This window comes from Coffea arabica, chromosome 5c, assembly GCF_036785885.1.
Source record: "Coffea arabica cultivar ET-39 chromosome 5c, Coffea Arabica ET-39 HiFi, whole genome shotgun sequence".
Classification (NCBI taxonomy): Eukaryota; Viridiplantae; Streptophyta; class Magnoliopsida; order Gentianales; family Rubiaceae; genus Coffea; species Coffea arabica.
Genome location: NC_092319.1, coordinates 5291663 through 5355368, shown reverse-complemented (window position 1 = coordinate 5355368; position 63706 = coordinate 5291663). Strand labels below are relative to the sequence as shown.

General features: G+C 35.8%; 4 protein-coding genes across 8 annotated transcripts; 2 read left to right on the top strand and 2 right to left on the bottom strand.

Moving 5' to 3' along the window:
• Positions 1-2987: 2987 nt before the first annotated feature.
• LOC113690301 (4-hydroxyphenylpyruvate dioxygenase) lies at positions 2988-7266 on the bottom strand. The gene is made up of 2 exons (XM_027208139.2): positions 5978-7266; positions 2988-3457 (listed from the first exon to the last, which is right to left on the bottom strand). The coding sequence occupies exons 1-2, from the start codon at positions 7147-7149 to the stop codon at positions 3271-3273; spliced, it is 1359 nt and encodes a 452-aa protein (XP_027063940.1). The 5' UTR covers positions 7150-7266; the 3' UTR covers positions 2988-3270.
• A 3068-nt stretch (positions 7267-10334) lies between these two features.
• LOC113689830 (anaphase-promoting complex subunit 5) lies at positions 10335-31668 on the bottom strand. 5 transcript variants are annotated; one of them, XM_072050499.1, is made up of 21 exons: positions 31177-31668; positions 29637-29852; positions 29127-29286; positions 28546-28667; positions 28073-28319; positions 26515-26686; positions 26319-26397; positions 26136-26221; positions 22308-22437; positions 22069-22101; positions 21206-21454; positions 19860-19937; positions 19494-19756; positions 18449-18508; positions 18280-18347; positions 15304-15409; positions 15055-15196; positions 13452-13550; positions 12858-13122; positions 12281-12348; positions 10335-10728 (listed from the first exon to the last, which is right to left on the bottom strand). In XM_072050499.1, exons 2-21 carry the CDS (start codon positions 29805-29807, stop codon positions 10567-10569), a joined length of 2760 nt encoding a protein of 919 aa, XP_071906600.1. In that variant the 5' UTR covers positions 29808-29852; positions 31177-31668; the 3' UTR covers positions 10335-10566. The 5 variants fall into 5 exon arrangements, with proteins under 5 accessions (XP_071906600.1, XP_027063426.1, XP_027063423.1 ...); XM_027207625.2 differs by having other exon boundaries at positions 26515-26692; positions 31177-31667; XM_027207622.2 differs by having other exon boundaries at positions 26515-26692; positions 29637-29846; positions 31177-31667.
• Positions 31669-33289: 1621 nt separating this feature from the next.
• LOC113689094 (uncharacterized) lies at positions 33290-35338 on the top strand. Its single transcript, XM_027206926.2, has 3 exons — positions 33290-33987; positions 34147-34648; positions 34733-35338. Exons 1-3 carry the CDS (start codon positions 33290-33292, stop codon positions 35336-35338), a joined length of 1806 nt encoding a protein of 601 aa, XP_027062727.1.
• A 1743-nt stretch (positions 35339-37081) lies between these two features.
• LOC140007165 (uncharacterized) lies at positions 37082-37744 on the top strand. Its single transcript, XM_072049850.1, has 2 exons — positions 37082-37331; positions 37383-37744. Exons 1-2 carry the CDS (start codon positions 37082-37084, stop codon positions 37742-37744), a joined length of 612 nt encoding a protein of 203 aa, XP_071905951.1.
• Positions 37745-63706: the final 25962 nt, after the last annotated feature.

Here is a 63706-nt window from a genome sequence, read left to right as displayed (position 1 = left end):
TCATAATATTGAATCTCTTCCTGAGGATGACCGACTTTTTTGAGGACATCTTTGAAAATAATATTGGAATTAATTTGTCTTTTGAGAAGAAAGGCTTTTTCTTTAGGAGTCTGAACAGACCAAAAACTAGGTCTAATATAAACTGGGGAATGATTTTGAATTTGATGATGAGGAATAGGCTGAATTTCTTCTTGTGGATTTTTAATATAATAAGTATGATATCTATTGGAAATATTTTTATCTTTTCTTTGAAGAATAGGGTCGTCCCTTTCTCTTCGTAATCTTCGAATGTATTGTTTGTGTGACTCACGATCCATTCCTTTAAAGAAATTCGCGAGTCAGAAAATCTGGTAATGAATTATTTTCACCTTTAATATATTCTATTTCAAAATCAAAAACAGATAAAATAGCTTGCCATCTAGCAAATATTTGTTTTGAAACAAGATTTTTAACATCTTTTTGTAAAACTTCTTTTGCTGATTTGCAATCAACTCTTAATAAAAAAGTTTTAATTATCAAATCATCTTGAAATTTAGAAATACATAAAACAATAGTAGAGTATTTTTGCTGTGTGATATTCCATGCTCCTGAATGGAATCGTACTAATTGTTCCTGGGAATTTTCTGCTTTTTGTTTGAATATGCCACCATATCCCTTTTCGGAGGCATCTGTTTCTACTATCATTTTAGCATTAGGGTTTGGAATACCTAAACAGGGTAAATCTATAATCTGAGCTTTTAAATATCTTATTTTTTGAGTATGTTCTTCTGTCCAGGGAGAGGGGTCCTTTCTTAATTTCTGAAATAATATTCTACATTCTGTTCTAAGATGTGGAAAGAAATCTGCTACATAATTTAAATATCCTAAAAATCTTTGTAATTGATTTTTATCTTTAATTTCATCTGGAAATTTACTTGTAAATTCTAGAGCTCTTGTAATGGGTTTAATAGTTCCTTTGGTTATATTATGTCCTAAAAATCTTATTTCTGTTTGAAATAATTTCATTTTTGGTGCTGATAATACTAATCCATTTTTCTTTACTATATTTAAGGGGGTTATATGGTAAAATATTAAACCATAAGGGGGTTATATGGTAAAATATAAAAATCATACGGGGTTAATGTGTCATGTATTTATAAGGGTAATTTCGACATTTTTAGAAGTTCCGTTACGAATGACTATTTCCGTCACTTTGATACTTTAATCCAAATCATGAGGGGGTTATGTAAAAAAAACTAAATCACAATGGGATAAAATGTAATTTGCCCTAAAATTTAAATCCCGGATTTACAACCCAAAGAGGGATTTGGTTCTTTTTTTATGGCCTTCGAGCCAAAGCTCAGTGGTTAACATGCTTTAGTGTATATGTCGAAAGTCTTTCTGTGTGCTGGTATGGTGCCTGCATGTGGCAGACCGAACAAGAATCAATGGAATTGCCATGTAATATGCCAAAAAAGAAGAAGAAGAAGAAGAAGAAGAAGAAGAAGAAGAAGAAAGGATGGATTTAACTTACATATCCATTCGTCTGTTGCTGTAGTCTTCTTGAGGGTTTACAACTTCCTTCGTCTCTGCCATCACTGTCGCCTTTGCTTTGCCACATACTCTATGGCACGGCAGCCTTTTCATGGAGATTTTTGCACCTTTGTACCACTCCATTTCTAGATTTACTTAATACAAATGACTCCCCAACCCAATTTCTCCTACTACGTAGCTAATTGATGATGACTGTGATATGAGATTAGCATCAATTTCTTTAAAAAAATCATGTTTGAAATATGCATTACAATTACAGTATACTGTGAAAAGGTGAGGCATAACAATTTGGCTTGGTTCGTTTCAATGAAATAAACATTTTTTTTGGATTTACAAGATATTTCTTTTTGTATTTCTCTTTCAAAGCCCCTGCATTTTCTAAAGTCCAATAGTGAAAGAATGGAAAAACTATATAGAACTCCAGTCCAAAGATCAAATTTCCTCCTCCCACTTCCCCACCCCAAAACCTCCACTCCCCCTCACCCCGCGCCCCAAAATTGTGGTCCATATAATATAGTCGCCCTAGAGTTTTCCCTTTAATTGTCAATGGTAATTGTATCATTTAAAATATTAACAAGGAAGTTATTGGCCACCACCAAAGACTTTAAGTCTTGATAGGGTGGAAAGTCAAGGGTTCAAACCTTACATTTCATCAATGTGCCTTTGGGCTGGTGGCCACCACCAACCTCTTAAGGTTTGGTGGGGTGGGAGGTCAAGGTTTAAAACCTTGCCTCCCACCAATTGCCTCATAATGGCTTTTCTAAAAAAAAATCCACCCGTTTGATTCGATGGTGGTTCAGTCCCCACCTGCCCCCAATATGTCCAGTTAGGCCTCCCCTTAGATAGATTATGATAGAGTAAGATATAAATAAAATTGAGCCGAATGACAAAAAAAAAAAGAAGAAGAAATCAATGTGCCATTATATGTGACTGCTTCTAAAACCATAGAGGTGCATAGTGCACCCGTCAAATCCAATGATGGTTCAGTTTCCGTAAGTTTCTCTAGATCCCGTTGGACCTTCCCTCCTTCCCCTAGTGTAGACTAGAGTAGGAGTAGACTAGGTTAGATATTACTGTCTGATTGGGAAAAAAAAAAACACTTCATATCTGCATTGAAAGTTGTGTTTTGCACTTTATTGTATTAGTATTTTCAATTACTGTTTTAGTGTCTACTTTTGCTATGCTATAGGCTAGAGCATGCACTGTATGGTACAATTGCAACTAATAATTATAGAGGTCCTAGAAATAAATGTTTAGATAAAGAACAGAAAACTGGGCAGAGTAAATAAAACGCCAATCCATGTCCACAAAGAGTATCAACTTCATCGACCTATAAGTGCACCCATCCGTAGGCTTAACTGCTTTTACACGTTTAAATTTACAGCACTAAAACAAACAGTTTCAGAAAAACACACCAGTAGAGCCCAAGAGTGAGCTCCAAAAGGCTTACCAAGTTAATTAACAATAAAATTCATATAAGACCTGATCCATACAGAATGCTCAACAGTGTATAAGAGCTTCATTACAATTTCTATTGTTTTAGCCTTGACTAAGGCCACTACATAACTACATCCCTGTGCACATTTGGTTGATTGCTAACCAACCTTTTATTGACCAGTATAACCAGCCGGAAACCAATAAGCAGCAGATGTTAGCATGCTTTTATAACCACATGATCCCTCTTCCTCTGAACTCTTAAAACTGCAACAAGTTACTGTAAGGAGGGGGATTTCGCTATTATGCAGCAGCAGTTTGAACAATTTGTTTCGCTTCAAGCATTTTCTCGTACTCTTCGATAGATTTGAAAAGTTCTGAAAAATTTCCTTTTCCAAAGCCTCCACATCCTCCTTTCTGATAAATTTTCCCCTCATCATCCTTCATCATGCACCCTATTCTCTGAATTATCTCTATGAATATCGTAGGTCTGCAAACAGAACAACCACAATAAAAAGTTTCTCAAGTAAGAATACAAGATTTACAATTTACCTCCCTAATATACTTGCAAGATTGTTGAAACTCTGCTCCCCTGGATCAGCATATAATGATTACAACATACAGTAGTTTATGTCATAACTAATATGGTGGGCTTTCAGAAATCTAGGAATTATTATTAATATATTTTGAAAGCTATAGAAGCTACAAGATAGCCTCCACTGACACGAATAAGAAACAGTTATCACTTCCTTTCAAGAGAAAAGGCAAAAAAAGTTAAGATACTTGTCTTCTTCCTCTATGGTAGCCAAGCGTTTCAATGGACAATGGAACTGCTGAAAGCCAGGAAAAGCAACTCAGGAAAATGAACAATACAGCAGGTGTGAAGCAGCAATGAGATGTTCTGCTTGTTTTATACAAAAGCAACTTAATTGTTTTTTGTATAAACATTGAAATGTTCTCATATACGAACTCACAATAGCCAACATGCATAGACTAACATATCCATGAAGACACGAGTACATGCATATAACCAATGTATTCATATGAATCACCAAGTATGAAGCATATGATGTATTCATATGAATCATCAAGTATGAAGCATATGAGGAAGCTAGGTACCGGCAGTGTAAGCAATGAAGACATCCAACACATGCTTCAGTATTAGCATAAATTATGTTAAGAGATTAATACATTGATTCACTAACAAAATGTTGACTATCAGTTCTAATGCTATATGGTACAATCCAACAAGAAATGAAACTAATGTCCCTTTCTTATTTCTCATAATGGATCAAGATAAGACTGCAGATAAATTAACCATACAAACAAACTTGTACTGATCTAAGTAGCAAAATATTGTAATGAACCATTTGGCATGCATGTTTGCTTCCTGTCACAAACAACTTCACCGAGACCTTCGCTATTAACACTGGCAAGTACGGTTAATGCACCTTAGGTATTTAGCAGATACTGGAGTTCTCTATTAACACTGGGGAGTACTACTAATGCAATTTTAGGCATTCAGCAGATAGTATGAGTACTAGTCATGTGTTTTTGGCACTCAGCAGGTACTGCATTAAGAACCAAACACAAGCATGAACTACACTAATATATACAAAAAAATGAAAATACTACCAATAAAATGAAAAGGGCAGCAGTGAATTGCATAGGTCCATCCAATTCAAAAGCAAAACAGGCCAAGTGAAGGAACACTGTAGCCAAACATTCCACTCAAAGATGATCAATAGTCAAGAAACAAAAAACTACCAAACATCTTGAAGACGAGAAAGCCTGAAAAAATTTTCGGGCAAAAATTTCCACATTTTGAATAGAAAATTTTGAACTTGTAAAGCAATAAATTAGCTTCTCTCAAAGCCAAACTCTTTACAGCCTTTAGATGAACGTTATATCTTGATTTTATCTTAACGCATAATCTTTTGAACCAGCTTCATATGCTGATCTTACCTCATCCCATCACCAGGGATTTAGTCAACATAAAAGTGCAAACTTTGTTATCTCCAAATATCTTCTGCAGCAATCTGTCTTAAAAGCTTTTCATTCATGACTTGGAATACTCTTTTATTTGCTTTTTTAGATAAGAAAAGAATACCTCCAAGATCCCCTTGTTTTCTACAACGAGGAAAAGACTCCGAAATTAATACAACCACTGCACTGTATAGAATAGGGAGCTAAACAATATGTTACACCTCCTTTCAAGCTGATGCTTGAACATTGCATAATGAGGCTACTGGCTTACCTTTGTCTGGATTGGAAGGAAATTTATTTACCAAATGTACCAATTAAGTACAGATTCAGAGTCTAAATGACGTACATGAATCCAAAGTAGGGGAAAAGAAACTAGATAGAACTAGTTGAAGGGCATGTTCAGATTATAGGTGGACTAGATATGATTGACAACATTTGTCCTGGACAGAAACAACAAACTAACTAAGTTCCTCATATCCCGAGGCATAAAATTTATCAAACCTACACTTACCTAATTCAACACAGAATCGGAGTAGAAAAGACTAAAAGGACACAAGACAGTAACAGGCCAGACAAACAACAGACTTTCAGTGGTAGTTAATATGAAGGTATCCTTCCATCATTTTATTCACAAATTGCTGTTATGTTAGAGCAGAAGACACCAGTTCTATAAATCCCAACGGAATTTACACCCTTATTTATATCAGTGTGGACCAACACAAGTAGTACGCAAATCAGTTTTAGAAACTTGCCTTTATCAAGAAGTTAAATCTAGTTTCCACTGCACAATAAATTTGATTAAACAAACAAGCCTACAAAAATGTAATTTTTCCAAAAAAATGTTTACTGTAAAAATCCCAGTATATACCATTTCCACAGTTATCATAAAAAACCAGTCCTTTCACTATAAAAAAATAGAAGTCAATAACTTGCAGAGCTAATATTGATCCATAACAAATCAAAAGAACCAGAACAGGAATTTAGTGATTCTAAGCCAAATGAGTGAATAATTTTTTGCACATACCTGTCTCCAACAGGTTTGGTGAAAATCTGAAGCAGAGTACCCTGATCATCCCTATCCACCAAAATTCCCAACTCCTCACACTCCTTAATCTGTTCATCACTCAACACATCCCCAGCCCTGCTCTTCAAATTTCTATAATAAGTGGGTGGTGGCGAAGGCATAAACTCAAACCCCCCAACCCCACTCCTTTTCCTCATCTCTCTCAATGTCCTAAATATATTCTCGCTGACCAATGCCAAATGCTGCAGCCCTGCCCCCTCATTGTGCTCCAAATAAGTCTGTATCTGACTCTTTCTTTTGGTACCATAAACAGGCTCATTCAAAGGCAGCAACACATTCTCGTCATTATTAGCCAACACCACTGAATTCAACCCACTGTCACTAGTCCCCACATCCTCAGCCGTAAATTCAGCAAATTCATGAAACCCGGTAAACTTCTTCACGTATTCCACCGCAGGCCCGAGTTCCGGCACATTTCCAACCGCATGATCAAGCCTACGAATCCCATAATCCATTTCTAAAAATGAAGTGCTTGAATCCTCAACTAACTCAAACCCAGGTAAGAAAAAGAAATTCCCAGCAACATCTTCAACATTTTTATAGCTAATTAAGCGCAGCACGACGTCCCCATATAAATGAATTTCAGCAAGAAACGTCGAATTATCAAGCAAAACAGGGGAAAAAACAGGTTTAGCCCCGCGAGAAACCGCGACAGAGAAGGCAGTTTCAACATCTGCAACCTCAATAGCAATAGCCCGAACTCCCAGGCCGTGAGTGGCCGTGAAGGAGCAGTGAAGAGCGGATGCAAATGAAGGAATAGAAGCCGAAGCAGAAACAGATAGAGCAGTAGAATAAGGCGCAGTAAACAGAAACTTAAGGTCCCCAGAGCGAAGTAGATAGGAGGCATGCACAGAGTTCCCAGTGGAGAGGTCCGATTTCACAACGATCGGCATGCCGAGACCCCACGAGAAGCGGCGACAGGTGTTGGTGGCGTCGCCGCACCAGAACTCTACGTGGTGGAAGCGCTTCACGGCGAAGAAATCGGATTTGGAATTGGTTCTGATGAAGTTCTTGAAGCCCACAAGCTTGAAACCTGCTGAATTTGTGGTCTCATCAACTGGTTGCCCCGCCGTGTCACTGGCGGCTGTGGGAGCGGCCGTTTTTGTCACCATTTCTCAGGTTAGTTGTGGTGGGAAAGGAAGTAAAGTGCCGTATCCAAAAACTTGAATGAACTGGAATTGCTGGACTCGTGCTTCAGCGGAAATGTCAGTATTCGAAAAGTGAGTGATGGTGTGGGGCAGTGGTGTTTTTATAGGCAACAGGATAGGGTTGCCGTGCACAAGCTGCCGTCCAAACTGTCCATATGCAGCTATTATTATATTTTGGACAGTAAATTATTTGGAATAATTCTTTTAAAAAAATATTATTTATAACACTTTTTTATGTAATATATATAAAATAAAAATGTTATTAAAAAATATGTTAATAATGCAAAAAAATAAAATTTTGTAAATAAACTATAATCCAGACAAAATCATAGACAGAGATTTGGGCTTGTTCTTTGTTTGTTGAATATTTTGCAAAAGAGTAAATATATGGGAAGTGATTGTGAAGAGATTATAAAATGAATGTAAAGAATAATAATTTTGGATTGAGGATAATTTGAAAAATTTTTGTAGTCTGATTTTAGTAGCACTTTTTTTTTTATTTGATGTGTGCGAAATAAAAAGATAATTGAAAAATACACTTTGTGAATAATAAGATTTTTTCCCAATTAATCCTATCAAAACAAACTCAATTTTAGTAGTTATTCTTTCGTAGATTCTGAAATTTAGCTTGTATGACTATGAAAAGGTATTTAAAATATAAATGTGAAACCAAATGAGAACATTGCAAGAATAGATTATCCAAAATCAAAATTTTATAACCAAGTGAAATATAATGAGAATGATGAAGGCTTCTTTTAAAAAAGGAAAATGAGGGGGGTACCTTGTAAAATTTCTATTATTATCACTTACTTGTCGGGTTGCATTTATATTGGCCGAAACTTATTGTTTTGCCAAAAAAAAAAAGTGACATTCAACTCTTATTTTAGTGTAATTCACGGATAAATTCATTGATGTAATAGAAAGTATAAATATTAGTAATGGTTTGGCTAACGGGTTAAGAGGAGGCTTAGGTGTTCGTTTTTTTAGAAATGCATAGTTAATTCGTGTCATAATTTAGAGGGTTACACATGTGAGTGAGTGTGTGTTTATCTGATAATTTAGACGTGATTTTGAGTGTGTTAGCAATTGCCTATTAGATATTCATTAAAAAAATCCGAATACTAATATTATGATTTATGACTGAATAAGCATAACTGGTATGGATTAATTAATGCGGGATAAAAAGTATGGTTCGAGTCAGTATGACCACTTTTTGGTTAGCTTATCTAAACTACTGGGTAGGGTACACACGATGTGTGTGTAGATTTTAGAAAAAAGCAAATAATAGAAAAAGATGTAGAATAAAAAATTAGTTAAAAAGATTTTTAAGAGATGATGCAATGTTCATTAGTGATGATTAGTTGTAAGACTAGGAGGTTTCTGATAAGATGAGATGTGGATAATTAATGGTAAATGTTATAAGGGTATTTTTAAAAGGATAAATGTTAACACTAAATCTTTGCTCACGCTTTATTAGATAGTAAGATATGGCAATTAATTAAAGTAATTCTAGTTCATTAAAACGAGATGAACTAGAGGCAAATTTACATGTCTTAATTCATTCCACTACAGAATGCAATTTATATCGGTGCATTTACTTATTTCCTGATGGAGTTGAGGGGTCTATTTGTTTCTGCTATGGAAGAAGGATATGCATCCGCATGGATATATGGCTGGCAGCTCTGGTTGTCTGATTTTGGTGAACTCTATCAATTATATCATGCGTGGAAACACGTCTCCAAGTTTATCTCATTTGTTGTGTAGGAATTGCATTTGAATTCTTTTGTTTTGAAAAAATTGACACAAGTCTACAGCAGCCACTGGAGAGCGACCTTTTGAGATGTAATAAGTAGGTGTCAATTCCTGACACGATCCGAAAACACGACACGAACCTAACACGAAATTAATGGGTTTGGGTTGAGGTTTCGAGAGTTTGGATCAGAATCGGGTTGAATCCGAAAAGAAAACATGTCAAATTCGGGTCAACCGGTGGTGACCTGATATGACCCGATGTGACTCGTTTACGAATTAAAACTAATTTAATAAACATAAAAATTATTTTATCTAACTAAACTAAATCATTCTTTTTTTCCAAAGGCATTAATTACTTAATCCTAAATGAATTTATTTAACTTGTGTGAAGTTAAAATTATTATATTCGGACAAATAATATATTATGTTATTTTTTACTTTTATGCTGTTTTAATTTATTTTATATTTGGTTTGGGATAAAACACTTTTATGGTGTTTAATTTATTTTAGATTTGGTTTGAAATTATTTATTTAAATTTTTATTACTTGATAATGTAATTAATTTTGTAAAAAATTGATTTTATTAGAAATTAAAGTGATAAATTAATAAATTATAATTAAGTTTCGGGTCATTTCGCGTCGGCCCGCCAACCCGCCAACCCGAAATTTTCGGGTTCGTGTCAGGTACCCTGACCCGTTTCGAATTGACGGGTCAAGCTTGGATCAGCAAGTTCTTTGTTATACTTAAGCCTCAAACCGACCCGTCAACCCGACCCGGCCCGATTGCCACCCCTAGTAATAAGGCATCTCTCGATTGTTTCGTATAGCACTGAATTATCACTAAGATTGTGTTTTATAAAGTCTAAAAGCAACTCCTAAAAGTGCAAGAGGCGGCTAAAACACCTAAACCATGCGCAATCCAAAATATATCTTCTGAAACATATTGAAAAATACCTCCAAAAACACTTGATTCATACAGAGTCATTACTTAAACAAAATACACATTTTTGTTGCAATTCAAAAAATACAGTGGCATACATGATGCTATCGTCCACTTTAAGAAACGACTTATTATTTTCTGAAATATAAAAAATAAATCAAAATCGCCATGTCCAAAGAGAGATAATAGCAACAGCTTGGTTTTCAGAAGCGAGACCAAAGCTTCTAGTAACTTGGAATCATTCAAAACATTATTGTTTCTACTATTGAATTGCAAAATGTCTGCAGTATTTCATTGGAAAGAACCTTCTCCAATTCTTAGATGCTACATATCAATAAAGAAGCCTATTTATCAAAGATGAAAAAAAAAAAAAAAAAAAAAAGAGTACTAGGTGTAACTTCCAGACTAGAAGCAACAAAGTTTCAAGGAAAGATAAAAAACCGTCAGTCTAAACTGGTTAAAGCAAATTAAGGGTCTCTTACCATTGCTCAAAATTTTTGAAAGAGAAGATGTACATTTCTATACAGCAAAACAGACGTTGATTTTGACAATGTAGACTTAACAACAATTGCCATGCGCTACTTCAGAGAGAAGTTTGAGATGATACTGAATTAGATTTCGTTACTCTATCATACAACAAATGAGCTATGTTTGCTCCTGTAATTTCAATGAAACGCACTGGATTTTCTTCACAACATAGTAGAAAGAGAATCTTCCTTTTCTTCAGGATTTTCAAGGGCCATAATGTGCACCTTAAATAAAGCTGCAGCTTTTTCCCTTTCTTCCAAGTATCCTAACTTGTCGTATACAATCGCCAAGAAGTAAAACGCTTCAACAGCCAATTCATGGTACTGTGCACAAGGAGCAATTCCATAAGGGGAAGAATGAAGCTTAAAAAATCAAATCCCAATTTCTAAACTAGGCCACATGAGCACCATTCAAATCAGGTACTTAAACATAGTCAATCAGTGGAAACAAGCCACGTGATTCCAAATTGGAACCACATTAATTATGTTGATTATAACTTTACCTTCAGTGCTTCATAAAAGACATGGGCAATATTCTTGGACCTATTTGTGTAATTTACATACATTCAACACTGACGGTGAGGGTTTCAACTGTCTATGATTCATAAGGCATATTAGTCATCCATTAAAAGTATGCAAGACATAAATGAACAAACTAGTTAAGAAGATCCTGAAACAGCCAAATATTCACAATGTAGTTTTAAAAGTGGAGAGTATGCAAAAACCTAAACCATATGAAATCATTAGCAACCATCAATTAGCACTCAATCAGGGTTGATCTTTTAAGTTGTGATCAATAATATCATTATTGGCTTCAAATATGGGGTCAATGATAACCATTTGAACAATACTTGTATAAAACAAAAAAGGGAGTATACAGAAACTTAGTTATCCGGCACATGGTAATAGATACGATGGGTATCCAGCTTTGGTCAGGCTTTTGGTATTGGGTGCCATGCTTAACTCAAGCCGACAAAAGGCCAATCCCAAGTTCTATCTGCTTTTACATGCAAAAATCAAACTTGATCAAATAGAACAAGAAGCCCTACAACAGATTGCAGGTTGATCACAGGCTTGACTTGCGATAAAAGAGAATTGCAATAGGAACAAAAGAAGGCCCCAGATTTTCAGAACAAAAATATCCAGCCTCTCATGCAAAATTACTGTCACGGGGTAGATCAGCTGTTTACAATTGGCAAGAGGTCTTCTGCTTTTCCAATGGCAAAAGGTAGGTCTTATGCTATGTTTACTCAGAAAAAACTCATGTATTACAGTCAACAAGGAATTAAGGAGTACAACCAAGAAAGAAAAAGGGAATCATTCAAAATTTCTTCTGAAGTGTAAGAAATAGTTTTCCTAGGATGGCTTTCATCAGTTTGAATATTGTGGGTGGTCCTACAATTGAGATAATTAGAGTGTTTGGATAGTGTATTATTTGAAATATTATTTGGAATAATTAGTGTAGCACTTTTTGTGATATGATGTATGTGAGATAAAAAGTTGGTTGGAAATATAAAAAGGTGGATTGCGAAATGTGTTTATGATGCAAGCGAAATATTATTTGAAATAATATGTGTATCCAAACAAATGCAATTATGGATGATTCAAGTTATGAAATGTAGTTCACCAAGGACAAAATACTAACCAAAATTAAGGGCAGAGGTACATAGTCAAACAAACCAGTTATATGGAACAGATCCAGAATGTGCGCTGAATGAAAAAAAGTTAAGACCTTGATCAACGAAGCATGAATAAGACAGACTGCTCTATGCTACAGGAAAGAAGAGAGAAACGTTCCATTTGTGCAGGACAGACACTCAATTCACACCAACATAAGCAAATTGACCTTTCAATCTTGAAAAGATAATGAGCTAACCTCCAAAAGTTCAAGCGCTTCAGAAGCTCGCTTTAAAGGCTCTAGCACTACCTCTGGATCTTCTGAGACTGCACATGTAATACCATTGATAAGTACATGCTAAAGGCCAAAAAATATAGATTAAACGATAAGAAATTAATGTCATTGGCCACATTTTTTTGGAATTGCTAGGTCACTGTAGTCAACTATGGAATTTTAAAGATGTTTCCTTCAGTTATCTACCCCAAAGCCTGTTTTTCTTCCCCCTCCCCCCCCCCCCCAAAAAAAAACCTCCTCATATTATAATGGCTGCCCAAGGTTCAAGAACACAGCAATGAAGCACAAACTAGTTATTTTGTATAAATCTATGACATTCCACTCCACTGCCAATGAACCATGAAATCAGGAAATTTTTCTCTGCTACAAAAATCCATAAAACACTGTAAAAATCAAATGACAGCCCTGTAATAACTTATATTTTCACAATAGCATTGCACCAACAATCTGATGCTCCATTTAGATTCAAAATATTTTTGTACTGACTTTTTTTTTTCTGATTAAACTCTCTTGATTCTAGAGATCTCAAAGAAGAAAGTACCTGAAAAGCTTGGGTCTGCCAGATAGCACTTTGTCTCTGTTATATAGGCTCGAGCAGAAAGCTCCAGACCGCCATGACCAAGAATCATAGGGAAAGCACTATGCAAGAGGGCTAAAGCCCTTTTTGAATGATTTGATCCCAGTGAAAGCCATAGGTCAGCAAGTGTCAGTGTTGCAGAGGCTTTAAGAAGATCCAAGTTAAAAGACTGGCAAAATGAAAGACTGGCCAAAGCATAAGGAATTCCGAGAGCAGCATTTCCTGATCTCTATAAGTGAGAATAGAGGAGGCATATCAGATTAAAAATCTTGGCCGTGATAAGGAAAACAGAGATGCAATTAGTAGAAACGTAATAACTATCAACAACAAAGCACATTATAAATAGACACATGTGAACTATGAACACTTGATATTAACAGTTTCAACAATGGCATATACACCAAAATACAGGCTTCTATAACATCCAAATATCACAGCAAATATCGTCAAAGGATCAGGAAGCAAACAGTTCTAAAAGCAACTGAACAGTGGAAATCATAAAAAATGACGGAAAAGAAAGCCAATAAATTTAATCCCAGCCAAACTAAAATCTAGTACCTTGTGTATCTCAGCAAGCAAAAGAAGAACAGTGGCATTCTCGACCTGCATATTGTATTTGTAACACATACCAAAGAGGGAGTTTGTGACAGCTGCAGCCTGAAACAACCTTTTGCATCAGACTTGGTACCAAATGAAACAAGAAAGAAGACAACCTTTATTAAACATGCATTTGCATCATCAATGATGAACAATAGAACCAGAGTGATTTGCACTATGCATCAGGGAAGATGCTTCAATCTCCACAGAATTAACTGCAGCACAAGACACTGGAAGGGCAATGGTGACAATCCACAGCAAAGAGAATCAGATAAGAACATGAACTAAAATAGTAGAGATTCTGAAACTAATTAGTCAGGTGCTGTGAGTTTTATTTCACAGAAACAAGTCTTCATCCTTGGCAGCACCATGGAGTGAAATATGTAATACTGCAGAAAATATTCCTTCGCAAGCTTATAGTAATCCTGATATGCCACAAGAAAAAATCTTGCACTACTGCTTACTAAAGTTTATTAGAGGACATATCTAGACCACAGCCCCAAACACCAGCAAGAAAACATTTGCCTAAAGTTCTTTGATCAGGACTCTCACAGATCTAAACACCAAATCTGAAAGCTAAGCTTCTCTATATGACAAAACTTGTTCTTCCATACAAAATGATTGTGCATTTGTCTCAAACCAAAACTAATCAAACCTATATCCTTCATCTTATCAATTTAGCATCCAAAGATGAGCAGAATTCTTAAGTTGAATGGAAGAAGATTTTCTTTCGTGCTGGCTTCATATTATCAAATGGCCATGTATACACCTGAGGAGAAATGAGATCGCTGCAAAATTAGAAATATCTTCTGAAGACTACATTGATTTAGTTTGGTCCAGAAACAAGTAAAGGCCCAACCACTAGTTGATCAATCGGTCAATACAGTAGTGAAGAAGCATTCTTGCAACCTTTTTGAAACAAGAACAAATCAAACAAGATATGTTATTGGGTCTCGGTCTCCTGATGCCGCTACTTCTATCGAGACAGTCAAAATTGGAAGTGAATTGATAATCCTTTAACAGTGCTTGCATAAATTGTGATCTTTCTGTTTGCAGACAAATTAGCATTTGACTTTATCATAAAAGATGACTTTGGCAGAGCTCATTAACACAGTTCCAGCTGACATAAAAAAGTCCAAAAAGTTCTACACAAAAAGATGGCTATTAAATATCAGATAGCTATGGATTCACTGTTTAAAATTTGTTGGTTCAAATTGATCCTAAACTTGAGTAGTTTCAGAGAAGAAACTATGTACTCTTCAAGCATGGATTGAATATACTTAGTGAAATTGAAGCTCCCAGAAATTCATTTTAAAAAGCTCACTTTTCTTTCATACTCAAAGAAGACAAGGTGATGACCCAGCTGGCATGGCAGATTCTGTAAATTATCAGATCTTTGGTAGTTAGATCATGAATATATCATCCAGGATGAATAATGGTATTCCATCACCAAATTTGGATCTTTTTGTTGATTACAGCTTAAGACCCCCAAAACAAAAGAATAGAGACAAAAAAAAAAGGAATAAAAGGTAGTGATGGTAGTCAGTGGTTGAACATAATTAACCTGGTTGAACTGGTTTGCTGCAAGCAGTGTTCGAGCATGTCGTAGACTTGCTTCAGTCTTCAGCTCCATGTCCACACCACTTACAGAAGAAGCTAAAGCTCCAAATTCATTGCATATTCGCTGAGCGAACTTCAAATCCCCTCTGCAAGATAACCAGAGATAATATATCATAGAAAACCAAGAACATAATGTTTGTCGTGACTCCATGACTAATTTTGAAAATACTGCCATAACAGACAACAGCCTTACCTATGCAGGGCACGTTCATGAAGTAGCTGCAGTTTTACAAGGTGGACTCTTGACTTTGAAACACATAAGAACTTCTCTTCCGCTATTTTAAGAGCAGCAAAAGCTTCTGCAGGCAGTAATAGGAAACTTATATGATTATATAACAGCAAAAGCCTTAAATATGCTTGACAAGTTGCATTAGGCAAATTCATGCTTGTATTAGAAAAGGAAATTCTGTCTTTTCTCCATTTCTTTTATTTTTCCTGGATAAGTCAGTGAGTGATAAGAGAGGAAGTACTTATCAAACAGGCTAACTGAAAGAAGACTTCAGAGGGGAAGTATTTATCAAACAGGCTAACTGAAAAAGACTTCAGAGGGGAAGAACTTATCAAATAAGCTGACTGAAATTCTGTCCTGAAAGCTCCAGATTATTTCTGGTTTGAGAAGCAGAAGGCGTTGTCATTCAACAAAAGCTTATACATATAAAATGTCAAAACCTTTTTGCCAACAACAAGGTCTCTTTTACTATAGAATATTGTATTTTGTGTCTACACAATAAGTGGAATCTGATGTTGCAAAGTTGGGTTTTTTTTCCCTGGCATGTTTGGCGTGGTTAATGGTTTTCGAGTATTTGTATAATCAAACAATCTTGGTCCTTGCTGGTTACCCCGCCCCCCCTCCCCCAACTCTTTTCCTGCCTGCATCGACTTTCTCACATTCCATTCACAGGATAATTCCTAAATTCATAAATCTTCCTCCTACTTATTATCCTCTTATTTGTTGCTTATTACTTCTAAAAAACTCTCCATCATGAAATAACCGTCTTATTGAGTTGATTCTAAAACCATACTCAACTTTTGATATCCAGTATCGGGAATGAGTTCTGAAATATGTTCTTTTTCTTAATGAGTTTGTCTTCACCTAAATCTAATCTCTCTTAGGTACTTTTGAACTTTTAAAATCCTTGTAAGGATGAAGGGGTTCAGAGGGTGCTGAGGTAACGGAGGGGAGAAGTCGCAAGGTGGTCGAGGGGAAGGATGCGGAAGGGAGGGTGGTCGGGGGAGGTGGCAGAGTGGAGGGAGTGAGAGGGTGGTGGAGGGGGGGGGTTGTTGGAGGGAGAAGGGTGGTAATGTGTTAGGATGGTAGTGTGTTTTTTGGGGTGTTGTTTGGAAGATTACCGTAAATTTGTTGGAAAGAAACAAGTTTTTGGAAAAACTATCAATCCAAACTGAGCTTATATTGCATTTCATGTGTTTTAGTGAATGTTTTTTTTTCCCTGGTGAATATGAATTTTCCTTTTTTCCATCTGAGAAAGACTTCAAGCCTTACAATGGGGAAAGGGAAGGTCTTGAGAGTTGAACCAGGAACCTCACGGTCACCTGGCTAATGGTCCTTATCAGCTAAGCTGGGTCTTGGGGACAGTGAATATGAATTCAAAAACTCTTTTTACCAATTTATTTCAGCAATATTACCATGAACAACAACATATTCAGAACTGAAAAGCAAAGAAGTTGGTGTAGTATAGGATAGGTGTCCACAAATTCGAACACCACCAGGTGCATAATATGGACAGTAAATGAGGGATCAGGTGAAAACCAAATGATATTGGGTACATCTAAATCTACCCAATTCTAAACACTAAGTTGCAGAAGCAACATTATACAGTTTAAACTAAAAATTCGTGTATTTTACATTGCCTAGGTACTGATTTCTTGTCCCACATTTGTGGTGTTTTAACTGTTGCTTTTTGTTAATTTGTTGGTGATTTCCTTTTTTTTCCCCTTCCCCACCCGTCAGATTGGCATGCCAACACTTAGACATTCAGAAGACTGGCACATCTAAAATTCAGAAAACTGGCACTTCTAAAATGTTTTGGAAACCAAATTCATGTATAATTCCTGTTTTAGTAAATTAAGACTTCTCCACCTTAAAAATTGCCTAAAAATATACATCTTACAGATACAGTAATCTTACCAAATGCATCCTCTGTGTAGCTTACCTTTCTACACCATGCCTACTCTAGAATATTATAATGATGTCATTCCAGCAAATCCTCATGCTCCTATTGACGAGAGGACAGGCGACACTTCACTCAAGTAAGCAGAGATGTAAAAACCGTCATAAAAGTGGCTCATATGTCAGTTGTTGCTAATTAAAACATGATAAAAGCCCTATATACTCTATAGCATTAGGAATTCCTACTTAATTGCAGAAAAACTAAAGGACAAAAGAAGGTGCATCCAAAAGAAATGTCCTCATTCATAATAGACTGCTGATAATGAGTATTTAAGGCGGTGATCAATCTATCATTTTTTAAGTCACATTTTTGTCAAGCATGTTAGTACATTTGTTTCAGTTCCCGATCAGGCAACTGCCTAGCAAATATTGATATAGTACATGTAGGAATGTAGGACAAATAAGATCCTCAAACACGGCAAGAACAGGATTTGGGTAAAGGGAGAAGTGAACTGTCAAACACTAAAGAACCCTGGAGCCTTTCAGGTCATATTTTCCTGATTAGTTTTGAAAGGTTTCATATAGGATATATCTTTCATATCTCTTGCTAGTTGCTCACCCAAAGTAAAGCCTTTAGCATCATTTTCATGCTTCCAATGTGAAAATGCACTTGTCCTAAATCTGCTTTCCCCCTTTCCTTGTATATAGGCTAGACCAGAATTTGACTTTTCTTTTTTCAGAATTTGACGTTTTAGCACTGGACAATCACTAGAAACATTAGGAGTGTAGAAACTAGAATTAGAAAAACCATAAACCTATCTCAATACTGTCTCTTTTACTTGAGTACAAATTTCATTTCAATTTGATTTATGAGGAAGAAGAATACCATTAATTTAGCAACTGATAACAAATTGGTGATAGTCCGATAAGCAAAGAAAGATTAGATTTCATAAACCTAGAGAAGAAATAAAACATGTTCAACTGAGAACTGCATCCTACTGCATGCTGCAAGTTTAATTTATAAACACTCAAAGAACTGACCTTTGTGTCCTTTAAAAACAGCCAAATGTTGGATGAGCTTGGCATAAGCTAAGGCAGCATCAGCTGAACTGCAAGTTTAATACAGCAGTTGAATAACTGATTCATGCAATAATATATGATAAATGAAACAGGAACAGCGACATTTTTGGCATACAGTTTTGCGGCTTACCTCGATGAGTCAGCAAAGCATGCTGCAAAAGCCAGGGTACTTATTCGAGCAAGAGAGGCACTAAAGAAACAAGATCCAAAGAGAGAAATTAATCAACCAAAACAGGAGATTCAAGTCTACTGAGATCACAAATGACAATCGATCTGGATTTCAATAGCATAAGAATGGATTCCAAGTCAAAACAGATTATTGAAAGAAAAGGTATATCATGATAGAATCCGCATGCATGCAAAGACTCAAACTTGCCGATATCTGTTGATGTCGCAGAAAAGTTAAGCATCTACTAGCAGAAAACCAAAAAGCAAGAGGAGGATCATATCCCAGAAAGGTCAACAAAGTGACATCCAGCTAGGAGAAAGGAAACCAAGAAGAGAGTATTCAACAGGTAAACAAGTACAATTGACACACACAGAGAATTGTGAACAGAGCCTGACACCTCCACAAACAAAGGGTCCAGTTTACCATAAACACCCCAAACTGTGCCCATTTTATGAATATGCACCCAAAACGTGCCCTTTGTACAAAATTTCCCTATCATCTGGCAATGGATTCTTAATGACTTGATTTACTGTATGATATTAGGCCTACATACTGACTTAACCGAGCTGCTACAAACTTTTGTGGAATTCACCAAGTGCTACTCATCAAGTGTCTACACATCAATTTGCGCTTTGACTTTGAAGAAACTTAGTTGTCCCAATGTGTTATACCAAACAAGTACTCTCACCCTTGGGGAACTTGACTTCTCAAACACCATAATGTAATTGAATTGCATAAGATTGTGGAAACTTGGCAATGTAAAATGGTATGACTACAGTGGTAGGAAAACTGAGGCCAACCTCTTCTTTGATATCCTTGAATATCTAGCTAAAGTTATAATCGTATATTGTAGAATACAAGCAGCACATCAGTGTAGTGGTGTGCAAATTCAGAGGCAGCTCCAAAAAGACAGCTCTATGGGAACGTTTCAAGACAATTTAAAGCATAGGCAAATTGCACACAAATTGAACATAGAGTTCATAGCAGGATCATTGTTTTAGATCACCTGCCATATATCTCCCAGGCAGTTGCACGAACCAATGCTGAAGTCCCCAATAACTGGACCACAGAACCAGGAAGTGAATTTGGTTGTGAACAAAACTGGAAAGTATCCAAGTTCCGCCTGGATTCGTTTTCTTGAGAGAAAATCACTGAACCAATAGGTTTCTTCAAATTCTTAAGCCACATAGTGCACAAAAGACCATCAGTGTTCATTATAGAACTTTCATCACAAAATTCATGGATCAGACGGGAACTCAATCTCAGTTCCTGTAACAAGATAGGCAAGAGAAAAGAGTAAGAAAATGTTTCAACAGAACAGGGCCAGAAAAAACTTCTGCACTGCAACAAATCAAACAATGAGAAGGCAAACCTTGCAGACATTAATGGGGCATGTTCTGAGCTTCATGGGACCCTTTGGACCAAAGTATGATAATGGTCTTTGAACATGCTGCAAATGATACAAAAGGATTCTGGTTAACCAACTACAAACGTGGAGATAAATAAAACAAAAAACATTTTGTACTGTTCCTGGGTATCCAGCATGAGCCGTATAGCCCAATGACTAGTATCGCGATCAATAGTAGAATGCTAGTACAGCTGTGATGCAGAGTAATTCTTTTTTCTTTTTCAAAAGCAACAACCTTTTTGCCTCCCAGTATTATGCTCTAATACCATGTCCAATTATTAGGGAGAAAAATCAGTAAATGCAATGTGGATCACCTACTTGATTTTACATACTACTACAACATAACTATAGCGCATATGACGATGCCTCTACTTCTCCAAACACTATACAACCTAGGCGCTCCAAGATGTTTTGAGAACCTTTTCATTTTGCCCTTCACAAAGGGAACATATATAGCACTCACAGAAGAACAACGATGCCAGTGTATCTTTAACGATCGATGACTGACAGTTATATCAGATTTAGCCCAAGAGGGAAAAACTTTACCAGCTTTCGTAAGTGTACAAAACCACCATCGACAAGAAGGGAGAAAAATATAAAATAGAAAATACTGAACATAACTTGTTTACAATTTTGTCACAATCAAGAAGAATTGCAGCCAACAGGATATTAACTTATGCTAATCAAACAAATGCAGGCAGAAAGCGTTGTAACCTTCTATGAAAGGAATTGGCTTGAATTATTTCCCTAAAAGAAATTTTGAATCAACCTATTAATGTTGTCCTATGAGTTCAAGTTCATCCCAGTTTATAATTTTTCTGCAACACAAAGGTGTGCAGTGACCATCATCTTGTGACATAAAAGAGTCAACATGCGACAGAAATTATTGTTCTTGTAAAATTGACATGTTAAGAAAGTAAACATAAACGCCAAAATCATAGTTTTAACTATCTGATCCTTATTAAACTCTAATATCCATCTTAAATGATGTCTTCACCCTCATTTAAAACATCCCAATGCTAATAGAAAATTAACACGGATGTAAATAGAGATTAGTCCTATTCATACCTCTATATGGCTTTCCTATGCAAGTTCGACATTGCCTGAGCTACATTCCAGCACTCATTAACTTTAAAACACAATCTCACTTCCATAAAACACAATCTCATGAATTTAAACTTTAAAACACAATCTCACTTCCTTGAGGCATTAAAAAATTTTCAAGTCTTAGATGTGTAATGCAGGCAAAACTCTTATAATCAACAGAAATTTGAAGCAGTGTGCATTTCATTCATAGTTAGAGTTCTTACTGTTAGCTCAAATTTTGCCATTGCAACATGATTGGAGGCCACCAGTCGTTTTAACTTTAAGCCTTCTGCTCTTTTTAAAGATCTCCTCAAAAGCACAAATAATTGCTGTTGAATGGACAAGGAAGTTCGCATGTTGACAACTGACGAGCATGCTGATCCAATAATTCCAGTCATTCTTGAAATACCAACTTCAGACAATAGGTTGCATATAGCTGCTAAAGTGTATGCAAGACAAGCATCATCACTGTGCTGCAGATTTGAAATTTTGTGATATTAGGACAAGATGTAACATACAGTTCCAAACAGACAACAAACTAATATATATTTTGTCGCAGAAATTCCTGTCCTCTGCAGAAATTCCTGTCGCAGAAATTAGGACAAGATGTAATATACAGTTCCAAACAGACAACAAACTAATATTTATTAGGACAAGATGTAATATATATATATATATATATATATATATATATTAGTGTTGCAGAAATTCCCATCGTCGTCTGCAGTTTGAAGAAAGAGACTATGCAAATCAACAATATTGCACATAAAGACTACACATAAGACAGATGTGCAGAAGAAAACAGCAATCGACCATCAATTATTAGCACAAGTTCTACTATTTTGCCTGTCTTTCAAAATTCTAACCAAAAAGAGAGACAATGCTATCTACATGATTTTGTTCTCTTTTAAAAACCATACTATAAGTAAACAAGTAAAGGACCTCAAATTCACACAAAATTACAAATTATTCCTACTGCAAACTCATGCACTCATAGTAAGACAACAGTTCAAAGTAGAAATGCTAAGCTTTCTTCTAAGCGAAATTCATATAACATCAAGTAAATTTTTCCAAACTAAAATAATACCTGCTGAGAAACTCTAACTGCTTCAGTTAAGACCTGAAATTATTGAAGTCAACCAATTGTTAGAGTAACTTGCAGAAAAGTAAATCTTAAAGAACCAACTAACATGCCAATGAAAAGCACACCAACTCCATACCAACAACTGAAAATATCTAAATGAAAATTGCAGAATGCAGAGAACGAAGGTATAGGAGACCAACAAAAGAGAAATCACAAAAGCAGATGGCCCACTTATGGCTTACCTCCAAAGCTTGCTTTGGGTGCCCAAAGTGGAAATGCATCATTCCCAAGCATAGTAAAGCAACCTCATATCTCCCAAAACTATTACAACCAGATGAAGGCGGACCAAAATCAATTCCTTCTGTCCCTGCACTTTAACACAGACATTTCTCAGCATCTTTGTCCGTAATAGATTATGTTGAATTTTGACAAGCTTCATATTTCAAGGTATGCCAAGAATCCAGAAAACTCACAAGAGGTAAGCTATTAAAGTTATGAAGCATTTAACCCAAAACGATGGGGAACAAAACCATGGAACCTAGAGGATTTTAATTTCTGTAAATAATTAGAATCAACATATTATTTTATTCCAGACACGGTGGTTGAAGAATTGCACTTAAATAGCAATTAATATTGGTAGATATGACTCATCCTCGTTTTCCTTGAAAGGGACTAGAAAGTAATATATCTGATAAATCACAACATATAGCAGCTAAAAGAGAATCCCTCAGACACCACATGGAAGAAATGTATAACAAAAATTCAAGCTGTCCTAACTTGCAAAACAAAGAAAATCAAAAACTCCAAAACCTTAGGGTTCACTTCTCCTGATGCTGCGCCATCAGAAAATACCAAGCCGCCACCGCCGCCTAACGAAGGACCGACAAATCGAAGTTTTGGCAATTTTCGGCGATCTTTCACTGATTTGATTTCAAGCTTGTAGCTAGAAGGTATGGCTCAATCTTTCTGGTATAGTACACTTAAGTCTTTTCTTGTGAGCTTATTGTAATTTATGTTTATTAGCACTCTAAAGAATCTACGTCAGATACAATAATTTAATCATTCTACCAGAAAAGAAAATTTATGACCGAAGGACCTCTAGTGCTAAATTTTCCAAGATTGGAAACCAGGAAATATCAGAGAAGTTATGATATCCTTTTTTCAATTAAAAATTTAGAGTATGTTTCTCCAATTCGTAACTATAAGCATGGAATTCTATCTCTTTCTTGGGTTATAACTTGTGACCTCAATCCTCTCTAGAACCAGGAAATTACACAGGGCAGAACTCTAGTCTGGCTTTAAACTTGATGTCCCATTCCTGTTGCTGGCAGACAACACTGAATCATCAAGATATGGATTATGTTCTCTTTGTTATGATCATATACGTTCTTTGTTATGTTCTCTTTGTCAAGGGTTTCAACATGTACAAGATTTCTATTTTGTGAATTTTGTGAGTTTGGATGGATTTGGTGAATTCGATATGAATGTGGATTTTTACTAGTGAATTGTATATGGGTTCTTGGTTATATTTTGTGAATTTGACATGTAGGAAAAATGAATGTGTGTGTGTGTGTATGATGTCATGCTGAAGTTACCCTGTTCTTAAAATCAGTCCAACTTGGTTGAACCCATTGATCCCTGAACCTTGACCTCAAACGAATCGCTTGCTGATCCCAGTTTCAAAACATAGGTCATAACCCAAGAAATAGGAAGAGAATTCCACGTTTATAGTTACGAATTAGAGAAACATACTCTAAATTTTTAATTGAAAAAAGGAAATCATAACTCGTCAATATTTCCTGATTTCCGATCTCAGAAAATTAAGCACCAAAGGTGCTCAGGTCATAAATTTTCTTTCTGCTAGAATGATAAAATTATTGTATCTGAAGTAGATTCTGTAGATTCTTTAGAGCGCTAATAAACATCAATTACAATAAGTTCACAAGAAAAGACTTAAATGTACTATACCAGAAAGATCAAAGGCATACATTCTAGCTACAAGATCAAAATCGAATCACCGAAAGATCGCCAAAGATTGCCAGAACTTCGATCTGCCCATCCTTCGTGAAGAGGGGGAAGCGGCTTGGTTTTTTCCTGCAGTGCAGCAACAGGAGAAGTGAGCGGCGGAGAGAACTGAACCCTAAGGTTTTGGAGTTATCAATTTTCTTTGCTCAACTTTTGCCTTTTTGGTTTCAAAATGAGAATTAGATAGTTTTTTAAGATTTACCTTTTCTTTAGACTTTTATCATTAGTCAAGAGTCGAGAGTCAAAGACCCCAAAAAAGGTCAGAAAAAAAAAATTAAAAAACCAGGTTCTATCCAGTTCTCGATCAAACACAATCTACCGGGTTGGACCAAAATTTTGACTGCCGATTCTTTAAACTAACTCAGACCGGAAGCCTAGCCAGTTCCTGGTTTGGCCGGTCCAGTCCGAGTTTAAGAACATAGTTGCCTGGTGAAGGAGGGTGGTGGTGTAGATGTATGTGTTTTTGGGTATTTTGAAGTGTTTGTTTTTGCATGTCTTTATTAAATTTTAGGGTGTTTTGGAGTTGTTTTAACTATTACTGTAGATGATGGCTTAGAAAAACAAAAAAGTTTGTATTTCTAAAACAGGCCAGCCAAACAAACCCACTAAAACTTAGGGATGGCAATCGGGTCGGGTTCGGTTTGGCGGGTCGGGTTGAGGCTTAAGCATAACAAAGAACCTGCTGGCCCGAACCCGACCCGTCAACCCGAAACGGGTCAGCGTACCTGACACGAACCCGAAAATTTCGGGTTGGCGGGTTGACCCGAAATGACCCGAAACTTAATTTTAATTTATTAATTTATCACTGTAATTTCTAATAAAATCAATTTTTCACAAAATTAATTACATCATCAAGTAATAAAAATTTAAATAAATAATTTCAAGCCAAATCTAAAATAAATTAAACACCATAAAAATGTTTTATCCCAAATCAAATATAAAATAAATTAAAACAGCATAAAAGTAAAAAATAACATAATATATTATTTGTCCAAATATAATAATTTTAACTTCACACAAGTTAAATAAATTCATTTAGGATTAAGTAATTAATGCCTTTGGAAAAAAATGATTTAGTTTAGTTAGATAAATTAATTTTTATGTTTATTAAATTAGTTTTAATTCATAAACGGGTCACATCGGATCATATCAGGTCACCACGGGTTGACCCGAAATTGACCTGTTTTCTTTTCGGGTTCATCGGGTTCGACCAGATTCTGACCCGAACTCTCGAAACCTCAACCCAAACCCATTAATTTCGTGTTAGGTTCGTGTCGTGTCAGGAATTGCCACCCCTACTAAAACTCATAAAACAGGTTTAAAGGTATTAGACATGGTTTTAAGTCCACCTCAAGCAACCGAATCTTCTATGGCCAGCTAGTCACAATTAAAATTGAAAATTTATCCAGACTTTTGAACCACTAAAATTGCTTGTGATGTTTCTAGTGCCTAGGCTAGTCTGACAAGAAAATCCCAAGCAGTGCACCAAGAAAACCCTATGCTTTGAAATTGCTTATGAGGCTTTATATCGCCAAGTGTTCTTTTAACAATCCAACGCTATTCTGACAAATAACTCCGTGTACATAGGTACAAATAATGATCCATTTGGACTCCATGATTATCATAGCATAAGAGTTCCCAAAAAGAAGAAAAAACCAAAAAAAAAAAAATAGAGAGAGAGACAGTCCAATGTTCTATAGCTCTCCATCATTCCACCCTAAGCATAAAATGTAAAGGAGCTCCATAATCTGTAAAAGACATGAACATTTTCCTTAATGCAAGACAATCTACAGGCTTTGAGGATCAACCAGAGAACTTGGAAGCAGAACTCAAACAAGATAATGAGCGAATGGCAGATCAATCCATCTTCAGTTTAAACAAGAGGAAGGCATTAAATTCAGAAAAACATAAAGCATTACAATCAAGTACATAAACAACCAGAGTCAGCTGTTGCCCATATAGTTAGAATAATGGATCCAATACAGTAGAATCAAGTGAAAGAAAACATACAGGAACTTCAGGTAAATATGAAAGACAACATTTACCTGTAGTCAAAGTAGCGGTGAAGATTTTCCAAAGCCACAGGATAGTCATCATGATGAAGACTATTCAAGTAGCGCAAGAAGTGAACCTGCAGTTTAGTGCCCAAGGAAATTACAATTGTTGTAAGGAAAACAGTCTCCATTTTAAGGCAATCTGAAAGCATGTCACTGTGGAGTGTAAAGTACCCGATGCAGTTCTGGGGCCAGTTTCTGCAGCTGCTTAAGTATAGATTCAAAAGCATTCAAAGAGAATGAGCTGCCATGTCTGGTACACAAGACATACAATGAATTCCCAGAAATCAACACTGCAAACTCATAAATAAGCTAGCTGCAAAGAAACACAAATCAAATACGAATGAGGAAACCCAAAAAGAAAAAATACCTTTCAATTGCATCAGCTTGATCCAGTAAGTTTCCCTGTATTTGCCAGTTTGTACGGAGGAAACTGCCAACCTGGGGATCAATGATTCTCTGTGAATAACTTGAAGAAGGTATACATGAGCTACCTTCTCTAAGTCTATCAAATTCTTTGACTTTTGATCCTGAAGAAATATCTGATTCTGCAAGCATCAATAACCTTCTAATTTCAATTACAAAAACCAAAATGACTGAAAGAACATGAAACAGATACATACAAGACCTCATCAAGCAAGCTGTCTGTATGAATCCTCAAAATTTACATGAATTTCAACAAGACCACTTCAAAAACCCATGCGGCAATATTGCAAAAACAGTTGACTAGTGCAGAACTTCAGATTATAACATTACTCAAGTCATTTATTTGCACTCATCATTTAACTTCATCAAGTGCATACTGACTGTATGACCTTGTTCATTAGAGATACAACAAATCAAATCAAACCAACATATCTGAAACTCTCTCAAATGGTAACTAAGACTTGATTGGCTGACAGAAGCCATCATTCATATAAGAGTGATTCTCTTCCTTTAACATCTACATCTGATTGAACCTTTCTAAGTCAAACAAGGTGCCAAAGACTACAGTTGAGCTGAAGGTTTTTCCCCAGAAAGACAATTGCCACTCTCTAGACAACTGATTTTCATGCCACATAATTGAGAAAAAAAAAGAATAGGAATTAAGTTTGGCTTGCAGGAGCAATTCAAGTGAACCAAGTTGCAGGTGGAACATTTGTGCTATGTGTAGAAGTTGGTCATCAAACATACAATTGAACCGGATGCAGAGCTTTAACCAGCAGTGCAAGCCAGCAAATCCTTAAAATATGGAGAAGGGATGATGAGAAACAAAAGAGAATAAACATAAGAATCAGACTTCTAAGTGAAAATTTAATGGAGGAGAGTTTATTGATGATTTTACCATAAATCAGCACCAGCATTTTAATTATAATAACATAGCAAACTAAGTAATAAAAGGGCAAGGCATGTAAAAGCTCAATAAACTTTAATTACACAAAGAAAATGCACACCAATCATGCTTGCCGGTGGATGATGCTAGTTTTATTACTCTATCTAATCCCTCAGCCACAATTAATTAGTTAAATTTATATGCTATTACATGTAACAAAATGTTCCAACTAATCAATCACCCATTTCAACTGTTTGAAACTTTAGAGAAGAATTTACAATGCACCACCAAACACCGTCAATGGAGGACAAAATAAGATTGTCATTGCGATACTATCCAATGAATCCAAAATTGCTGCTACAGTTTCTCCCATTAGGCCATTAACCACATTCAGCCAACATTCAGCCAATATATGGCTTGGGCAATGCGCAACAAGGGAATTCTCACTGGTCTTTTATCTATTTATAAGCAATCAGTGAGAAATCAAACTCAATATGATTTCAACACATTAGCTCCATGAGAAGAGATGGAAAAAAAAATAAAAGGAAGAAGTAGGTGCAACTTCTACCCTCAAAATGCCAGAACACACATTAGAAGAATGGTCCTGAACGAGTACCTTCAATAAATCCGATAATCGCTTTGGGTGCATGATTATGAAAAGCAAAGCTGTCATTAGCCTTTTTTTGTGCTTCAAACTCTTTGCTGACTTTGTCAAACACAAGACTCTCCAATTCCATATTCTCATATTCCATTGATGATTCCGCCTCATTAGCACAATCTTCTATATGTGACAACTCATAAGGACAACTTGAGAAAGATTCTTTACAGTATGCACCTATGTTTGTTAAAAGATGGCAGACACCCTGCACGCAAATGGCAGATCAAAATGAAAACCAAACAACCACATAATATTTCACTACTTACTAGCCAAGAACCAAGAAAAGTGCCTGTATATGGATGCTAGATGGTGTCAAGCTGATGAAGAGTAATAGCAAACTCTGGTACCCAAAACTCATCAAGTCCCATATAAAGTCTCAAAGTTCTTTTGACTTGTCAAAGTTTCTGTTATGTGGAGATTAGAATGCGCACCTCAAATGGCAGAAGATTGAAAGAAAGTAAGCAACGGCGCACAAAGAGCCCAAGGTTGCTACTCGGATCCAGCATGATTTGATCATCATCCATGACATGGGATTCGGAGCCACCCAAAATTCCTAGTTAGAAAATCGCAAAATTCAGGATAACCGGTACACATTAATTAACACTCATAATAAGTAATTTATACTTGAAGAGTAATCTATCCTTGAAGAGTAATCTATACTTGAAAAGTGTTGAAGATATGTGATCTGATGATTTGATATTGTAAATATTAGGAAAGATTAGATTTGATTGATTATAGTATCATATGATTATAGTATCATATATTAATTAGGTAATAGATTGATTTAGATTAGCACGATTTTAGGATCTAAATTAGGTTACATTTGTGTATATATATTTGTATATTGTGTAGTCCAAATATATGAAGAAAAGTATTTTCTCTCCCTTTTTCTTAGTTTTCAAAAAGTAATCTATAATTCCCACACTCAAAACTCCACAGCCAATATTGACATTTGCAATAATCTGATAAAGGCAAAGATCAAAAGTGATTACTTTCTACACTAAGACCATACCTCTCAAATCATTAAAGAAGTTAAACAAGTCATCAGGTGAGGCCAATGATGATAGTCTACGAGTTAAATGATCAATCAACCAATCATTTAGGAAGTCACCGAGTTCCTTCAACTGCCCAATGAGCTCATCCAGCTTCGGCTCAAAAATACCATCACATGACTACAATTCACCACCAAACACAAACATCAGGCGCAACCCTATCCCCAATCTAAATGCTGCAAATGTAGCACATCCTACAAAAATCGTGGTTTATTGCTCTGGAAGCATTAGCTCATTCTATGAAAAATGTCGCAAATTCTTTATTTAAAAAAAACTCCCTTTTTCTATAAATATGAACAGTCAAAGACTACACATTAAAAATTCTTCTATAACCATCTGGCAGTTGAATCTCTAGAGGACAAACTTAATCAAGCTGAAGAAAAAGAAAAAAATTCAAATGAATTAACAGTGTACATTGTGCATTGACTATCATAACTCCATATTCACTTGAGGGATAATTAATTCCTCACCTTCGAGAGAGCAAAAAGGAACAAGCCGAGACGGTTGTGATGGGAAACGGAAGAGAAGGGAAACGGAACGGAAATCTGAGTTGGCGGAGCATAGACTTGAATCAAAATGCAAATGGAAACCTTGTGCGGCGTAACAGTGAAGGCCCCCGGCGGCTTTAATATTCCGGCCATTGCAGATTTCACTGTTCTAATCTGCTCTGCTACGATAATCTGCAACTGAATTGAAGCTTCAATAATGGAGAATTGAAGATTTTGCTAATTGGCTGTATTTAGGGTTTCTAAAATGCAGGAGGGATGGAGAAGAGGGATCCTCTATTGGCGCTATGAATTTAAAGCGGCATTCTACTTTAGTTTAATTTTAAACCCTCCAAGTCTAATGTTGGTGGACATTTCAGTCCTTAATGTTTAGAGCTGTCAAAATGAGATCAACAAGTTTAAGCATGAAACAAAATGAGTGAAATAAATGACCAATAAAATGCACAACACAAAAGAGCTGTCAATAAAAATGCATAACACATAAAGAGTGAAATAAAATGAAATGATTAATTTCAAGGCTTTCATTGGAAATGCAATGAAAGTACGCGCTCGCTGACCACTTGACCACATGAGACAAAATATAAAGCAATTAACTAAAAATTGAGGAAAACAAAGCAAAAATTTAAAAAAAATTGCAAAAATTAAATGCACCCATGCCCCTTATGGGTTACATCAGGTCCGAAAAGAGAGAATAAAATTAATTACAACTTGACTTGGCAATTGGAAAATCTAATTGATCTAAAAGCTAACTAAAATAACTGTTAAGGACCTTATTGAAAACATCAAAATAAAGTTCTGGGGTCAAATTATCAAGTCCTGATAATTTGGGGAATTAATTACAAGACAAGTGAAAATTGAGGGACTGAAGCTGTAAATTCCTGGAAATTAATCATCTTCTCCACGATAGTATTCCGGGCCGCTGCTGCGTTGATTCCCTTCAACAGGAATTCGCCAGAAAATGGAAATTATTACCTCCGGCTAGCATTGGACTAGCCGGAGTTTACCCTCTCTCCCACGCCCAAACACACCATACACACCCTAAACCCTCACAAAATGCAGAATAATAGCAGAAATGAAAAAGAAAAAAAAGGCAGAAAAAAGCGCTCAAGTTTCAACTCCCTCAGTCCTCTTGGTTTTCTGGAGACACTCACAGGCTCCGATCAGCGTTGGACTAATAGGAACTCATAGGAACTCCTTCCTACGTGCACAGATTCAGGAAATTCATGCCTTTAGTTAAGTTTTCATTTGGGGTTCATTTGAGCATTTGGTCAAATATGTGATAGACATGAGAAAAGCCACAGATGAACACAAGTTAGAGTTAATCCAAACTTCTTAGAAACACAAGGGATTTCAGTCCAATTAGCACATAAAGCATGTATGTTCACAAAATCGTTGATAAACAACAGAAAAATTGCAAAGGACAAATTCAAGAAAAATGTGCTTTAAGAGCTTCAAGAATCTGAGCTTAAAGAAAAACTGAAATTAAAGGAAAAGGAGAGCTTACAATGCTCTCTTGGTGAAGATTTGCAGGTGGTGGTGGTGGAAAGTTCCGATGGTGGCAGCGGCAACAGCGACTCCCTGCTGATTCCTCTGTTTTTAACTTTTGCGCTTTTCTGCCTTTTCGTTTTCTCTTTTTTTCCTTCCTTTCTGTGTTTTTTAATGGGGCCGGGAATCCTAGGTATTGGAAAGATTCTGAAGATTATTTCAGGAGCTGATGAAGAAACGCAACAATGATTTGAAGATGATCATTGAGAGGCGGTAGGCTCTGGTTTTTTTTATCGTGATTTTATGAATGGGAAAAAGGGATCCTCTTCCCTTGACTATGACCGGAAGAACGAGAATTCCCGGACTACCAGTGCAAAAGGAAAAATATGAAGATGATGACATGAGGGCAAATTTCGACCAAAAATGCTCAATTCAAAAATCGGTGTTTTGCGACAATCTCTTTTCCCGCCCACAGTCGCCGCATATCTGAAATGCAACGACCATAAAAATAATTTCTTATCAAACAGTTGGATTATGGTTCTAATTTCTTATTACAAAAATGAAAAATAAATCTCACAAAAAATATTTCGCTTTCCTTTATCCTTGTTTGTTCTCATTAATAATTCTCTTTAATGTTTAAATATATTGATATTTTCTTTTAAAAATATTTGAATATCACAACTTATGGTAAAAATGTGAGAGCCTAAAAAATTTCATGTCTTATTTAAAATTTAGCGCATGTTATATTTCCTTTTGTTATTAATTGACTTACATATTAATTACTTCTTTTAATAAACAAATGAATCAATACACCTTAGGAAAAATTGTATTCTTTACACCATGAAGTATTATTAATATTAGTGGAACTAGGAATTTGTTGTGGCATTAGCATAAAAAAAAAGAGAGAGAGAGACGCATGAAAAACAACTTGTCTTCTTGCATGACATATTGCGTGCAAGTTTAGAGAAATATGACCTTCATTCTTGCCATTAAAAAGAAACAACCTTCCTTCTTGTCATTAAAGAACCATCTTCTTTCTTAAACAACAAGAGCCAAGAGAAAGCTAGGAAAGGAACCAAACAACCAGTAGCTTCTCCTCCTCTCCTTCACGCTTACACAAAAAAACAAGAAACTTGTACTTAACCTAGTTCAAGAACCGAAAGGGAAAACAGAAATTTGTTTCAACCAAGAAACTATAAGGAACTAGAGGAACCAAATTTAGCCAAGAGCCCCACGCCAAAAACAATGCGTGAATTGAACCTCTCGGATATGATGGCGAAAGAAGTCAAGATAATGATAGCTTGAACCTGAGGTTCCTATTTTTTATTTGTTGTAGACAAACTTGTACTATGAGAATTAGTGGAAAAATTCTTACTTTAAGCCTATTGGTTTGTATATAAGTGTGAATGTTATGGTCAAATTGATGGAGTAAATGTTACTTTGGGAGTGTATTGTAGTGAGTTCTAACGAGAGTCAGACAGACGGTCTGCTAAACCTTAAGGTATGCTCTAGGGTGATGTAGGGCTGTCACAGCTAGTATCAGAACTAGTTTCATATGGTCTCTGCGCGAGGTGAGCCTAGGCCAACGGATTAGGGTTCTATCTACACAAAGAAGTGTGTCAGGATATGAAATTGTTGAAATAAGGTCTAATTGGGCGTGTAATTCAATAACGGTGTCGTTTGGGTTAGTAGCTAGTTAAGTCGGTTAAGTAGCAACTTGCAGGTTGTTAAGAATTGTTATAAATGGGGGGCCCACGCATGTGCAGAGACAGAATTTTTGAGTATAAACTTGCATCTCATTTCCTCCTTCCAATTCTGCTCTTCCCTTCTCTCATTCTCTGATTCTCTCTCTCTTCACCCTTCTCCATTCATTCTCCAATTTCAATTCCAATCCATAATTCGGATTTAGCAAATGCACTCAAATTCCTGACAAATTGGTACCAAAGCTAGAAGATCCTTGGAACGTACCATTAGCAATGGCAGAAGACACTAGATTCCGGACATTGGAGGAGCAAGTAAGGAAACAAGAAATCAAACTACAGGAATTGGTAGATTCTCTCCAGGCGTCATAGTTGGAACAACAACAAATTAAGAAGGAACTGAAACAGGAACTAGATGATAGTAACAAACGGATGGAAGGCTTGCTAACAGGAATGGAGCAGAACTTCCGCAGGATTCTGGAGCAAAAGCTGAGCAATTTTCTGATAAGGATGACTCCTTCGAAAGAGAAGGCAACCGAAGGAGAGGAAGGAGTGCGGACAGTTCAGACGCCACTTTTACCAACTCCGCCAGCTCACCACAGATTACAGGTGGAAGGTGAAGCTCAAAGACTTCTCAAGAAGGATTGGAGTAAGTTTCAGATTCCAAATCCTCCTAAAATTGACTTACAGTTGTTTTCTGGAGAACATCCTAGGGATTGGTTGAGGAAATGTAATAAATATTTCTTGAACTATCAAGTTCCGAATGAACATAAAATTGAAATCACTGAAATGTACTTGGAAGGCAAGGCTGACAAATGGTTTCAAGGTGTAAAAATTGAAAGGCCTAGGTTAGGTTGGGAGGAATTTGAGGATCTGTTATGTAGGAGGTTTAATGACCAAACGTGCAAGGATATAGTGGAAGAATTCAATAAACTGCAGCAAGTAGGCACTATTGATGACTATCAAGAGAGATTTGAGGAATTGAAGCCTCTGATGATGATCAAAAATCGAAACCTGGATGAAAACTATTTCATTTCTAGTTTCATAAGTGGACTTAAGGAAGAAATTAAACTAGTGGTCAGGATGCTGAAGCCTACTACACTATCTGAAGCTTTTGAGTTGTCTCAATGGTAAGAGCAAGCCATAAGATTCCAGAACAAAAGCTCCAAGGAAAACACTAGGTCATTGGGAGAAAACAAATTTGGCATAACCAGAAGTACTAACACCTTTGTTGGAGCCAATTCTTACAAGGTCCCTGCCACTAGCAATTTTAAACACACTAAGTTTAGGAGTTCACCAGGGGATACTAGAGAGCCAACAAAGTTGTCTGCGCAGGAGTTGCAGTATAGGAGGAGTAATGGTTTGTGTTTCAGGTGTGGAGAGAAGTATGGGATGGGACAACAATGTAAAGTAGGTCACTCAAATTGCATGACACTGGAAGAAGAAGAGGATTCTGCTTTTGAGGATGCACTTGGAGAACAAGATGAGCAGACTAGGAATCCTGGGCAGGCCATGGAAATGTCACTGCATGCCTTATCTGAGGCTCTTAAGAGGAAGACTATTACACTCTCTGGAATCTTAGATGGGGAGGAAGTGCTGATATTGGTGGACACGGGGAGCTCAGACAGCTACATTAGCAGTGAGCTAGTAATTGGGATGGACATAAGCTATCAGTGGGTGGATCAACCTTTCTCTGTCATAATGGGAAATGGATCATGTGTCACCAGCAATGCAATATGCAATGGGGTGCAGTGGAGGATAAATCAACACAACTTCAGGTATAACCTTAAGGTAATGGAACTGGGAGGTTGAGACATAATCCTAGGAGTGGACTGGATGACACACTTCAGTCCCATCACATTCGACTTCCAACAGCTCAAGATATCCCTACACCATGAAGGAGATGAAATCTACCTACATGGTCAAGCAGATAACTGTGACATGGATTTGATCAGGGGCAAGGACTTAAGAACATTTATAGAATACAAGAGACAGATGTGTATGGCTATAAGTAGCCAACAGGACAAGGACCGGGAAGGGGAGTCAGAACCTACACCTCAAGAAGTAGAGACTCTGCTACAAGACTATAAGGATGTCTTCCAGACTCCTAGCTCATTACCTCCAAGTAGGAGCGTAGACCATGAGATACCTCTCAAACAGGAGGCTCAACCATTCAAACTAAAGCCTTACAGATATCCTCACTGTCACAAGGAGGAGATAGAGAAACAGGTTGCTGAAATGCTGCAGAAAGGCATTGTTAAACACAGTAACAGTCCCTTTGCCTCCCCTGTACTACTAGTCAAGAAGAAGGAAGGCACCTGGAGGTTTTGTGTGGACTACAGGAAGCTGAATGAGATCACTATCAAAGACAGATTTCCAATCCCCAATGTAGATGAACTGTTGGATGAGTTATCAGGAGCTGTGTTTAAAACCAAGTTAGATTTGACTGCAGGTTATCACCAAATCAGAGTGAAACCATAGGACACCTTTAAAACAGCATTTCAAACTCACTGTGGTCATTTTGAATTTTTGGTAATGCCTTTTGGTCTCACAAATGCCCCTGCAACCTTTCAGTCACTCATGAATCAGGTGTTCCAACCTTACCTGAGGAAATTTGTCTTAGTTTTCTTTGACGATATCTTGATATACAGCCCCACACTGGAAGATCATGTCCAACATCTAAGGATTGTACTGGAACTGCTTAGAGATCATCAACTATATGTGAAGAAATCCAAGTGTGCGTTTGCTCAGAAAAAAGTTGACTACCTGGGGCATACTATCACTGATCAGGGGGTTAGTATGGATGACTCTAAGGTCCATAGCATTTCACAATGGCCAGTACCAAGATCTGTCAAGGAACTGAGGGGATTCTTGGGCCTCACTGGCTACTATAGAAGGTTCATTCGACAATATGGACTTGTATGCAAACCACTGACCGAGTTACTTAGAAAGGACAATTTTAAGTGGAACACACAGGCACAGACTGCGTTTGATCTCTTGAAGAAACTCATGTGCTTAGCTCCTGTTCTTAAGTTGCCAGATTTCAAGAAGGCTTTTGTGATAGAGACAGATGCTAGTGGAGGAGGCATTGGAGCAGTTCTGATGCAGGAAGGACACCCCATAGCCTTCTTGAGCAAGGCACTGTCCACAAGGAACCTGGGCTTATCAGTCTATGAGAAAGAGTTGCTTGCCCTGGTGATGGCAGTTACCAAATGGAGGCACTACTTGGTTGGTAATCACTTCATTATCCGAACTGAACATCAATCATTGAAGTACCTGCAGATCAGAAGCTGAACACTACCCTTCAGCACAAATGGATGACCAAGCTAATGGGATTGGACTATGAGATACAATACAAGAGGGGTGCTGAGAATCAAGTAGCAGATGCACTATCAAGGAGACCTGATGATGTTCACAACCTTCCACTTAGCTCTTGTCTAGCCATCACCACTGTTAGACCTGGATGGATTGAAGAACTGCAGAAGAGCTATGAGGTTGACTCACAGTATCAAGATATTATAGCCCAGTTACTGCTGGACCCAACTCACATTCTGACTACACTTGGGTTGATGGAGTACTTAGGTATCAAGGTAAGATTTATATTGGAAGTGCCAATGACACCAGAAGCAAGGTCATTCAGGTCCTACATGCCTCAGCTTTAAGGGGCCATTCTGGTCAGAGAAATTGTTGGCAGAAGGTGAAGAGCCTATTTTACTGGCAGGAATGAAGGAAGAAGTAGTGTCATTCATACGGAACTGTGACATATGCCAGAGAAATAAGTCTGAGCATGTTCCCTACCTTGGACTACTGCAACCAATTACCATTCCTAAGCAAGCTTGGTCTCACATATCCATGGATTTTATTGAGAAACTGCCAAAATCTCAAGGTTTTGATACCATATTGGTAGTCATTGACAGATTCACCAAGTTTGGCCACTTTATTATGCTCACTCATCCCTTCACAGCCAAGACAGTAGCTCAAGCCTTCCTAGACAACATCTACAGAATGCATGGTCTGCCAGAATCCATCATTACTGACAGAGATAGGATTTTTACTAGTGGGTTCTGGAGGGAGCTGTTCAAGGTGATGGGAACTGAACTGCATTATATTTCATCCTACCATCCCCAATTTGATGGACAAAGCGAACGACTCGACCAGTGTGTGGAGAACTATCTCAGATGCATGACTGGAGAAATGCCTTCCTAGTGGAGCAAGTGGGTGGCAATGGCTGAGTGGTGGTACAACTCTACCTACGATTCTAGTCTTGAAATGACTCCATTTGAGGCCTTGTTTGGATACAAACTAGTACCCCTGTCCCTAGGTCCCTACTTAGAGTCCGTGGTACCTGCAGCTTCTGACATGATCCAAGAGAGGAACAGGATCGCCAATTGCATCAAGGATAACTTAGCCAAGGCTCAACAAAGAATGAAGTATTTTGCTGATCAACACAGAACTGAAAGGGAGTTTGCTGTGGGCGACTGGGTGTTTCTGAAGCTGTAGCCATACAGACAACAAACTATTGCAGTCAGGAAGTGCCTCAAGTTATCTGCCAAGTTCTTTGGTCCTTTCCAAGTAGAAGAGAAGATTGGGTCAGTAGCCTATAAGCTAAAGCTACCTGTGGGCACTAAACTGCACCTTGTGTTCCATGTGTCTTTACTCAAAAAGAAGTTGGGGCCATTACAGAATAGATCCACCAAACTACCAGAGTTAGATACTCAGGATCAGTGTCCTCTGCAACCAGAACTCATCCTGAAGCGGAGGGCCATTATGCGGGGAGGCCAACCTGTTATCCAACTTTTGATCAAATGGAATCAACTGGACTATGAGGAAGCATCATGGGAGGACAAGTCCTTTATTGAACACCAGTTTCCCACGTTCCAGACTTGAGGACAAGTCTGTTCTTAAGAGGCAGGAATTGTCAGGATATGAAATTGTTGAAATAAGGTCTAATTGGGCGTAATTCAATAACGGTGTCGTTTGGGTTAGTAGTTAGTTAAGTCGGTTAAGTAGCAACTTGCAGGTTGTTAAGAATTGTTATAAATGGGGGGCCCACGCATGTGCAGAGACAGAATTTTTGAGTATAAACTTGCATCTCATTTCCTCCTTCCAATTCTGCTCTTCCCTTCTCTCATTCTCTGATTCTCTCTCTCTTCACCCTTCTTCATTCATTCTCCAATTTCAATTCCAATCCGTAATTCGGATTTAGCAAATGCACTCAAGTTCCTAACAAAGTGCAAGGAATTAAGTATTGTGCGGGACTAAGTGCCACATTCGATGGGGGCCACCTCTAAAAACCATACAAGCCAGTCTGAACATGGCCAAGTGGAAAGTCTAAATTCCAATAGGTTTTACAAGAATGCAAAATCCTAAAGGTGGGGAGAATGTAGTATCCCATATCAGAAGTAGGAAGGAAATGGAATGGGTATAGATACTTGGGTCCAATGGCTATTGAGTAATTTGGGTTAATTATTTTAGACCAGTGGATTTTGATTGCCACATATTGACGAGTATAGAAAGATGGATGATTGAAACTATGTATAGACCATTGGGGTTTTGGTTTAAATAATGTTATGATTAAGAATAACTATCCCTTGCCACATATTGACGAACTATTTGATCAACTTCAAGGAGTTGTGCTATTTATAAGATAGATATCAGGTAGGGATATATTATCAACTACAAATTAAGGAGGAAGATGTACTTAAGACAGCCTTTAATACACAATATGGACATTATGCATTTGTAGTGATGCCTTTTCGACTAACTAATGCCCCGACAGCATTCATAGGTTTAATACATCGGGTTTTTAGGCCATACTTGGATCAATTCATGGTGATTCATCGAGAATGTTTTGGTGTATTCAAAAACTTGGGAAGAACATGAGCAGCACTTGAGAATAGTATTGCAAACTTTAGAGGAGCATCAATTGTATGTTAAGCTTAATAAGTGTGAGTTTTGGTTAGAGAAAGTGTCGTTCCTAGGGCATATCATTTTTAAAGGATGAAATCACTATGGATCCAGCTAAGGTAGAGACTATTGTTAATTGGAAACAGTCGAAAAACTCTACTAAAATCCATAGTTTCATGGGTTTAACGGGATCCTATTTATCCAAAACTTTTACAAGCACATGAGAGAATTTAGAAGACGAAATTCTTTTAAGGGGGAGAGAGTGTGAGGGATCGAAAATTTTCATGCCTTATGTAAAATTTAGTGAATGTTACATTTCCTTTTGTTATTGATTGAGTTACATGTTCATTGCTCTATTTAATAAACAATTGAATCGATACACCTTAGGAGAAATTATCTCCTTTACACCATGAATTATTAATGCTAGTGGAACTAGGAATTTGTTGTGGCATTAGCATTAAAAAAAAAAAAAAAAACAGACGCATACTACACTTGTCTTCTTGCATGACATATTGCGTGCAAGTTTAGAGAAACATCACCTTCATTCTTGCCATTAAAAAGAAACAACTTTCCTTCTTGCCATTAAAGAACCATCTTTTTTCTTAAACAACAAGAGCTGAGAGCAACCTAGGCAAGGAACCAAAGAACCAACAGCTTCTCCTCCTCTCCTTCACCCTTACACAATAAAACAAGAAACCTGTATTTAGCATAGTTCAAGAACCGGGAGGGAAAGCAGAAATTTGTTTCAGCCAATAAACTGTGAGGAACTAGAGGAATTGAATTTAGGCAAGAACCCCACCCCAAAGACAATGCGTGAATTGAACCTTTCGGATACGAGGGTGAAATAAGTTAAGATAACGATAGCTTGAGCCTGAGATCCCTATTTTATATTTATTGTAGACCAACTTGTACTATGAGAATTAGTGGAAAAATTCTTACTTTAAGCTATTGGTTCGTATATAAGTGTGAATGTATGGTTGAATTGATGGAGTAAATATTATTTTGGGAGTGTATTGTAGTGAGTCAAGGAGGCTGTCCGCTGAACCCTAAGGTATGTCCTAGAGTAAGGTAGGGCCATCACAAAAAACCTATAGAATTTATTTAGTAAAAATAACTTATATAATTGCTATAATTACACCTGAGATTGTAATACTATTTCCTGGACATTACAATATTTTTTTAACTAAATAATATAATAATGTCATTGTCTAAAATAAAATTATCAAAGAATTATTTATTTGAGGAAATAATGTCTTTTATAGCTCTCATCCATAGAAAATCACCCTACATGTTTGACCATTTCTCTACACTCTGGACAATCTATATGCAAATTCTTATACATTGACATTTACATAATTTTTATACATTTAAACGTCTCGCTCAAAATATTACAACGCTTTTCATTTATTTACATTAGATAGTTATAATTGAACTTGAATTATTAAAGTCTTATCAATAATATCCATAAATATAAAAAATAATTACATTACATTAATCCATGTTTGTAGTATGATCTTGTCTGTGTTTATTGATTTTGAGTTGATATTAAGTCCCCAATAGTAAGTGACCTAACAAATTACACATAAAAGAGAAAAAAATTGAAAAAAAATTGTGAACTGATCTAATGGAATTAAATTTGAAATAAATTTTGTGTTTTAAAATAGAACTTAAACCTTATTACTCGCATGTTGATCAATGATTAATCAATGGCTAGGTTAAAAACAATTACATTTGTAAAACAAAATTTGTGTTTTAAAATAGAGCCACATCTATGTTACTAGTCATTGATCGAGGATCAATCAACGGTTAAGATAAAAAAAAGTTTTCAATTTTGAAACCTAAACGTCATTACCAGTTGTTAATTGCTGGTTGATCAACTGCTAAGATCTTAAAAAAAAAAAATTTCAAGTCGCCGCATCTAAATCGAATGTGATGATTGCAGAAATTTTTTAAAAAATAATTTCTTCATAGCACGAAGGTATGAATTAAAAAAAAAGCCTTTTCCTAGAAAAAAATTTCTCCACAACGTTTTAACACATAACAAAAAAAAAAAAGAAAATAACAACTTAAGGTCGTCGCATTTCAGACATACGGTGACCCTATGTGGGGAAGAGATTTTCACAGAGCGCCAAAAATGTGAACTTTATGAAATGAGCACTATTGGTAGAAAATTGCCTGATATGAGGCTTTTCAAAAAATTCCTTTATTTTGGTTGGTTAAACCATGAATTGTGGTGCGTGTAGTACTAATTAGTGTGTGTGTGCACGCTTGTTAGTTGGTAATGGATAAGTGCGGAAAACTTCCTGGAACCTTCTCAAACTTGATGTTCAAACTTTTTTTTTAAAAAAAAGTGAAAATTCCAATTCTATTAATAAAAATACTAATTTACCCTCTATCTTTTCTCTCTCTCTACCTTACAAGAGATGGGTTTGGGTATTAGGCTTTATTTTATCAGCTTATGTCTATTTTTAACTTGGGTTTAATTTTTCCTTCACTACAAGATATTTGGCGATTAATGTCAACTTTCAGAGTGATGACCTACATATCCTTACAGTCTGTGTTCAAACATTGAAAATTTTGGAAGTCGTCACTGATTAAGGAGCAATTGTGATGACTCTTTGTTATCACCATAGGTGTTGTCACAAAATCCTTTTACAGGAAGCTTCTCGCGTTGTTGAGCTATCTGTTGTGACGACGGATTACGACTTGTCATTGATACATCATAAGGTACGACAACATTCCGCATTGTCATTGTCCGGAGACTTGTGATAACAACTTATTATCACTAACTTAGGTATGTGCCTAATGACAACATTTCTTATCACAAGTGACAGATGTCGGGCCTGTGCAATAATAAAATTCTACTGATAAGAATATTTATTTGAGTATATTGGTAAGTAGGGTCGTTTCCACAGGAATTAAGAGGAAAATTTCTTTCTTTCCAATTGAAAATTAATCGGGAGAGTTTGGACAATTGAAAATAAAAATAAACAATCAATGCAAATTAAAAACAATTAAACTAAAGCAAATTAAACTTAATTCAAGGATAAACAAGCTCTAGCCAAGGAAATAACTCCGGGAATGGTTCAAATAGCTGATTATCGATGCAATAATTATTTCAATTATTCGCTAATAAATAGATTATAGTTGTCATATAAACAATAAACAACCAACTTTTCCTTAGTATCTTGATAATTAAGGTATGCCCGTTAATTACTTCCCTAACCAAGAAATAACCCTAGGTACACCCATAAGATTTAATTCCTTGATTGTGTTAAAAATCAGAAAAGTTCTATTCTAATTAACAAACACATTACCAGGGTTTATTTAAATTAGATCATATATCTCCCTAACATGGCCCCAATCACATTAGTTGTCACTAATTTACGACAATTAAACAATTACGCATTTAACTGTCCTAATTGACAATAGTTCGTTAGGTTGAATTAAATATCAGATGTCTTTGATATTCAAACAACTAACAACCAAGAGAAATTAAACCAGAAAACATACAAATACTAACGAATAAAAGAAATTGATAAAAATGATTAGATCTCACAGATGTTGATGAATCAAACCCTTTGTTATTTTTTGAATAGAAAAAGAGAATTTAGTTGCACATCATTGGGATAAATCCGCACGAATTCATTGATAACCTTCGCATAAGTGTTTTACCAAGGAATTGACTAAGAAAGTAAAACAAGACCCAAGCGGCTTGTTTCGTTCCTCCCCTTGGCAAAAGTAAAGAGTCCACATTAAATATGTCTAGGCGAAATACTAATCAAACGAGATTCTGGCTTTCTCTATTTTCTTGTTTCCTACTTCGTATCAACTACTTAACTAATAAAACATATTTCCTAAATAAAAGAAAGAAACTACAAGAGATAACATCTCATGTTTCCTAATCCAATACTACTAATAATAAATATAATCAAAGTCTTCCCAAATCTTCACCCAAAAGATGTCCATAGTTGACTTGAACTAGAAAATTCTGCGCGCAATAAATTCCCGGGTTTTCTGAACTTGAAAATAAGTTTCGAATGTGCCATCACCAAATTAGCTGAATATTGTCCCTTTTAATCACGTTTTGCTTATTGTCCTACAATTAGCATCATTAACCAAATAAAGTAAAATTCATCAATTAATACAATATTTGACTAAAATTAAAGGAAAAATAATTATAAATTTAGCAGCAAATTGAAGCCTATCAACGAGTTAAAATTTTTCCCTAATTTGCATTTAATCAATTTTGTTTAACTTCATTGTGAAATGTTATCCTAACTCTAATATTATTGTATATTTATTAAACCTTATTTTGAGTTTGTAAATGTGAATCCTTGATTTGTAATAACCATTGCAAAATTGAATAGTAATTATATATTGTAAAAGTTTCAAAACTTTTTTTAGCATGTATTATTTAGTAATAAACAGCTGTTAATCATTGTCCCTTGCTTTTTGATGTTTATAAAACAAATAGATGTTACTAATATCTCATCAAAAATCTTTTCAGCAATATTGCAAATCAGGCTCAAACATTAAGTACATGTTGATAGAGACAAATGAGCACTGAAAGCTGTCGGACACTTATAAAGCTTGGATCGGACGTTCGATAATCATTGCTTAACTTCGAACGCATGAAAACTCCACTACCGGACGTCCGAAAGGATAAAAGCATTCCCTCTATCTCACCCACCTCGATCGGACGCAAAACATTAAAGCACCGGACGTCCGATAAACAATGAGTCACTTCGAATGCAAAAGCATTGTTGGTACCGGACGTCCGAAAGAATTGAAGAAAAACTGTGAGGACCCGAAAATTGTGTGAGGACCCGAAAATTTTCTTATTTTCTAGTCATTATTTTATCCCCTTACATACATTTTCTATATTTTTCTTTATTAGACTAAATTCCTAAATATTTTTATGAATAAATATAGTTTCTAAATCATTTTCCTAGTACAATTTAGTTTATGTGACGTTAGTAGCACTTATGGGATGTGGGACCCGCTAGTGCGTGAAGTGCGATAAATTTTGATGATTAGGTAAATTTTTGCATAAGAGATATTGTTTATAAGGTGTTAAGGGACAATTAGAGGTGAGCTAGATTAATTAGTATTAGGAGACAAGAGGATGAAATTAAGCATAGGAAATGACAAGTGTCATGAAATCAATAGAGGTTGGACTTTGACCAACTTTCTTCCACCTTTACTAAATGCAAAATTGACCAAAAATCTCCTCATTTTTCTTGCATCTTGGCCGAACCATAGAGGGAGAAAAGAGAGAGAAAACTTCAACTTCATCATCCATTTTTTTGTCCAAATCTTGAGTTCCAACAGATTAAATCGCAAACCCTTCCATACAAATGTTATCTAAGGAGGATTAAAGGTGTTGGTGGAGTGATTTTTGAAGGAGAAACCCTAAACTACAATCTTTCATGAGTTTCCAAGGTAACTTACCTAGAAATCCCCTTTTTGCTTTTGATAATTGTAAATTAGTGGTTTAGAATTGTTAAACATGTGGTTTTGTGAGAAAGTTTATGATTTGAAATAGGGTTAGGGTAAATTTCAGTTTTATTAGTGAATTTCTGCCCTCATGTGATGATTAATGATTAGCCATGGTTTTGTAGTTTGTTATGTGTAATTTTGAGCTTGGATATGCTAGTTTTAGTTGCCTCCGAAGAATTTCAGCTTGTTGTCGCACCCCATTTTTTAATAAGAAAATAAATGACGAGTTTAGAAAAATGGATTTTGATTCAATTTTTGATTGGAAAATGAATTTTTGATTAAAAAAAAATTGGCCTAAATGGAACTTGTAATGCGACTATTTGGGCCCAAATTATAGTTTAAAAAGGGTTTTTGAATAAAAAATCGGAGTTGCCACTTGATATAGAGTTAAGGTGTACCAAGTCACCTAAAAAATGAATTTTAAAAGAAAAAAAGTAGAAAATCCTTTTTAAACGACTCCAAATCTACGAAAATCAAAGAAACGTGTTCGAGAGTCACATTTGAAGAAAGGGAAGGCAAGGGTAAAATCCAAGGCACCCTTTCAACCTAACCAAAGCTAGTTGCGTGATTTAGTCAAAGATTTTCTTATTTTAACCTAAGAATTTATCACATTTGGACGTACTATATGAATACAAACCCTAGACCTAAGAGGGTATCGAAGGGGTCAAAATATCTTTTCAAAGTTGAATTGGTGCCAATCACATTAATTGTGATACCCAATAGGTATTATTTGAAGAGGTCACAAATAATGTAAAAATATGAGACTCTAAAGAAAGAAAAGGAAAATAATAAAAGTAATCATAATGATACAAATATACATGTTTTAAAGGAATGCATCATGTCGGGTACAGGGGATTAATGTTCGTGACTCAATTTTTCCTTTAACAGAGGAAATATGAGCGTGCTAAGGTTAGAGAGCCAAACTCGTCCATATCCTACATTTGAGGGGTTATTTCCTACTCTAATCAGGCAAATGCACTAATATACCCCTAATTTTCTAAATGAGATGTAAATCTAAATGTAATACACACATAGAGGCAAGAGATATTTTATTAGAGGAAATATTATATGAAAAAATGATAAGGATCCTAAAAATGGAAAAAATGCATGACATGCAATGTAATCATACAAACATGATCAACATGATCTAGCGAGGGGGTTCCTAAGGGTCTAGCGTTGGACTAGCCCATATCTACAATTCTCACTAGCGTTGGACTAGTGAGAAAATTGAAACAAAGAGCCACAACTAGCATTGGACTAGTGTGGATTCGAGAAAGGGGGCCACAACTAGCATTGGACTAGTGTAGTGACGACATGCAGTTGTTACAATCAAATAAATCATGTAAAGCAAAATAAAATAAATAAACACATAAATCACGTATAACACATAACACATAAGTATGGTATCCAGATGCAAGGCTCTAAGAAAGCAAGTAACACGTAACACACAAGCATACAAAAATACATAAAGCAAATAAAGCCCTAACTATTATATTTGGGGGTCCTAACTACAATTTAACGGGGAAAATAAATAAAATAAATAGATAAATAAATAAATAAACCCCTAACTATTATGACTTTGGCATTTAAATACCTCTCAAATAATTACATTAGAATAAACACACAAAATTAAAGTAAAATTAAATAATTAAAGAGATAAATAAATGAAAATGAAATAAAACATTCAAGATCATGCAATTACACACATAAGACACATAAGTGCACATAGAATCAAATAAAGTAAGAATAAGGGATAGAGTGTACCTCCCTTGAGTTGGAGCCCTAATGAAATGAAATTACTTATTTACCCTCCAAAAACAAAGAAAAGGGCATCACTTTAATTTACAAAATAATCACAAGAAATGGAAATAAACATGAAATTGAATCACTCAAAGCATTCAAATAAGTTAAACAACCCCTATTCATCAAATTGAAACAAACAAGGACCCATTTAAAAGAATTTACGAAGATTCGAGGGATCAATTTATTATTATTACGAAAAATAAGGGTCTAAAAGGAAATAAATTAAAATTAAAGGTTTGAGGTGAAACCTACCAATCAAATGATAAAATTTCACAAAAAATAAATGAAAACCAATTTGCTACGATTAAACAACAAAATTCCAAAATTTTCACTAAAATCCAAATCAAAGCTAAAATTTATCAAAAAACATAAAACCTTTAAATTCCATCCTAAAATTCACTAATAATCTCTCCTGAAATCACATTGAATCATATCAAAGGAAATTAACATTTAAAGGGACAAGAATAGGTGGATTTTTCCAATTTTCTGGGCCAAAGTAACATTATTTGATAAAACGGGGGGCAAAGCGCAAGTTTTTGAAAATATTTCCATGCAAGCTTCGCAGATAGCTTTCTTCTTCATTGGTTTCTGCAATTTTCTAGTTTTGCCGTTATTTCTCTTTGCTAAACATGACAAACTTCAAGACTTGGATCTTGAACAACAAACATCACAGAAACTCAATCATTCCAACATACAAAAATTTCAATCACAAAAATGTAATCTCCTGGGTTTACTTTGTTCAACACATTCAAGCAGCCATAAACTTAATCAAAAGAAAAACTCACGGCTTCCTCTGATAAACCCCCATAGAAAAAAATCCCAAACTTCTATCCCCAAACCTAGGCCAAACCCACAAACTCCTCAACCAAAACCGAAATAAAACCCAACCTTCCTCAAATAACAAAACCCAGCCATGAAACAGAAAGCGTTAGATGGAACGCAACAAAGGGCAGATATAGTTGTTTCTTGGGTGAAAAACAGATTTTAGAAACCAAATGGTAAGAGCAGAAAGACCATCTAACATGTATACACCTAGAATACAGGTAAATGGCAAAAAAAAGAAATAACTTTGGCCTGCAAAATGCAAGGGAAAACGCAAGAAAACAGCAGAAACACATTCAATCTCAAGAATAATGGCAACATTCAAACCAGATTCACATGGCCATCAATTAAATCCCATAAGAACCACATCCCCATCAACAACCCGCACAACACATTGAGATTAATGCCTCAGATCTCCCACCCCAGATAAAATTATCCATCGAAAGGCAAAGTCATGCCAAGCAATAATAAGAACCCAAAAGGCACAGATTTCATGTATTCTGCTTCGTTCAAGAATTAGAATGAACAAGAAATGGAGTTATGATTACCTGATGATGATTCTTGGGCAAGGTTGAATCCAAAGAAAACGAGCAGAAGTTGATTTCTGAAAACCCTCCTAGTTTCTTCCTTGCTCTTCTACCTGTAGCTTCCTTCCTCAGTTCTCCTCCCCCCCGCAACTTCTTTTCTTCCTTTTGCTTCCTCCTTTCAGCCCGTAGCAGTTCCTGGTTTCCTGTTCTCGCTTTTTGTTTCTGTTTCTCACTCTTCACCCCAGTTTCCCTTACTCAGCCGCCACTTTTGCTCTTTCACTCCCCTTAGCCGTCACACTTTCTTTTCTCCCAGCCGTCCTCACTCACTCTCAGCTATCATCTGATTCCCCCTCAGCCGTCCAAAACTCTCCTTTCTGTTTGCTCCGTTTTCTTTTCCTCAGCCCTTAAGACCTTTTGCTCTCAGCCGTCACCTTCTCTTCCTATAGCCGTCCCCCTCACTCTCTTCTACGTTTATGACCCTTTTATAGGGTACTCCACTTCCTAAACCCTCACAGCAAGGGCGTAGAATGAAGCTGCATTTTTATCACACTTTGAGAGCCGTCTGATGGTTCTTGTTCTAGGATATTCCTGGTATTGAGATTAAAGCCAGCTGGCTTAGTGTTGGAATGATCAAGCGGAGGAGAAAAAACTGAGTGAAAAAAAATAGAGCGGAATATTGCAGTTGGATTTTTTTTTGTTAATAATAATAAATAATTTTAACAACAAAAAACACACACACAAAAAGATAAAATAAAAATAAAACAAGATTAATCAAATCAAATGAAATGCTAAAAAAAATTGTTGATTTTGATTGATGGCTTTTTTTTTTTTTTTTTTTTTTTCTGATTTTCACTTAATTTAGGTAAACAAACAATAAACTTTCATAAATTGAATCTAAAAGAAATAGCAGATATTTTTGTGAATAATTTTTTTCTGATAAATTTTATGCTAAAAACGTCTTAAAAATAAAAACTAAGAGACTAAAAATGAATAATAATTACATTTAACCAATAAAAATAAAAATAATAGTAAATAAAACTAAATGAAAAATTTGGTGTCTACACTTGTGTAGTTAAATTTCAGTTTAGGGTTTTGAATTTAGAGCTTTATTATGGTTGGTTTTAAAGCTTTAATTGACTAAGATTGAAGGGTATTGTGACCCTAGTTAAGTGTGGTTTATAACTTATGTGTTGTGTGTGCAATTGTGATTGAGTTGAGTTAAAGTTGATGTTTGTTTGTAGGGTGGAAAAGTAAGGAAATCTAAGGGGAAATGCTGTCCAATTTTTGACTCTATGTGATTCCTTTGAATTGGGTTCCTTTGAGTGGAAATGAGAGACTTTGGGGTTGTCTAAATCTTTGGTACCAAGTGTTCCTTATTTTTCACTTCCAAGTTCTATTTGGCCTTGCATTAGTAGTTTATTTAAATAGGTAAATGATTTGTAATCGAGTCTCAATTGTTTTCTTGGTTGTTCGTAGGACGTACCGGTGACTCAAGGCATACTTGGGGAGGAAACGTATAAAGTTAACTTTATTTGAACTGATGAGTGTACCACTCACTAATTATTGTTTCTTTGCTTTATGCGTACTTGAAATTTGTGATTTGAATGACTATAATCTTTCTTTGTTCTGGATGAGACAAGGGTGTACTTTATCACACTCGTTTTCTATTGCTTACTTGACTGTTTACTGTATCGTTTGGAATCTCTTGGTTGTGCTTGAACTAGTGTCGTTTGAACGTGTATCCAATGACTTTTACTTTCAAATCTGAGCTCAACCTCATTGGTAGTCAATTGAATCGAGCCAGCAAGGGGCTTAGTCGAGGAAAATTGACAAGCCAAAGGGACTATTTCTGGAAATCTTTGGGTATTGAGACTCTGAATTTCGGTATACTCGAGTATTACCACATTGTTCTATTTGGTGTTTGGGCCCGGTAAAGGGTATGTGTGATGGACGGAATTGAGGTAGAGTAGGTGTAAGGTCCGAATACAACCAATGAGACAATTAACAAGAAAGCAAGACTGCTTGGGAGTAGAAAAGATAATCAATTTAAAGAACACAAACGTAACAATAAGAAAATAAAAAGGAAAGAATTGTAAACCAATTAACTACCCAACTCCTCTTGAGCTTGTAGATAAATTCAAATAAATTTCTTCAAATTGATGAATCACAATCACTCTTGTGTACAAAGGAAAGTTCACCTCCTCCTTGCCTCGAACTCCACTCGGTCAAGGTAGAACGTTTTACTAATTTTCAGGACAACCCTCACAGAACTACACTCATGAAGTATTCACTCACAAATGAAAAGTTTACAATGAACCTCACACCACTAAGACTACAAATCTTCCTTGAAGAGTATTTTCTCACTAAAATCACTCTAGATCTTTTGTATCTTCAGTGTGTCAAAGTTGTTTGAAGTATCTGACCAACCACTATTTATATAGGACCAAGAAAGTGCCTCATTAATGCTTCCAACAGATAGAAAATAGCTGAATCGGACGTCCGGTACTCCTGTTTTTTGCGTCTGACAGCAGGCAGTGAGTTTGAGAAATTTTCTTCAATTCTATCGGACGTCCAGTGCAAGCTCTTTGTGCGTCCGACAACAAACAAAGACATTTGAGAAATCATCTTGTTTCTATCGGACGTTCGGTGGAGACATATTCAGCGTCCGATGGTTTCGTCGACTTTGAAGGATCTTATCGGACGTCCGATGCTTGCGTCCGATCGAGATCAGTGATCCAGGGGGGATGTCTTATTTCCTTCGGAGGTCCGGTGGTAGAGTTTTTCATGCGTCCGAAATTGCGCAATGATTATCGGACGTCCGATCCAAGCGTCCGACAGCTTTCAACAGACTTTGTCTCTTTCAATTGCACTTAATCTTTGAACCTGATTTGCTTCATAGCTGAAAATATTTCTTGAAGAGATATTACAATTATCCATTGTTTTGTAAACATCAAAAGCTAGGGACCAAGGTCAACAGTAGGGTCTACGGTCATGTTTGTTCGTTAAACGTTGACGTAGAGTCAACGAGCTGTGATCGAGTACTGCAAAAAGGGAAATGGGCTCTTGAGAGCCGTTTGTATCCTTTTCTCCTATTTACATGTGGTGGATAGGGGTGTGAATCGAAATCGAAATCGGTAATTCAGAACTTTGAAATCGAAATTTTTTGAAATTTTGGTATCATAATTTTCGACCGGTTTCGATTTCGAATTCACCAATCTTGAATTCGAATTCGTTCCGAATTCAATTTGAAATTCGATAAATTCCGATTTCACCGAATTCATGAATATAAAAATTATTATTATTATATAAATATTATATTACATACATATAAAAAAATATTATATATATGTGTGAAAACGAAATTGAAATCGAAATAGAAATTTCGATTTCACCGAATTCATAAATATAAAATTATTATTATAATATAAATGTTATATTATATATATATTATATATGTATATGAAAAACAGATTTGAAATCGAAATAGGAATTTCGAATTCAATTTCGATTTCGATTTGTGAATTCAAAATCGGAATTTTCGATTTAAAAAATCTCATTACCGAATTCGACCTGAATTCGACCAATTCGAAAACGGATATTCTGATTTTCATTCCGAATTACTGAATTCGAAATTTCGAATTCAATTTGAATTCGGTCGAATTCGGTCGGTAAATAAGAATTTTTCGATTTTGCACACCCCTAGTGGTGGATATTAACATTTGTTTGATGGTTATTTTTGGATTGAGTACAATTTGCACTTTCGTGATTTTCATATACTTGGCATGTGGTACCTCATTGGGTGAAAGCTCACTCCGTTGCCTTTGTTTTCCTTACAGGGCATAATATTTGGAACTATGATGTTTAAAAAAAGAGTCGAGCTAGTATAGATATTCTTTTGTAAAGCTCCTCTGTAATTGGACAAACCCTAATTGTATCTTGATCCGATGTTCTCTTTTGATTTGTAAAGTTATCAAAGTGTGTATTTAGAAGTGTTTCTTTATGGCTATGTGGTATAATTGCTTGGGAATGTACATTCTCTAGTGTTATATAAAGTTTACTTGTACTTGATTGGGAATTGGACGAGTGCTGAGTTTGAACGACAAAAGAAAAAAAAAATTGGCGAGAAACTGTTCATCAAATCCTGCCGTATATCCGGCCAGTTCTTCAAACTGTTCATCAAACTGTTCATCAAAATTAGGGTACGCCCTAGGGGAAGGTAGGACTGTCACAAAAATTCTTTTGCTCACTGCCTAATGTCAGACGCAAAAAGCAAAACTACCGGACGTCCGACACTACCAACGGATAATTGACTCTTCAACTGCTTTCTATCAATTGGAAACATTAATGAAGGAACTTTTCAACCTCATATAAATTAAGCAAAGTCAACCACTTTAGTACAATTTTGCGCATTGAGATTACATCATATCAAGAGTGATTGTAGCAACAAAATACTCTTAAAGAAAGATTTGTACTCTTAGTTGTGTAAGTTTCTTAGAAGTTTTTCTTGTGTGAGAAAATTACTTCAATAGTGTAACTCTGTGAGGGTTATTCGAGTGATTGTAAAACTTCCTAACTTGACTAAGTGTGGCTTGAGGTAAGGAGGAAATGATTCTTCCTTTGTACACAACAATTGGTTGTAATTGATCAACTTGAAGAAACTTACTTTATAAAGTGATATTCAAACTCAAGAGGAGTTTGAAATCTGGTTTGCTGTTCTATCTCTTTCATTTACTATCTTGTAATTTAAAGTGCTCATCTCTTCTACTCACGAGCATTCGTGCTTTCTCATTATTTGTTCCTTTGTGTGGTCATCTAGAAAAGATGATAAATTTCATATTTAACCAAAAAGGGTCTCATAACTTGATTAGTTTTTAAGTAACCTAATTCATCCCTTCCTCTTAGGTTGTTTTCGATCCTTACAATTGGTATCAGAGTTTGGTCTCCTAGAAATTAAGCTCAATCGACTTTGGAGTAAAAATGACAACCAACAATATCATGTTTTTTAAAGGACAATCTGTCACTAGACCCTCAATATTTAATGGATCCAATTATGTGAGTTGGAAGGAAAGAATGATTATCTTCTTACAATCTATTGATATTGAACTGTGGTTTATTGTTAATGAAGGTCCATTTGATGGCTCTACAATTGATGATGCCACTCATAGGCCAAGACCAAAACAGAAATGAGTTGATTGCTGAGGATAGAACTCATCTCACCTTGAATGTCAAGGTTATGAATGTGTTGTATAGTACTTTAGATTCAAATGAGTCTATTAGAGTCAAAGGTTGTAGATCTGCAAAAGAAATTTGGGATAAATTAAGAGAGATCCATGAAGGGTGTGAGAATGTAAGAGAACAAAAGAAATCAATTCTAGTTACTAAGTATGAATCATTTAAGATGGAATCTCATGAAAACATTGATAAGATGTATTATAGATTCAATGATTTCATTAAGGATTTAGAGGTGTTGGAAAAGGAATACACCTTAGGTGAGAACAATAGAAAGATTTTGAACGCCTTGACCAAAGATTAGGAGAGTAAAATGACTGCTATTGAAGAGGCTAGAGATTTAAATTTCATGCCTATTGAATCTCTTATTAATTCTCTAACCTCTTATGAGTTGAAGCTTAAGTCCAAGTTGCAAGAGGAAGAGGATACAAAAACAAGAAGGAGCATTGCTCTAAAGGCATCTCACGATGAAGATGATTCAGCCTCCTTGGATGGAGAAGATGTGAACGTTGATGATGGCGATCTAACTCTCATCACCAAAAGTTTCAAGAGAATTCTCAACAAACGAAAATTCAGAAAAGGAGAACATAGCAACTCATTCCCAAATCAGTTCAGCAATGCAAGAAACAAAGGGAAGCAAGAGTTCAATAAAAAGCAAACTGATAAATGGTTTGAATGCGGCCAACTTGGACACTACGTAAGTGAGTGTCCAATGAAGAAAAAGAAGGAAGGAAAGGTTGAACAAAGACCAAAATTTAACAACTTTCAAATTGCATGGAATGATTGCAACTTAAAAGATGAAGTCGAAGAAGAAGAGGAATCTGCCCAAATGGCTTTCATGGCTATTGGTGATGATGAGGTAACTACCTGCAATTCTCAACTTGATAGTGATGATGAATCTGATGATGAAATTAATGCCTTCATTAAGAGACTGCATAACAATTTGAAAGTATTCTATGCTAGTAACAGGGAACTAAAACAAAAGATTAATTTTCTTATTCAAGACAATGCAAGCCTTTTTCGATAAAACAAAAATCTGAAAGTTGAAAATGATAATCTAAAAAGAATTGAGACTGATTTGCATATTGAGCTGGATAAAAAAACAAAGTCTTATGATTTGTTGAAAAAGGAACAAGGTAACTTGAAAAGAAGAATGGATGATCTTAATGAGTTGCTCCAACACAAAAAATAAAACTGTTCTCAAAGAAATGATTCAAAACCTCTTTTTTTTGGTATTCATAAAAAAAGATTGAATTCTAATGCCAACGAATTTACCATTTATAAGTGAAGGCAAATCAGATTTATTAAACCTGTCCATGCCAGTAGTTCACTGACCATGTGCAGTTTTTGTTGTCAAATTGGTCACATGATGAGTAACTGTTATGTTAAAAAGAATATGAGAAATGACATGAAATGCATGTGGATAATTAGACATAATGCTAACTCTCAAGAATCCAATAAGTAAAGGGTACCATATATTATCTTGTGAATTCTTGTGTAGGTGAATTTTGTGAATATCGTTAAAGAATCAAAATGATTCATAGATAATAGATGTTCAAGGCATATGACTGGTGATCCATCACAATTCATCAAGATTAGGCCCAAATCAAGTGGAAAGGTAATTTTTGGAGATAATAACAAAGCCAAAACTATTGGAATAGGAGATGTTGGTAAGAATGACCAAACCTTTATTCACAATATTCTTTTAGTTGATCATTTGAGCTACAATTTGTTGAGTGTTAGTCAATTGTGTGATAGAAATCTGTTTGTGTTATTCAAAAAGCATGAATGCCTTATTCTTGACTCAAAACTTAATACTATTTTCAAAGAAATAAGGATAAATGACATTTATGTAGTTGTTCTTGAAAATATTGATTCATCTAGTTTTAAATGTCTTAAAGTTACAATTGAAGACCCTTGGTTGTGCATAGAAGGCTTTGTCATTTCAACATGGATTTGCTAAAAGAAATTTCTAAAAAGATCTTGTTAGACATTTGCCAAAAATTAAGTTTGAAATGGACAAAATCTGTGATGTTTGTCAATTTGAAAAATAAGTCAAAGTTTTTTTTAAACTCAAGAAATGTGTTTCTATTACAAAACTTTTGAAACTTTTATATCTTGATTTGTTTGGTCTTACACAAATTGCGAGATTAGGTGGCAAAAGATTTTACTTTGTTGTGGTTGATGATTATTCTAAATATACTTGGTAATGTTTCTTACACACAAAGATGATGCCTTCAAATATTTTGTTTCCTTATTCGTAAAATTTCAAAATTTGATTGGTTTGAAAATCATTAAAATTAGAAATGATAATGGCTCGAAATTTCAGTTTTGTGGCTTTACAGAATTTTGTAATAACAATAGAATTACACATGAGTTTTCAATTGCTAGAACTCCTTAACAAAATGGTGTTGTTGAAAGAAAGAATAGAACTCTTCAAGAAGCTGCACGAACCATGTTAAGTGAATATAACTTGCCAAAATATTTTTGGGCCGAAACTATTACTACCGCTTGCTATGCTATGAATAGAGTTCTTTTGAAATCTATTTTGAACAAAATCCCTTATAAGTTGATATTTGATAAAAAGCCTATTGTTGGATATTTCAAAGTTTTTGATTGTAAATACTTCATTTTAAACATCAAGGAACATCTTGAAAAGTTTGATAAAAAAATCTGATAAAGGAATCTTCTTGGGTTATTGTGAGAATAAAAGAGGTTTTAGACTCTATAATCGTAGGACTCTTGTTATAGAGAAAGCTATACATGTTACTTTTGATGAATCTAATGGTGACATTTCCAACAGTTGTGATGAGGATGATGATGCAGGTGTTCAAGAAGGACTTAGGAAACTCGCAATTCATGATCAAGACAATGCTTCACCAGAAAATAATTCAAAGGAAAATGATTCTCAAGATATTCCAGCATTGTAAGATAATGACAGGGATGTTGGTACACTTAAAGATCTTCCAAGAGTTTGGAAGTTTATTCAAAACCATCAGAAGGAACTCATCATTGGTGATCCATCCGAAAAGGTAAGAACTCGCTCCTCTTCAAAACAATTGATGGACAATTTGTGACACCCTCACTTCTTCCTAAGGCGGACCAAAGGATATCCACGGGGCCCCTGCCCAACTCTCGCTAGGATTCAAGCAATTCCTGTTCAAACTTATAGTACTAGACGTCACGACCAGATAAAATAAATGCAATTAGTGCAGAAGCGTTCAATCTTAACAATGTTTCACAATTGCCAATCCTTACATCGGGTTTTCAAAATACAGCCCAAATACCAAAATATATAATAACCATAATGTCTAGTTAATATCACTGAAATCCTATTACAAAAGTGCCACAAAAGTAGTTCTCCCAAGTTTCAATCAATGTCCAATCCTGTTAAGAAAAACAAATCTACAGGGTGAGCAAAACGCTCGTGAGACCAAGAACATACATGCAAGTACATAGTCCAAGTAACAAATCCAACTAACAGGTCAAATAATAAAGTGCGGGTAATTTACAATTTCAATACAATATAAACAAAAACAATTCAAGGATATGGTAGCTCTCAGGAGCTAAGTTCCACTTGCTATGCCAATGTCATTCGCATATCTTCCCGCGATGACACTCCATCACTCGGGTCGGTATTTCAAATCCGTAGATCACCACTTACTTCCATCCGTCCACCGTACTCCGCACCGGGCCCGCACGACATTTATAAGGCTATACTCAACGAGTATGCCAAGCAAGATCTCTCTAATAGATCAATCTTATCATTTGATTCTCATGGCTTACTGAGATTCCCGACCAACCCCATGCCGATTCGAGTCCCAAGGTCGGCCTATGAGTTTGGGCATTCCCTATGTACATTTGAGTGTCGAGAAGATTCACTCCAACGACGTATGCAGTCATAGCATACTATTTCATGTAATTCAAGCATTTGATACATTCAAACATTTGAACTTTCGAGCATTTGACATATTCAAATATTTCAAACATGAGTGATTCATTTCAAATAAGAACGAGTGCGATAAAGTACACACTCGACTCCATTTTCAAAATCTCCAGTCATCGTTAGTAAACAAGCATGTATAAAGTTCACAAGAATTCAAGTAGTCACACACTTGACACTCACCAAGTAAATAAGAAGAAAAGTCGCTTGAAATTCAAGTGTCCACCGTGGGATCCTCTTGAAGGTTTTCGCACGAGTCTGAGTAATTAATAATGATTTATCACTCATAAACCCCAATTATCGAAGAAGATTGTACTAGTGTACAACCTAAGGAAATCTCATGAAAATGAACCCCAATTATTCGTAAACCGAGACTCAAAAATGGGGTTGTAAAACACAAGAGCAATCGAGTTTTCATCTTTGAAATCAAGTATAAAACATTCAAGTACTATCGAAGGAATAAGGAGAATTCGGAAAACTCCATTTCCTTAAAATTCGAAAATTTCAGTTTTAATATGAGATCTTTGAAAAATCGTATTTCACTCTTTACAAGTCAAAAATTGGAAAACTTGATACCGTTGGAAACCTCTTAGAAAGTACTAAAAGTTCTTAGAAGATAGTTTTCCATGATTCCAAACGAAAGGTATTCAAAAATTGGCTCAAAGTTGCTATTTTGTGGTTTTCGGCAAAGTTTGGTAATTCGGCAAAATTCACACAGTACAAACTATTCTCTGAAATTTGTAACTCAATTCGAGTTGCAAGCTAGGTTTAAGACATAATAAGTAGATCAAGAATTGGAGTTTTGAGCACCAAGATATGGTAGCTCAAAGTTACTGAAATTTCCTTGTTAAACAAGGGTTTTCCAAACTCAAATCATGAACTTTGGAAGTTTAGTTGAGCAGTGAAACGGACTCGGAATGGCACCAAATTTGGTATGATTACACCACCATATAAGGGCTATTCCTCTACCAAATTTCATAGATAAATAAGCACGGGAAGTTGGTTAACCAAATCACCCAAATTTCTAAAATTTCAAGGCAAATCTGTCTTGTATATAAAATGTCCTTTTCTAAACTTTTGGCCACATGAAATCCTTGCAAACATGGTACATTTTGGTAGACAATGTTTATTAAACATCCAAAATATGTTTGATGGGTGATTAACACCAAGAATTTTCAAATAACAAGTCCCAAACCATGATATAAGCATTTACTAGCCCAAGAGAGGGTTTCAACCCATTGAGTCAGTTTCAAAATATGGCCACAACTCAGTCAATTCAACTCGGAATTGTGCGTGGTTAGTGGCGTTAAAAATTATATTCATACGGGTACAATTTCTTAGAAGAAATTATTTTCAAAATCTGTCCATAACTAGCTAATATTTGAGTATCAATTCACTGCTCAAAATAGAGCTCCTAGTGTAGACATGAAATAGGACAGTCATGTTTAAACTATTGGTACGTGCTGCTCAGGTGGAATCAGAATGTATATTTTATACCGTTGGAAAGCTGGTAATATCTAGTTTTTAGTTCCATAAACATCACTTAATTTTGACATCGGAGTAAAAAGTTATGGCCATTTGAAAAAAACTGCTAGGGCAGTGACAGGAAAATTTCCAGATTTGCTGAACTTCCGAAATCACAACGTTTGGCCAACCAAATCACGTTATTTTTTTATGAAACTTTTTACACAACCCACACAACATATATACATCATAAATAAGCCATTAAAATGACGAAAAATCACCCTAAGGGTCACGGATAACATAGGGGCAGAATTGAAAAATTTTCACCTTCACTCCCCTTTGAATTTCTACCAACAATACAACATTATTCCACTAGTTTAAGCACTAAACCAATATTGATACCATCAAAACATAACAAATCAGTCCATCCAACCATAGTGGGAGTTCATAGAGCACACACAATACTTTTCATTATAAATAAAGTTACCCACATGAATATACAAGCTTATAAGTGCAATACTACTCCCATAAATCAAGTTTTCAAGGTTTGATCATCACTTACTTTGCTAGATATTCAAGGCAGAAATTTTTGATCCTCCTTAGTCCAAGAAAATTGTGGAAAGCAGCCCCTTTTGTAGCTTAAGATGATCACCAAGTGTTTAGTGAAGTGTGGTTAAATTTCGAGGTGAAATGGTGAAGATTAAATGGTGAAATGAAGGAGAATTTGGAGCTGTCTTTTTCTTCCTCCTTGGCCGGCTGTTGGAGCAAGAAAAGGAAGAGATGTGCTGATGGTAAGCTTCCGTGAGAAGCTTTAAAATTTGTGGCCAAAAGTTGCTTAAAAAATCAACTAGGAATAGTGTGCGTACGCGCGTGTTTTGTGTTCGATTCCTCTCGAGTTTGTTTTACTAGTGCACTGAATCTCTAATACACTTGTATTCATATTAATATTTTTCACTTTTAATTACCCCAAAATAAGGGTTTAAAGTTCTTCAATTAATCGCGTGCGTAAAAATGCGTACTTCCGATTTAAGCGCGATAGAGTGAAATCTCCAAGAAATTCTTGTTACGATAGTATAACTAACTAACATTTGAATACTTAAACATAAAAATACCTATTTTATGACTAATATACAAGTTTTCAAATTTTCAAGCTCATTATATCCTTAAATCGGTTATTGTCTCCAAACGCGTATTCTCTATTCTCACTTAATGAGTTTCCAAAATTTAAATTTTGAAACAAGTCACTTTAAAAATATAGCGAAACTATAGACCCATGAAATTAGGTCTAATTAGGTTAGAAAATAATATTCGGGACAAACGAGCCATTAAATATTTAAATAAACTTGAAATGGAATTTAAAATAATAAATTTTTGTGAGTCCTCACATAATTTTGCTTTGATCTCACATTTTGAACAAAAAAATGTTGTTGATGCATTGAAAGATGAAAACTAGATTTTAACTATGGAAGAGGAACTAAATCTATTTGAAAGGAACAAGGTATGGACATTAGTTAAAAGACCTCAAAATCATCCTATTATTGGCACAAAATGGGTATTTAGAAATAAAATGAATGACAAAGGTGAAGTGGTGAGAAACAAGGCTAGACTAGTTGCTAAGGGATATGTTCAAGAAGAAATAATAGACTTTGATGAAACACTTGCTCCCGTAACTAGGCTAGAATCAATTAAGATGTTTTTGCCCTTTGCATATTTCAAAAATTTCAAACTATTCCAAATTGATGTTAAAAGTACTTTTTTATGTGGCTTTATTGATCAAGAAGTATATGTTGATCAACCTCCCGATTTTAAAAATGAAATTTATCCAAATCATGTGTTTAAACTCTCAAAATCTCTGTATGGATTAAAACAAGTTCTAAGAGCATGGTATGAACGTTGAAGTGAATTTTGGTTTGAAAATGATTTTAAAAGAGGTATTGTAAATACCACTTTTTTTACTAAAGAAAGTTTAAGTGATCTTTTAATTGTGCAAATATATGTGGATGGTATTATATTTGGGTGCTACCAATGAGGGTTTGTGCAAGGATTTTTTCAAAATTATGCAAAAAGAGTTTGAGATGAGTATGATGGGAGAATTAAATTTCTTCCTTGGGCTCCAAGTGGTTCAAGAACATTCATTAATCAAACTAAATACACCAAGGAATTGCTCAAAAGATTTGGAATGGAAGATTCAAAATAAGTTGGAACACCTATGTGCACATCTATCAAACTTGACAAGAATGAAGAAGATATAAAAGTTGATGAAAAGAAATATAGAGGTATGTATGATTGGTAGTTTGCTTTACTTAATGCAAGTAGACCTGATATCATGTTTGCTGGTTGCTTATATGCTCGTTTTCAGTTTTCTCCAAAGAAATCTCACTTAAATGCAGTAAAAAGAATTTTTAGGTATTTAAAAGAAAATTTGAGTTTTAGTCTATGGTATCCTAAATGTCATGAATTTTCATTATGTAGTTTCTTGGATGCTGATTTTGACGGTTATAGGATAGATAGAAAAAGTACAACTGGTACATGTCACTTTCTTGGCAATTGCTTAGTATCTTGGTTTAACAAGAAACAAAACGCTATTTCCTTGTCTACAATCGAAGCGAAATATCTTGTTGCCGGAGGTTGTTGTGCTCAATTATTGTGGATGAAAAACACATTGAATGATTTTGGATTAATGTATGATTGTGTGCCTATGTATTGTGATAACACTAGTGCCATAAATTTGACAAAAAATTCCATTCAATATTCTAGGACAAAGCATATGTCTGTAAACCATCATTTCATTCGCGATCTTGTCCAAAAGGGCGAAATTTTTGTTCAATATGTCTGTTCAAAAGATCAAATTGCTAATATTCTCACAAAAGCCTTACCGTTGAATCAATTTATATTTCTGAGAACAAAATTGGGCGTTTTAGAAAAAATTCTCTAAAAATTCTCTGGTTACATTTATCGGACGTCCGATGCATCTGAACGGACGTTCGACAGTATTCTTGATCATTTTTGTAATGATCCCACATCGGCTAGGAAAGAGAGTCCTGGCCACTATATCACCTGTTGTGAGTGTCCCCTCACCTGACCGAGACCTTTTGGAGGGGTGTTGGATTTCTTGACCTGCGGGTTTGGACTCTTCACTTGTTGTGGGGTATAACCCCACATCCAGGAACAAAATTCACGGCCCCATGGGGTGTCAAACTATAGGACAATATCGCCAAGGGGCTGTTAGAATTGGTATCAGAGCCGACTCCCGACCCCGATGTGCCAGCGAGGACACTGGGTCTCCTAAGGGGGGTGGATTGTAATGATCCCACATCGGCTAGGGAGGAGAGTCCTGGCCGCTATATCACCTGTTATGAGTGTCCCCTCACCTGACTGAGGCCTTTTGGAGGGGTATTGGGCTTTTTGACCTGCGGGTTTGGGCTCTTCACTTATGGTGAACTATAACCCCACCTCCAAAAACAAAATTCACGGTCTTTTGGGTGGCTAACTGTGGGACAATATTGGTCAGGGGTGTTAGAATTTTTCTAGAAAATTTTCAATTCGGACGGCTGTGTCGGATGCTTCTCTTCGTTCGGTCGTCGGACACTCGAAAAAGGGTATTATAAAGAAGTTCTCTCCTTCATTTATTTCACTCTCAACTGTTTTGTCAGACACGATCCTTCATATTCTCTCACATTCAAAATTCAAAATTCATCTCTCTTAAAAACAAGTTCCAAGAAAATTGATTTGCCCAACATCATCACATCCCTTTTGCGTGCCCATTAGCTTTCATAACATCCTATAACTGCCAACCAACCCAAAAATCCCAAATTCTCATCTGAATCCCTAGTGACTCAAAATTCACCCTTTGTGGACAATTCAAACATTTATTGTAGTCTATTCGCACTCTAAGATCATCACATACACACTCACATCATACTCTGCACCAATATTATCTTGCATTTCATCATAGTGAAAATGAGAGGAGGATCTGTAAGTACTGGACACACCACTAGGTTCAGGTTGAGGGATGAAGATACTAAAATTATTGAGCCCTCTACCACTAAATCTGCAAAAAGGGCAACAAAAAAATGAAATGGAAAAGAGAAAGGTTCTGCCCAAAAGAATCAATCTGCTCAAACTGAGGACAGGCAACCCACTGAGACTTCTGCTGAACAAACTGAGAAACAGCCTACTGAATTGTCTCATGTAAGTGATGATGAAGAGTCAACTATTGAGCCTTCCACCACTAAATCTCCAAAAAGGGGGATTGAAACTCGTGGTAAAAAGGAAAAATAGTCTACAAAAAGGAAGGGGACTGCTCAATCTAAGAGACAACAAACCACTGAACCTTCCACCAAAAAGTCACCAAGAACAAGGGTTGGTGGATAGACTGATATACAAACTGCCCAACACAGTGAAAAGAGGAAATGCACTGCCAATGTGCAACCTGAGACTCAAATTGAAGAGGAACCTACCCCATTTCCAAAATTCATTGATGATGATGCCCGGGATATGTTCGAATGGGTTTCTCAGAAGGGTTTCATCACCCAACGGACAATTGTCCCTCATGAATTTCGTAAGCTTGACCTTGAACCTGTCCTTAACTCTTTGAATTTCAAAAATGGACTCACATTTTGACTATTCCCAACACTTATTACCTTGACATGCTTCATCAATTCTGTGTCAATCTTAGGAAGGGTAGATCCAATACTGATCTAGTCTCATGAGTAAATTCTGTTGATATAAAATTAAATTCTGACATTGTCAACACTGTTCTGAAAACTAAAATTGAAGATGATTTTAAAGAAAAAATTGTAAACTTTTTCTCATATGAGGAATTTCCTTCTGCCTAACGTCATTTTCATATTGCAAAACTGATGACTTATTTTCAAACACATTTTAACACTCCTGCTGAAGCAAGATTGGCGGATCTCAGTTCTCAAAATTTGATCATCTTTTCTTTAATATCAAATCTGTTGGTTTCTACTGATGGTCATAGGACTGATGCCAATAAAATGGAGTTTTACCTATTTATTGCTCTCTTGAAACAATTCGAATTAATTTCGGCTTTGTTATGTGCAAATTCTTATTCAAAATCAGCACTGATAGCCGTAGGAAACTTTCCTATGGAAGATTTGTGACCCTAATCTTTGCTCATTTTAAAATTTCCTTCACTGGCAAATCGCCAAATGAAAGTGCCTCAACTGTTTTCTCTAAGGCTTATTTTGAAAGGAAAAATCTGAGATTTTTTTAGGGTCATTGATGCTACAAGAAAATTGTTTCAAAAAATAGGACTAAGAGTCGTTATGAAACTCCTGTCATCCCTAGAACTCCTCGAGATTAGTCTATGTTTGTCTCACCCTTTACTAATCATTCTAGGAGGTCATTCACTAGACCCTCTTCATCTAACTCTGAGGTCATTTTCCTGCTTGAGGACCTCCGACAACATATTTTTCTTCTTGAGGATGGTCTGATGATGATCATGTTACCTGAGCAACAAGCCTCTTTCACTGCCAAAAGGAACTTGCTGTGCCCCCTATCCTTTAAGAAATGAGCCAAGGATTAAGCCAACTGAACACACTCCACATACTGAATCCAATCTAGAAGTTCATGCTTCCAGTTCTTAGCCAAAGGATAAGGGGAAAACTCCAATAACTGAAGACAGTA

Coding starts and splice junctions, on each gene's coding strand:
- LOC113690301 (XM_027208139.2), bottom strand. CDS start 7,149: ATGGTGACAAAAACGGCCGCTCCCACAGCCGCCAGTGACACGGCGGGG. Junction 3,458..5,977: donor ACCAAACCTGTTGGAGACAG/GTATGTGCAAAA, acceptor TTCTGTTTGCAG/ACCTACGATATTCATAGAGA.
- LOC113689094 (XM_027206926.2), top strand. CDS start 33,290: ATGGAAGGCTTGCTAACAGGAATGGAGCAGAACTTCCGCAGGATTCTG. Junction 33,988..34,146: donor GCTTTTGAGTTGTCTCAATG/GTAAGAGCAAGC, acceptor CACTAAGTTTAG/GAGTTCACCAGGGGATACTA. Junction 34,649..34,732: donor ACTTCAGGTATAACCTTAAG/GTAATGGAACTG, acceptor GACTTCCAACAG/CTCAAGATATCCCTACACCA.
- LOC140007165 (XM_072049850.1), top strand. CDS start 37,082: ATGGCTGAGTGGTGGTACAACTCTACCTACGATTCTAGTCTTGAAATG. Junction 37,332..37,382: donor TGAAAGGGAGTTTGCTGTGG/GCGACTGGGTGT, acceptor AAACTATTGCAG/TCAGGAAGTGCCTCAAGTTA.
- LOC113689830 (XM_027207625.2), bottom strand. CDS start 29,807: ATGGCCGGAATATTAAAGCCGCCGGGGGCCTTCACTGTTACGCCGCAC. Junction 28,668..29,126: donor CTTCTTTAATGATTTGAGAG/GTATGGTCTTAG, acceptor TTTTCTAACTAG/GAATTTTGGGTGGCTCCGAA. Junction 22,102..22,307: donor ACCCAAAGCAAGCTTTGGAG/GTAAGCCATAAG, acceptor CAATAATTTCAG/GTCTTAACTGAAGCAGTTAG.